This window comes from Citrus sinensis, chromosome 3 (assembly GCF_022201045.2).
Source record: "Citrus sinensis cultivar Valencia sweet orange chromosome 3, DVS_A1.0, whole genome shotgun sequence".
In the NCBI taxonomy this organism is placed as follows: domain Eukaryota; kingdom Viridiplantae; phylum Streptophyta; class Magnoliopsida; order Sapindales; family Rutaceae; genus Citrus; species Citrus sinensis.
In genome coordinates this window covers 5,427,402-5,481,021 of record NC_068558.1, presented here as the reverse complement: position 1 = coordinate 5,481,021, position 53,620 = coordinate 5,427,402, and the positions used below count along the sequence as shown (strand labels likewise).

Sequence of the window (53,620 nt, the reverse complement as noted above, 5' to 3'; positions counted from 1 at the left end):
AATAATTAATAATAACTAAAATAGTAAAGTTAATAAAATTTAATAATAATAATAATAAATGTTAATAATGATAATATTGTTAATAATGATAAATTAATTATTTTTATTAATTATTAATACTATGGGTATTTTGGTAAATTGATTCTCATTCCATTTCTTCATTCCTATTTATTTTGCCAAGCAAATACATCAATGACATTCCAGCACATTCTCATTCCCATTTATTTATGCGAAGTAAACATTGAAATCTCATTTTTATTCTTCATTTTCATTCCAGTCCATTCACATTCACAGTTTATTCTCATTCCACCCCATTCACATTCCTTAAAGTAAACACACCATAAAGGTGAATGTTAAAATTCAGATGATAGTGTGAGTAATATGACCCTGACCTTGACTTGTAATTTATCCGATACATCAAATGGACATAGGTCTTGTTTGGGAAAGCTATGACTGCTATAGAAAAATAATTTTAATTATGAAACAAAAATTAATAGTATGTAGTAAAATAATTTTTAAATAATATTTTGATAAAATTATTAAAGATACGATATATTTTTTTATCATACAAATAAAAAATCATATCAACATAATTTCTAAATTATAGCAGCTAATATTTACCAAATACTTTAGTACTATAACTTTTAAGATATCAGCTGTCCAACCTCAATTCTAATCAGTGTCATATACTTGGCACAAAAGCCAAAAAGATGTCAAACAATTCTGAAATATTTCCCATGTATAAGCATAAATCTCATTAGTTAAAGACCTAACCCGTGATCCAATTAATTAAGATAATAATATGCTTAAGAATCGAGTAGACTTGGGGCTACAGTGGTCATATAATTAAGACAGTACTTATTTAACTAGACTTTGTGCACAACTCTTGGCTTTATATATGTTTGTATTATATGTTTTGTATGAATTACATACTCTCAATGCAAATCTCCCATTAATATATTTAAAGCAATCTAAACCGTTTGATTGAAAACCACGCAATATGTCATCAAAGACGCCACCAAGCAAGAAAAATAGAGAATATATACAGAACCGGCCCTACTGTCCAACAGGTTCATGCATAGCCATTGGCTGGTCACGCGCACATTTTTCTACCATCCAACAACCCAAAGTCATAGGACTCAAAACCAGTGGCGGACCTACGCGTGGACTAGACCGGGCTACAGCCCGGTCTAGTCCAGGCAAAATTGTTTATACCCCTTAATGTTTCATCAATTTGTAAATTAATAGAGTTTTAATTTTATTTTCATATATGTCCCTAACTCAATTATCCTTATATTTTCATCAATTTAGTATAATAATAGAGTTTTTATTTAATATTCAAATATGTCCCTAACCCAATTACCCTTATGTTTTCATCAATTTTATATAACAATAGAGTTTTTATTTTGTTTACAAATATGTCCCTTATTCACTTATATTATTTTCAATTGAAATTAGTGACTTATTCTATAAAATGATTAAATCATATATTTATTGAATAGATTGAAAACATTAGGGAGCTAAAATTTAATTACTGCTTTAATTTATTTTAAAAAACTTCTAATTGAAAAAAAAATGTCAATGTAATATAACATCGTCACTAGTAGTAAAAGTACTTACAGAAACAACATGTAGTAACAATTATCAATATTTTTATAATTTTTTATGTGAATTTTCAGATTTTATTTATTAGTTATATTAACTAAGAGGACAAGTTAGAAAATAAAATTTGAGTATTTTAAGGAGGTTTTGATAGAATAATCATCAATATCTAGTTCTTTAAAGAGAGATAGAGCGCTGACAAAGAAACAACTACACCCAAATACATTTTTACTGAATTAAGTTTAGTTTATTATTGAAACTTTTAACTAATAATACCTTTACAATTTGAAAGGATGAATAAATTTTATGTTTAATTTATTAAGTTTGGTAATTTAGTACTTCACTTCAAATATAAAAGTTTTACTTGCAATTTTTAATTGATTGTAATTACATGTATTGATCTATTTTAATTTAAAATTCTTAATTAATTTTTTAATCCTTATATAATTATATATTATTATAGGCTGCAATGTCAGATTCTATCATTGAAAAGTAGTGTTTTCATATTTGAGTTGTCTTTTTTTTTTACTTTTTTTTAATTATTTTTGTTTATAGTCCATATTTAGATAGATAAGATTTTTAGTGTTTTTCTTTATTTAATGTACTTATTTTTATATATAATTTTTTATGTTCGCTTCAAAATAAAAATTTTAATTTAACCCGGGGTAATATTAAGTTCTAGATCCGCCCCTGCTCAAAACCCACCCAAAAAAATTTTTAAAAATAAAATAAAATAAAGAATTCTCTATTCGTCTCCTAGTACAATAATTCGAATATCTAAATGTTAATTCTTTATACGTAACATTTGGTTACATGCACGAGTGTTAAGAAACCATCCCCACTTATCCAGGATAATGCTTCATTATGGTCCTTAATTTACTTGTCTTATTTTTCGAGTTTTGTGAATTCTGTCGTGTCTTTTGAGTTTCATTTCACCTTAATTTACGGAGGGGTTCAAAGCACTAGACTTTGAAATTTGTTCATGTAATCCATTTTGTCACCGGCTCTATATATTATATGTTTATATACAAGTAGATTGTGTTAGAGAAGGTGATGGGTCAATTCCTTACAAAGAACTTTTAGGTTTGCATGGTTGTTTCGGTCAAGCAAGTCTCTTTATCACTCGAGTATTTTACTTTTTTTTCTCTGTGAGAAAAAAATAGCTTTTTGAGTGCTTTGCTTTTGAGATTGTAAGGAATAAGCATCTTTTTCAAAATCCTTTTGGGTGTTCTCCTACTTTTACTTTTTTGTACCACTACTTGAGTCATCTTCGTTTGAAATAAACTTATAATTCCACAATATCAAAAGCAGTTTGCAGGTACTTTCAACTAGCTGGCCAAACAGTGACTTGCTTATTAGTTCAAAAGGGCTATCTGATTTTTTCACTTGATATTTCTTGATTATTTGTTTCCTGTTATGCGCTAAGTCGTGCCTTCAATTCATATTTCAGGCTTAGCAGTCAAAGTTTTCTAGTACAAGCAAGAAGAGATTATACTTTTTAAAAAAGACTAAGTTAAAATGGAAAATGGGAAATATTCATCTTGGAAAAATAGTTCTTTGGATGGCCTTGAGCATTTAGAAGAGGATGGAGAGCTAAGAGCAGCATCATCGTTGCCGTTGATCCCTCAGCCTCAAACACCAAAGGAGCCTATGGAGTTTTTGTCCAGATCTTGGAGTCTTTCAGCTTCAGAGATATCGAAAGCTCTTGCTCAGAAACAAAAGCAATTCTTACTGGATCAGAATTTCAATGCAATGCCAGAGACGCTGCATGGATCACAAATTGTAAGTTATTACTCTCTGTGTCAATTGTTATCAAGTTCAAGCTATTTCTGCTTTCTAATCTTTTTTATTTTTTTCATTTTTATTTTTGCAGTCAGCGAGCATAGTAAATTCAATTAATGCTCGGAGAACAGGATCAATTGGGAAATGGTTCCATCACCACAGGGAGCTTAGTACTAGCAAAGTGAAGAAGAAGGACAGGGCCCGTGTAGAAAATGCTCGGATGCACTCTGCTCTCTCTGTTGCTGGCTTAGCTGCAGCCTTGGCTGCTGTGGCTGCTGCAGCAGGGAAATCTGATAGCTCGGGATCCAAAATGAGCATGGCTTTGTCCTCTGCTACTGAGCTGTTGGCATCGCACTGCATTGAACTAGCTGAATCAGCAGGAGCTGATCATGATCGTGTGGCTTCTGTTGTAAGATCAGCAGTGGACATTCAAACTCCCGGGGATCTGATGACTCTTACTGCTGCAGCTGCAACAGGTATTGATACACGGATTCAAATTCGACCACCGTATGTGCAAGTCACTGAATTTTATACTTCTGTGAATAATTAGCTTTGAGAGGAGAAGCAGCTCTAAAAGCAAGATTGCCAAAAGAAGCAAGGAAGAATGCGTCGATAAGTCCTTATGAGAGGGAAGTAGCAGAAACTCATTGGCCAGCTGCTTTTCGCAGTCAGCTGGAGAAGCAGAGATACCCTTGTGAAGGTGAACTGATGCAACTCACACGTAAAGGTAATTGCTTGTGTAGTTTAAGAATTAAGCAGTAGAATAAATCTGATGCCACCCAGACTACTTGCTTTTGCCATAATGTCTCAACTCATTCTTAGTATTAAATTGCTTTGCCCTGGGACTTCTATAGTTCGATTCATATGAATCTAAAATTCTTGTTTCTGGAATTTGCAGGAGTGTTGAGATGCAAGTTTGTATCAGTCTACATCAACAAGAAATCTCAGGTATGGCAAAGAAAAAAGCAGTCACATGAGAAAACAAGCAATGCTAAAATCAAAAGTACATCATTTACTGAAATCATTCTTTGGTTAGGTCATTGTTAAGCTCAAAAGCAAACATGTAGGAGGAGCCTTTTCCAAGAAGAATAAATGTAAGCACATACCCACTTTCCAATTTACATTTTTAAATTATCTATCAGCGATTTGGTATTCAGTAACATCTAAATACACTCTACTGACACCAGGTATCGTCTATGGAGTCTGTGATGAAAGTGCTGCTTGGCCTTATAAAAAGGAAAGGGAAATTTCTGAGGAAGTATATTTTGGCCTCAAGACCGCACAAGGTCTTCTAGAGTTTAAGTGCAAGAGCAAGATTCACAAGCAGAGATGGGTTGATGGGATTCAGAATCTCCTGCGTCAAGTCAGCAGCCTTGAAGCAACAGAGCTTTCTCTGGAGTCATTGTGTATCAGTAATAGTATGTAGAATGACTTACATTTGCGCATACAAAATAACAGGCGAAACTTTGTTGAGAGTTATACTCCTTTTTTGAATCAAGAAAAGTGAAAATAAATGAGGTTCAATATTTTTCTTTCACTAAAATCTTGTTGCAAAAAGCAGATGCTTGAAGCTCATAATAGAGTAATACTTTACTTACAAAGTTGGGATATATAGTATTCTAACAAATGTGGCTGCATGAACTCATAATGCGGAAATGAGATTTTTTTTATATATGATCACTTAAAACACCACGAGTTAACGCTACGTCATATGCCACAAGTTGGCATATCAACATTTTATTTTTGTAAAGGTAGCATTATTGTAATTGCCACTCAATTACAAAATCAAAATGGATTATTATCCATTACAAAATCAAGGGTTCACAAGCAAAGTAAGGTCTGTGCCCTGGAAATCCTATGTCTCCACACCTGTTCTCTGCTTACAGCTTACCAAATACCAACCAAAATTGACAAACAAACTAACTAGATAAAGCTCTCTGTAAAGATGGACCATGGCCACCACCTAACTTTATTACAGAGGTTATTCAAAACACCAACAACGAACAGAAACAAGGTTCGAGCATTAGAGGCATTGAGCACCCTTAAAGAGGAAAAGTTGCACTAGGGATTTTCGAAATGATAATTCAAAAATAATAGTGATTAATGATCATCTCAGCAAGTTATTTCAAATATTGGTACAATCTTTCCAAAAAAAGGAATTTCCACATGCAATGGAATTCTGTAAATGGTGATGATGTGTCTATTGAACAATAAACAAAAGTGATTGAATGTACATACAGAAAACACCGCCTTCCAACTTCTTTGTCATTTTCCCTTATGCTTTTCCTTCTGCCATGGTTCCTGTTAGTAGTCTTAAGGGACTTGAGAAACAGCAGTGAGCAATTCACTCCTTTGTTAAAATACAACAGTCTTGTTCATCTCATAAGGCAACACTCGCAGCTCGCAGTATGATTTTATAGCCTTTGCAAGACATTGTTTTTCAACATCCTCTGATTTCTGAACAAAAGTTCGCAAGTTGTCTCTGTGGGAAACTCTCTCAACCTGCAAAATTATTATAGGCCTATCAGAGACTTTTCTACATTGAAGTACACACAGTATGCATTATGTATTAGTAGTATACACTGATAAATTGATCTTCATGCTTTGTCCTGAACATAGAAACATTTCCCAGGGTCTACTTGCAGTATTTTCCTCTAAAGGGTAGTTAAAATAATTTAAACAGATGTAAAAAAGTGAATCGTGCCGATTTAGAGCAATCAACCCAAATAATCAGAACCAATCCCAAAGCTATTGAGTATTAGGGAGTCTCTTGGGTAAAGACTAGAAGCAATTCCATGTCTAAGGGAACTAGTTAAAAAAGGAACCCAGATACCAGATAAATGGCGTTCAAGAGGTGGAGATGGCATGGCCATTCATAACATTGAAAAAACACTCAGAATGTCTTGCAATTAGCTAGAGCATCAGTTCTGTAGCAAAGCTGATTGCCAAAAGTTCCAACTACAAAATTATTTCATTATCTCTATTATACTCAACCACCTAGTAAATCAAAACATATTTGAAACAGCAGAGGAAAAAATAAATTCACCATCTGTTCAATAATAGGCCCCGCGTCAAGTTCTTCAGTCACAAAGTGACTTGTTGCACCGATTAATTTAACACCTGCATCAAAAGCCTGAGAACATAATAGCAATTTAATGTGTATGGGAAGTCAGGGAAGGAAAAAATGAACTGCTTAGAATGGTGATAAGATTACCCAGACAGAATGTAAAACAACCAACCTGTTTGGCTGGCTTCCCCCCTTTGAAGGATGGCAAAAGACCATGGTGAATGTTAATAACATCCTTTCCATAACTCCTTAAAAATTTACCTGACAATATCTGCAGGAAAACAAAAAATCAAAATGCAACAAATGATTTAGCTACATCAATGGATCTGTATAACATATATTAGTAATTTTCCAATAAACAATCTTTTATTTTATTAAAGTAAGAGATAAGCTAAAAAACAAGAAAAACACATACTACAATGCAATGTATTTTGTCTTGCAGTGTATTGAAATTTGTGTTTTCCTGACTTTTAACTTGTCCCTTACGCCACTTGGGCTTTAGCCCAGTGGTAAACCACTACGCTCAAAGTTAAAAAAGATTATGAGGGTAGTAGTTTGAGTCTCCATAGGTTTAACCTCCCTCAATTAAGCAAAAAATTGTGTGGAGTTAATTTGCAAGTCTTTCTCCCTTGCGAAATGCGAGTGGAGCAGAGACATCCCTCGTCTGTGAGGATCATATGTTTGGGCATATGCTTCATAGAATTAATGTAATAATGTAAGTCCCAAGTTATATATCTGATTGTAAATATCAGTGTAATATATGCTCTAATAGCAGTTGTAAATATATTTGTGTAATACAGTAATCTGATGTGTAATCAGTATTAAAAAAAAAAAAAAACTTGTCCCTTACCATATTGAAGTAACTAGTGAGGGATCCCTTACTAGATAATGACTCTAACAATTTATAACCAAGGTAGGCCTCTTTCTGCAGTGGAACTGGCTGCACAAACACACACATTACTGACTGTGGTGATGGGTTTGAATGTAACCAGCCACTAAGGCTCTGAATAGGTGCTGCTATATATAAATCATCAGGGTGAATAACATCAAAAGTAGCTACCAGAAGGTTCTTCTGAATTTTAATAAGGAAATCCATTCAATTGTAGCATCAAAGGAGGACAAGGATATGTTTATTCCTCCTAAACTTGAATTTAAGACTGTTAATTGCTCAGTTACCAAGCAGGAGAAAAGTTGGGCAACATAGAGCCTAATTCTATTTACCTGCATGTACCTAGCTAGCACTAGAAAATCAGTATTCTGAACCAATTCCAAAAGTTCTTCTTCTCTTTTGTTCTCTTTTGCACACAAATAATGATAAGGAATACCGTGCCTTTCAAGCAAGCGAATCACATGGGAGTTTGGACCTCTATCATGATTACTGTAATAAATATTGAGCATTGAGGACAATAATCAGCATTTTATTTGAAAAAGATAGAAAAAGGCAGCTAGAAGAAAATAGGATTTCAAATACTTCACCTTATCACACAAGTTATTTCAACTGGAAGTTTACCTTCCTGCCATCCATATAAGAAATCAACAAGGCAGTGTTCCTACAGTGTCAAGAAATGAATGGCTTCAGTATTCAAACTATGTGATACATAGTCATCTGAAAACACCAAACATACCTGCTTTGAAGCAAGAACTGCAACCTTATATTTGGGGTCAATGTCAGGCACTCGGACGACAGATCTCATGGCATTGAACATTTTAGACAGCTTAAAGAAGTCTTCATCCATTTGTTCCCGTGGCCATTTAATGGGATCAAAAATAAACTCACTGTCATTTACATAAAGATCATTTGTGATATATAAGGATTGCATTCCATTGTGTTGTAACTTATAGCTACAAACTACATTGAGCACCTAACAGATTACTGCTTATAGGATCCAAGCCATTATCGCCTTTTTGACAATTCCACATAACATGAAAATCAATTATACAAAACTTGCTGGTTGACTCATAGATATCTGATTGAAACTTACTTAGGCAGCAAAATGCACTCACATACACATTTTTTTCATTGCTCAAAAAGCCCGTCCTATTAAGAATTGCACCCTAGACATTGCAATGACAGCAAGTTAACAGAAAACCCTGTAATTGTGAAAACAGATGGCATCAATACATGAGAAGAAATTTTTACAGATTAAACAAATTTCTTTTCACTTCAACGCCTATAGAAAATAGTAAGCCAAATGATAAAACCCAACATGTACAAATAGCCCTCCAATTGCTATTTTTAAGTAACAATTCATAGCACTGAGAGCAAAAACCAGTCCACATAAAATCAATCTCCAGCCACTACCATTAAGAAAACAAATCAACATATACATACAACACTAAGTTCCAGACGAAATTAAATTCTAAATCAATCAAACCAATTGTCTTGTTTAAAAAATGAAACGCATGCTTCAAGTAAAATAGAGAAATAAATCAACATAGGTACCTCCTGGAATAGAAGACATTCTTTTTCTCGGGCACGAAAACATCAGCTGCAAGTATGTTTCCACCTCTTGAAGCAATACATTCCGAGAGCTTAGCTACAATCCCAACTTCATCCTATAGTTAAAATGAATCCAAATTATCAAACTCCAAAAGCTAAACAGAGTAGTCCACTCCCAGTATCAATGAAATGAAAACAAAATGAACATAAAGAAAGACTGATGGGGACTCCTTAAAATTTTCATTTTTCGATAAAACATACATTCTTTTTGCTTCCTGCAGTTTCTGAGCAATCAAACAGAGACCAATCGGAAATATGACTGTGGGTTTGGGTAGGAGGAGGACTTACAGGGCAGTGGAAGACGTGGATTCCATGGGTGAGAGTGGAAGAGACAGAGGACTCGATGGGCTCTCCGGGGAATTTCAGGGACTTGAAGGACCTGTTTGTAAATTTAACAACTTGTTGGAGGCTTGAAGAGAGTCTTCGCAACAGAGTCATTTCCTTTTCTTTTGTTTTCCTGTGTCTCTCGGCCAGCTGCAACCAGCACCTCGCACCAAACTCGGATGGCGGCCTTTACTCGTTGTCTTGTTGAGGCCACATACACGCCCCCGTTTGTCATGCTTTTTATTTGGCCAACTAAACGCAATACGCATTGTCGTTTCTTTTTTTTTTTTTTTTTTTTTTTGAGTAACAGTTGGGCAGATAACATTTGTTGGTTGAGAAAAAAATTCTGAAAAATCGTTGTGTTGGCGCGTGGAAGTTTGTGATTGGGGCGAGATGTTTGGTGGATCTGTGAGTGGGTGAAATCTTTCTATGTTTCTTGTTGATTGGCAACAAAAGCATCAAAGCCGTTTTATCGTGGAAAATAACCGTTTTTTGCCAAAAATGCAACGACTGAAAATAGTCCTCCAAATTGGGAAAGTGCATGGAACTGCAGGTCCCAGTACACCCAAAAGCAGGAAATATTTACTTTGCAATTAGTTTCATTTTCCAGTAAAAAAAAAAAAAACATTTTATATAATAGACCTTTTAATATTTAGCTTTTTAACAACATCACTTATAAGATATATGGATATATATGAATTTTTCTAAATTTTTTAAATGTAAAAATAATTCATTAAAAATTACAACTTGCAAATCATTGAGCAATGATCATTATAATTCATTAAAAATTGATGTCGGTGTCACTTGTCATATAATGATCATTATAATTTTCATAATTATTTTAAATATTATATCAAGATTTATTAAACCAGAATCAAATACTTAATAAATCAAAATGCATATAATTACAAATATTATTTGACTTTATCAAGCATGGCTCTTAATAGATATGAGATCTGTCCCACGTTTTTAACTATTCATACAAATGGATGAAAATTTTTTTTTCTGAGAACTGAAAACTCATCTTCTTGTGAGACTCAAATAGATCCACATTATGAGGAAAATGTATTTTATCCTATGATCAGAACAAGTAGCTACATTCCTTATACTATATTCAATCAATAACTCATTGCTAAAATAACATTTGGATGATACGTATTCCTGTTTTATTAGGAGAATAGTTTTCTCCATACTAGGAAAGTAGTGACCCTTAATCAAATGAATTTGATCAGGTAAAAAGTTAAAAAAAAAAAAAAAAGCACGATTTTCTTTTTCAGAATAACGGATAGGAAATTAACAAAGTCCAGTTTTTAAATTCCTATCCTCCTTCAGATTTAAACACAGTGGTCAGATTGAATTTTTATATTAATGGACTTAAAACATTATTACATAGCTTCTAATTATAACATTTCATTCGAAAGTGGTGGGGGGTTATTAAAAAAAATGGGGAATCAAAAAAAGAAGTTGATGTATTTAGAAAGATAGAGGGGTGTATTTTGTCTTTCTATTGTGGTAATTTAATGAAGAGATCCTGATATTAGTTTGGGCCATAGCAAATAGAGAATAAAAACTGGAGTTGGACTATTGGCACACCTCTAACATTCTTTTTAAACCATTTTTCTCTTCATACTCTTCTTAATTTCTAAAATAATCTTCATTTGTTGTACTTTCTTAATAAACTCCTGCATCGATACTTTAAAAAAAAATTATTAGATGCTCTCTCTCCTCTCGCATTCTAAATCACTTTCAATCTCTTATTAATTATAACATTCATGAATTTATGATTTTTATCTATATTTGTCTTTGTTTTTCCTAATAGGTAATAACTTTGGTATACACATAGAGACATGTGTGCGAATTTAAAAAAAAAAATTCGCCTAAGTAAACAAATTTCACAAAATTATCTAACTGATTAAATTTTAAAATAAATTAATATTAAACACCAATTATCTTTCTTACAAAAATTTTGTTTATATTTAGATCAAATTCTTATTTTATGACAATTCATTTTTTTTCAAATTTTATAAATTTAATAAGTTTATAATAAAGAAAAAATAAGAAAACATAGATGAATTTAAATAAATAAATTTTATTTTTAATATAATTTAAATATAACGGATCAATTTGTAAATAAAGAATAAAAGGAGTTTCATAAGAGATACATAAGGGTGCCAATAGCGTCACTCTAAAAACCGAATGTAAGAAAAATAGGGGAATCGTTTATGTACACCCATTTTTACATTTTTCCAGATACTTTTCGGATTTCCAGGTGGCAAACAATCGAGTGATAACCGAAACTTACCGCACGAATCTTACCGGAGAGGTCTTCCAGATCCACTTGGAGCCCATCTAAAACACAGCAATCGATTCTTCGTTACAAGGCAAAATTCTCGACTCTTACCTCCGTTCTGTAGCTGCCCCGCCCCAGCCAAAAGAATTGAAAGATAAAAATGCCGGTGAGTCAATTTCTTCTAGAACTATATGGATCCAGATCTCATATTGATTCGTTACTTTTTAGTTTATGATATGGATTATAATCGTGTGCGGTGCAGTTCAGGAAAATAGTGGAAGTGGAGCCACCGAGTCCGTTGAGATATCTAATGGGAGCGGTGATCATGATGATCGGAGTTGTATTACCCGTCGGTTACATGATGTTCCGTAACAAGCGGGTGCCTTCTACTTCCTCCTATTCCAAACAGACGTAGGTGTGCCTTTGCTTTTTCTTTATATTTTCTCACATACTTGTTTCACATTGCATAATTTTATGAAATGAATATTAAATTAGCTTAGTGATTAGAGTCAAATCATGGATATGAACGAGTACTGTTGACACTTTATATTGAATCTGCTATTAAGTTAGAAGAGTAAGAATTTTGAAATAGAAATGGTGATTTGTGTATTTTGGATCCATATTAGGTTGAAGAATTCTAATGCAAGGTCTTGATAAGTCTCAGTAAAAGGTTTATGTTATTATTTTTGGTTTTTATGTTGTTTGTTTTATCATGATCATTTGCATAAATTTGAAGCACTCTAATGTGAGATTTTCGGTTGGTGTCTCAGGAACAAAGTTTTGATATAGAGAAATTGCAGAGGGGGATTTTGGATATTGAAGTCTGAAGAAGATGAAAAGGAGGCCTTGACAGATCTGCAAATATAAAGTGTACATGTATTCAAACTTCAATTATGTCATATTGGTTGGTTGGAATTGTAATCTTTGTTTATTGAATGACACAAATATGGTTTGATTTAGTTGTTCTCATCGGTTTTACCAGGTTGTTTAATTGATGCCCCTCATATACTCGTATTTCTTTGTTAAAATATACGTTGTTATTCTTTCTATCTTGTTTGTGACTATAAAATGGGGATTATTGTCAACTCCCAACTTGGCCATTCTTGAAGAGTTTGTGTTTTTCTACTACTACTTTTCTGCATTTGATTTTGTTATCGACTGCAGGGGATTGCAGTTTACTACTGTTTCCTTTTGTTGGAAACTTGTTTAAAATTTACTTGATCAGAAGTCTGTAAATAGTGTAATGATGTAAAAACTAGGAAGCGTCTTGTGGGCTACTGTAAGTTCTTTTTTATTTTGTTTCTCAAGCTGTTGCATATTATTGTTCATTTGTTTGTGTGAAGTTAGTTATCTTTATCCAGCAGAAGTTTGACGGATGAACAAACTTAGTAGAGTGGATCATCCAAGATCCAATAACGGGATTGTCTAAAAGAACACTGGAGCTGGGGAATTATAATAAGAGGTAGTTACCCCATTTCATGTCTGTGATATTGATTTGAATGTTCACACAAATCATGATGATAATTGAAAGGGCATTTTGCATAAATATTGTCGCTTGGTCAAACAAGAATTTGGTTTGAGAATGAGAGTATAAATCGTTCATATCTTGTTGTGTGACAATTTAGGTCAGGATTTTGGGTTTGCTTTCATGTTATGTGGATGGATATAAGCAAACATGGTTTCTGCGACTTCACTAATGGAAGCCTCAGAGCATGCGAAATAGTTTTCATTTGAATTTTATTTTACTAATCTTTGGGTGATCAATTTTGGTTATCATTATCAATGTAATATAGATTATTTTTGGCATCAGATTAAGTACTTGAAAAACTAAGCGTGGGGTGTTCAATTAATATTGGCAGCGCGGCATGATCCTTTCAAGAGCCCTCTGTTCTAATATGCATTTACAGTGCCCTCTCTCCCCACGTTTGCTTTACCAATTTGACTATCACCAATACTTAAAAAGCCATCACAAAAGAATACGATTATCGTCTGTTTAACAATGGATTAAACCCACATGTAAATTTCAACAGTACATCGACTGCGGGCGCAATGTTACATTCCGAAGACTACATTGATCAGCGTCACTCCCACCCGTGCAATTGTATTTTTCCAGATAAAAGTCAGAAATATATGTCAAGTAGATGGCACCTAAAATGAGGCCCTCTCATTGCAAGATTCTTGCCACCTCCCCAATCCTTCTCCAACACGAATCTTGTCTCCACGTTTGATGCAAAACCTGAAATTGGAATTATCCCCTCTATTCGGTGATTTTATAGTTGGGGCCTGGAAGACGAGCACAACAGTTGATCCCATGTTGAAGGCACCCACCTGGAAGGATAAAAGCATGGAGGAAACAAATGAAATAATGGGCCAAATAAATGGCTCACAATCAAATACTGCATTCCCAATATGAGGATGGCTGATGGCTGATGGCTGGAGTAATTGAGAGTTGAGACATGCTTCAATATCTCACATGGTACTTTTCAAAAAACCTAGACCCAATTTTTTATGTATATATCAAATTTAGTCAAATGTTAAAGTCTGTTTTGTGAACATATCAAATTCAGTCAAATGTTAAAACTCTATTAATGATTGACATATTTCAATATTTTTGGACTCCAAAATTAGGAGAAAAAAGAAGGGATGGACACAGTTGGGATAAAAACTTTAAAACATTTGGACCTTTTAAACTGGAAAAAGAACAAAGATGAATGAAATCAAGCATTCAGTTGTGGCTGTACTTATGCCATGGAACCCATTGTAAAACCAAAAAGAGATATCTACACTAGTTGAAATAAAATAATTGTCAAGCACCCAAGTTCTAAAAGGCACAATTTATGCATATCTCTAACCTCATCTCCTTTCTTAAGCATCATACCGACACCTTGAGGTTCATAGACTCTTTCTTCCGGAGGCTCTGAATGTAATAACTTCTTTCTTGGCCGGTTCGTCCGAAGTTCTGGTTCAATGACGAGCTGCACAATTAATTTTAAACCAATAAGTCAGCAATGTAGACTCAAATAGCTGAACTCTTGTGCTACTGTCTTGTCTGTGTACACTGAGCTCAAGCTGTGAGATTACTTCGGGGTTAAAACATTGGGAGATTATGTAAATGGTAATTGTCCATTCCACATGTATGGGCTATTTTCAAGATTGTTGAGTGTGTGTGGCTGTGCATGGTGCAAAGTGTGCCATGTTTCCTTTTCTTCACCCCTATGGTTGGGCCACCAAGTGTGTGTCAATGGGTAATTGCTGTTTACTTATTATAAACTCGGGAGAAGCCATTTAACCTCAATTGAACCAATATTAGTTGCTCCAACAGCAGCCATTGCCAGGTAACCTTCTTGCCACATGCCTTCAAGTACAACCTAGTGACATGAAAATCACAAAGCTGTTTCGTCAAAAAGCACATCCATTAATAAAGATGGGAAATAATAGTTAATCCAAGCATATCCATAAGTTGGAACTCCAAATTGAACATCATCTATCAAGAATGAAGAACTTAAAAACAGTCAAAATATACAAGTTAAAGGCCATAGCTAGCAGTAACTAGATCTATAAAACAAGTCCCTCCAGCTGAGAACAGAAAAATAAGTACCTGCAAACATAAAAAATCTATGAAATGAAGAGACAAATTTAACAGCACATGTTGCTAGCTAGCAATGTTTAAGAATAGACGTAATTTCACATCAGAAAGTTGAAAATGTAAAAACTAAAGTATTTATCCATCCTATAACAATAAAATTAACAAAAACCAGTCAAGAATTGAAAACTGCCAGGCCGTTACAAAGCTATTGAATCTGGTTAAAGAAAGAAATAGAAAATGGAAAAGAAAGTTACCCTTTCATTCTCAAAATAAAGATTTCTGATTGTTCTTGTAGCACGTTCATTCAAAGGAAATAAGCGACCTACAAAATAATGAAATTTTATTGGAAAAAGAAAGGAATTGATTGTGTTGTGTGGACATCAAGTGGAAACCAACATCTGACAAAAAATTGTAAACATCTGCTAAACCACTGATTTACTTTCTTCTTTTACGGGGAGCAAAAGGTTGATAAAGGATAGATAAAGAGGTCATGATATGGAAAGAGTTCATAATAAAAAATTTTAATCAACAGAAAAGGATATACCATTTTTTATATTTTAAACTACCATCATACACAAGAGACAATACTTAATGTAACTAACACAAAAGATAAGAGTTACCTGAAAAATGCCGACGTACAAGAACATTCCAGTCAACTGGTGAGTGTATGCGATGATAGTTTCCAGGCTTCAGGTATATAACACAATAATAAAGGCCTTTCACAGGACTGTAGTAAAATATTAACAGATAAACGTAAATTGGACATAATTTCACTTGATGCAAAAATAAAGCATGTAGCATAGAGGAAAAACTCAACTGTACTGGCACTAAGTAGAACATGTATCATCATGTTCTGTAAACCAAAGCATAAATAAGCAAACATGAAGATGGAAAACGAACTATCACTGCAGTACAAAAACGTAGGATCAACAAACTGAGTTCAATTAACCATGTTTCATCACATTCACAAGAGCTGATATAATTCTTAATTATGAGAAATTCCAAGATTCCTCAGTTTCAACAAGATATCAGATTCCGAACATGGACAAAAATACAGACGAATTGCTGAAGGTGTTAGAAAGTGTCTGGAAAATTTCAATGATGTTAAAAGGTGACAGACTGGGCATAAAATGCCTTTTAGTTCATCAAAGAATGTTTTCTAAAGAACTCCATAAACCCTTAATCCGAGACGACGGACCAAGAGAACAAAACATGTGACCTGTATTTGGACCCAACAGAAATCTCCTGAAAAGCAACCAGCCAGTTACCATTCACTAAAAAAATTGTGCTTCTGTTCCAAATACTTGAATATACATCTAACTCAATATCCAAAAACTTATCAGACATATTAATATGAGATTACCGTGTTATTGCAGTGTCACGGACTCTAGGAGAAGCCAATGAAATGCTCCACCATGACTTCTTAGTCTTCTCTGTAGGAGAACTTTCTTGTTCACCACATTGTTCATGCATATCACCTTCCTCAATCATTGGGAGAAAGGAGCTAGAACCCAGAAGAGAAGAAACAGAATAGGAAAACCCTTTAACTTGCTCAATCATAGCCCCAACTCCTTTCAACTCTCCAACTCTTAGAACAATACCATCAACAGGACTAACCTGGAAAAAGATGAAATATATCATACAATTGCTTTAACATTTAGCTACACTTGACAGGAAATATAAGATGTCCAAAGTGCTAGTTACCAGTTACCAGACAATGGGGATCAGGATCAATAGGCCTGGAACCTTGTTTCAGGGTACGGACAAAGAACTCTCGTAAGGAAGCATATTCACCCAGAGGCAGAGCTGCTTCTTCTAAGTCTGTAAGGAAGAAAAATTGAAGAGAATGATGAATATGTCACACCACTTTCATCAAGAATAACAAACATCTACCTAGGGTGATGATAGCCATATGGTAACAAAAACAAGATATAAGAGGTATAACAATCATACTTGAATGGAATGCTCGAGCCCATGCTTTATAAACATAAGGACGCATCCAGACAGGATATTCCTAAAAACATGTTAACAAATAAACATGAAACAATTTACACGATAAATGAAGAATAATATAAAATTAAGGTAGAAACTGGAGCTACAAGCACCAACTAAATAAAAAAATAAGTGCTTAGACATAATAACAGGTGTCCAAAAGAAGTGCTTACCACACTTGTCAAGAAACCCCAAAACCTAGAGATGGAACGTAGAGGTAGCAGTCTGAGAAATGAAGCCTGAAGTTGCCAAAGATACAGTCAAATGTTAGAAATGATATCACAGCATGTGAAGCTCAAAAGACATTTCATATGTTGAGATAAATATATTACTTTTGCATCAGGCTTGAACTCAATTTCAATCCCTTTCTCCCGTGCCTCTTCGACCTGTCACCAACAAGAAACAGAGACATAAAACAAAAGATAAAACTACTAAAACATCTAAATACTTCATAGTGAGGCCGCAGGACAAATTAAGCACACGCAACCTACAGTATGTATTTTCCACAAATATAAAACAAATATCTACCTTCCTATCATCATACATTCGGCGAGCATGAAGAGCACCAAGCATAAGTAAAGTAGCGAACGTAGCACCAGGCAACAGAAAAGTATTGCCTGCACACTTTCAATCATTAGATTTAAAGTCATTTTAAAAGCGCTGATCTTGCGTTCAAAGCAGGGAAAAAAAAACACTTCTATAATATTAACCAAACAATGCCTGTTTAAGAGCAGAAAACACAATAACTCAAAGTCATTTTTAAGCTGAAGAGAATGTGAAATTAGAGGACATTGAGTGAAGTAGAATGAAGGACCTTGAGAGTTGTTACTGCCGCCACTGAAAGAAGCACGAACTTGAGGATTTGTTTGGAGCTTTCTCAAAAATGAAGTGGAAAATTGACGGCAGTGATGGTCATATTCGAGCCGTAAATAGTGAGGAAAAACAGAGACTTTGTTGGAAAACCGAAATTTCATACTGGTTTAACGGTTTTGGAGACAGAGCTGCTTGTTCGTTAGGGTTTTTTCTTTTTTAAATTTTCTGAATTCTGAAATAAGCAGAATTCGTTAGGGCTTTTTCTTTTGATATACTGTTGGCAAGAGATGTAAAACGGAGACTCTGACAGCCGTTTTACGTGATCAAATGCCTGTTTTCGGCTAAAAACGCAGATCAAATGCGTCGTACAATCGCCCTTTGGTCCAACACTGAACCACTTATCTCAAAATTAGGTAGGATTATGAGAGTAAATGTTTGAATTTCCATAAGTTCGATTTCACTTAATTAAGAAAAAAAATTAGGTGGAGTTAATTTATAAGTCTTTCTCTTTTGTGAAATATGGTAGAGTAAAGATATCCCTCGTCTATTATATGTCTGGTCTGGACATGTACTTTATAAAATTAATGTAATAATATAAGTTTCAGTTATAAATTTAATTGTAAAATTAATGTAATAATGTAAGTCTCAATTTATATATCAGATTGTAAATATCTGGGCATGCATTTCATAAAATTAATGTAATAATATCAAATTTAATTTATAAGTCTTTCTCCTTTGTGAAATACGGTAGAGTAAAGATATCCTTCGTCTATTATATGTCTGGTCTGGACATGTACTTTACAAAATTAATGTAATAATATAAGTTTCAGTTATAAATTTAATTGTAAAATTAATGTAATAATGTAAGTCTCAATTTATATATCTTATTGTAAATATCTGGGCATGTACTTCATAGAATTAATGTAATAATATTAAATTTAATTATATATATGATTGTAAATATCAGTGTAATGTCTGTTTTAATTCCAATTGTAAATATCTATATAATATAATAATGTGATGTATAATTAATATTAATCATTTCTATATTTGATTCAAGGGGGTTTGATTTTGCAGATTATAAATATCTATAAATATAATAATGTGATGTAAATATCTATATAATTAATATTAATTATTTCTATATTTGATTCAAGGGGGTTTGAGTTTGCAGATTGGTTGAAGACGACAATGATGGATGAGATTTGTTTGAGATGAGATTGAATGCCTTCACAAAATTTTTATTTTATTGTGCTATACCAACTATTATTGGTAATTATTATTTTTTTAAGAATTTTGTTTATAAAAAGACAATTGTTGTACAACCCTTATTGATAACTAAATTTAAGTTTACAAATGTGTTTAAAAAAAGATAATTGTTGTCATCATTACTCAATAAAATTTAACATTTACACTAAAAAAATATTAAATTTCTAAAATTTAAGACCTCTATATTTAATATTTTTTAAGTACTAATAATAATAATTATTTAAATATATAATTTAAATTAATTATAAAAAATTAATACAGTCCAATACAACACAAAATATAGCATCAAACATTATATAACATTATTATAATACAGTACTAATGCAATACAATATAATACAATATACATATATTAAAATAATATAATATAACATAATATAATACAGTATACTAAACATGCTCTATATAGGGTTTAGGTTGTATTGCATTAAAGTACATATTGTACTTTTAACTTTTATTATTCAATAAATTATAGTAAATTTAATAAAATATTGTATTACATTGTATTGCATAAATAATCATATTAATAAACCTAAATATTTTACAAATAAATGATAATATATTATTTTAAGTAATAAATTATATTTTAAGTAATAAATGATAATATATCAATACAATAAATTATATTTTTAAGTAATAAATATAAAATATTAATAAACCTAAATATTTTACAAATAAATGATAATATATTATTTTAAATTCATTTCATAAATTTATTTTAATTATTTGCTTTAAATATGTAAAAAATATTTTTAAATTTATTTAATCATTTATTATTTACTAAGATACTAAATTTAAATATAAATTTAAATTAAACAAATATACTAGACATTAATAAATAAAAGTAAATTTATAATTTAATATTATTTATATAATTATATACTACTACATTTTTACCATATAATATTAAATTATACTTTATTATAATAACTAATATATAGAAATAAATAATATTATAACATAATTTATTAATATGTATTTGATTATTTAATAATTACTTTCTGAAAATTAATAAGAAAACCCTAAATATTAGTAAATTTAAATAATATTAACTTAATTTTATATTAATATAAAATAATATAGATACCTTAATAATACAATTAATATAATATAATATATATAATAGAGCGTAACAAATGTATCTTTTTAAAAGTTTTATTAAATATCAATTAAAACTTTATTTGATATCGGCGGCTGAAGGGTTGACACCTAAATTGGAGTTACCTTCTAAACAAAATGAACTTACACAAATTTAAGTATGATAAAAAAGATTTCTAAGAAAAATTGGCTCGTGCATTTATGAGAAGGAAAGAAAAATCAGACTCTGACTAAAATGGTAACGTATACCATGTGTACGATGGAATGGAAGGATATTCCAAATTGATTTCTGCCCATTGACCAAATTTTCCTGTTGAAAGCGATGAACCTAGACATATTATAGGATGCAATGCAGACGTTATTTGGATAAACAATTTCAAATAGAGCAAACTGCCAAGCTACCAACCGCCAAAAATTGAACCAGAAACCAAAGAAGTCACGGGTCGAAGGAAAGATAAAATATTAACTGAGAGCGAGCGAGAAAGCAAGAAACGAAATCATGGCGGCTAATGATAAGGTGAAGTACGGCATCATAGGCATGGGAATGATGGGAAGAGAGCACTTCATCAATCTGCACCATCTCCGCAGCCAAGGCGTGTCCGTTGTCTGCATAGCTGACCCTCATCTTCAATCTCGGCAACAAGCCCTCAAATTAGCTAACGCTTTTGACTGGCCCCTCAAGGTACGTTTCTTATTTTGTGTAAAGTAATAACAGATTAATTATCAACACCAGGGCCGGTACAGTTATCTCAGCGGAGAGTTTCATGTAGGTTTTTCCGGGGCATCAAGAGCTACTGGACAGTGGACTTTGTGATGTAGTGGTCGTGTCGACTCCGAACATGACTCATTACCAAATTCTGATGGATATTATCAACCATCCAAAGCCTCATCATGTGCTCGTTGAGAAACCGTTGTGCACGACAGTTGCGGACTGCAAAAAGGTTGCTACAATGCTATTCATTATTTTTATTTTTATATTGGAATCAAGTGGAACTGTCTCGTCCTTTTCGATTTTGATTCTTTGGTCAAATTCCATGCCTTTGATTTTTTTTTTTTTTTTATATATATAGCACGATGAATCACCCTCCATTATGAATCCAGGAAGAAGCTTTCATTATAGTGATTCACCAAATGAATGATGTTAACTATGTTGCAATTGAAGATTCTTGCGTTTTCGTTAAAAATTTGTTTGTATTAAACCCTCAAAACGCCAAAACCCATGATGTTAATAAAAATATGATAACTTGTAAAGAAGGGATAAAAGTGAGAAAGGGATTATTTTTATTATTGTTATTCAATGCATGTTGATGTTTATTCTTTTCCTCTCTGAAATATTTGATCAATTTTGTTATGTTTTGGAAATAGGTTGTTGAAGCTGCCAGGAAGAGACCGGATATATTGGTTCAAGTCGGACTAGAGTACAGGTACATGCCACCTGTTGCTAAACTGATACAAATAGTTAAGAGCGGATCTATTGGACAAGTGAAGATGGTGGCAATCCGAGAACATCGTTTTCCTTTCTTGGTTAAGGTAAATTGTGCAACTCAAAATTGTGTTCTCATTCTAGCCTTTTATCTTATTGGCCTGCAAATTCTCTAGGTCAACGATTGGAATCGGTTCAATGAAAACACAGGGGGTACTCTGGTGGAGAAGTGCTGCCACTTCTTTGATCTGATGAGGCTCTTTGTAGGTTCTAATCCCATGCGTGTGATGGCTTCTGGAGCTGTGGATGTCAATCACAAAGATGAGATGTACAATGGAAAGGTAACTTTCTGTTAATTGGTATTTCATTATATGATAAAGAGACCATAAAGTTCATATTTCTTGCAGAAGTTTGGAGACTTGTTTAGTTATGGGTTATAGTATTTATGGAGGCTGACAGAAAATGGGATCAATGGAACTTTGTGTTAGTTAAGGCAATAAAGGATGAAGCAAAGTTATAAATAAGGGATTCAGAAAGCAGATTCTCGTTTACTTTTGGGGTGGGGGGGAGAAAAATTGAACCGTCACTCTGCAATTAGTATGCAGTTGTTTGCTCAAGTGCTGAAATTAGCTCCTGCATTTAGGAGGCTGAATAAAAAAAATCCTATTACAGAATCAATACTTAAAAGAGATATGCTTTTATATTGATAACGAATCGGCTTTTACATCTATGAAAGAGTCAAGTGTCTTTTTATCTATTCATTGTCTTATGTAGTCCATTTAAGTATACAACTTTGTGTTTAAGGGCTGAAATTTGTAATATTTCCATTTACTAGGATATTATTTTTTTTTGCTTAAGATGCTGTATTCAACTTCTCTTTTTGGTTTCAATAAATTTTTAATCTAGAAAGTGCTTTAGCATAATGATTTCAGGTTCCAAATACTAGTTTGGGCTTTTATTCATCATTTTTTTTTTTCTTGGAATTTGATTTGTTTCAACCTTCAGATAACTAATTTTTCAGCTGTTTACTTGGTCTTGCTTTTAACAATTCTAGTTGTGGTCCAGGTACCAGACATTATTGACAATGCATATGTTATCGTGGAGTTTGAAAATGGTTCTCGAGGGATGCTTGACCTTTGCATGTTTGCTGAAGGGAGCAAGAATGAGCAAGAAATAGTTGTTGTTGGTAACACTGGAAAGGTAGAATTCTCTCCCCCACGCCGTCTCTTGCATCATTTTTCAACCATCAGTTGCATCTTTTGTGATTTTTTCATTTATAAGTATGGTTGAGTATGTGGGTGGAAGTATGTTCTTTCTGATTCTAAATTTAATTCATACTATGAGTTTGTAAACAGGGCGAGGCCTTTGTTCCTGAGAGTATTGTGCGGTTTGCCACTCGAGAGGCTGGGAGAGAAGATGTCCAAACTTTAAAAGCCGAAGATGACCGGATAAAGTGGGTTGTTTTCCCTCAGTTTCATTTTTATTTTTTGGCGTCGTTGAATTGAAATAGAAATCGATTTATTTTTCAGATATGAGGGGCTGCATCACGGATCTAGCTATTTGGAGCACCTAAACTTCTTGTCTGCAATTAGAGCCAAAGGAGCAAAAGTCCCTGCTGTGGATTTACAAGACGGCTTGATTTCAGTTGCTATAGGAGTTGCGGCACAGCTTTCCATTGAGAAAGGCCGGTTTATTGCAATTGAGGAAGTCATGGAAGAACTTAATTGCATAGCTTCTGCTTGAGGTTTAAACAAAATGAATAAATGTCACTGGTGGTGATTCTTGTTTCTTGTGGTTGTGCTCCTCCCTCTTTTCCTGAAGTTCAAAAAGTTAAAAACTGCTTATCCTTCCTTGTTGGCTAATTTTTTAAAAAAAAACAAAAAACAAAGACCTGTCAAATGCTTATTTACAATTTTCTGGATCTACTGTCCCCACAAATCTTCAATTCACTTCTTTTGTTTCCCTTCAGGGCTTACTGATAAAGCATAGTACTCTGCACTTGCGCAAATACGAATGTCTGAATGTGCTGTCGGCTGCGATCTGACGGATGTGATTTGTTTTAAGAGTTGGACTATTATCTCCTCATAAATTTCATTTTTAATTATATTTATTTTATTTTTGAAAATATTCTTTTTTTTATACGAATGTCAAAATACTCATTTTATTTATTGTTAAAACTCAAAGTATTGTTATATTTTTTTAATTATTTTTAATTTTACTATTACTCTACATACAAATTAAAAAATTATATGGGTAATAAAATTTTTTAGTGTTAATTATTAATTGAAATAACACATATTTTAAATTATAATTTCAAAGTAATTTTAAGTATAAAAATATTTAATCAATAAGAAATCAAAAGATAACAATAGATTATTCTAAATTTGTACAATTTATTTTAGTTAGATAGGAAGTAACATATAGATTTTTTTTTTTTTGGAAAATGATTGATTATGAATTAATTGTAATTTTATTTAAAGTGGGGTTTTGTAAGAATAATGTAGAGGTGCCAATAGCTCCACTCTATTTTAAACTGTGAATATTGATTTTATAAATTACCGATTGTGGAGAGACTCAAACTTAGACGACTTCACATATGGCAAAATCCTCAAGGATCTCGTGAAGTTCTATCCCAAATGAAGTGAATATTAAATAATTTTTGAGAAAAGAGAAAAAAATATCCTTAAATTTTTAATGGGTTAAGGTTTAATTTTATATTTCTCGTCTTAAATTTTATTATATGTAAATATTTTTTAATTTTTATTTTATTAATTATAATGTCGGTTAATAACTTTTCTTTTTTATTTTTACTTAATATAAAAAGACAAAAACTAAAAGAAAATTCCACAATATAATTCTTATTCAACCCTAAAACATTATTATTATTTTTTTCTCTTTTAAGGTCCTGCTCTTTTAAAACTTTTTTTTAATTTTAATATTATTTCAAGATATTGTTTCAAAATTTTGGAGTTTTTTAAAATAATTTAAATATTTTTATAATATGGAGATGATTTTATTTAAATATGTAATTTTTAATTTGCTCAAATTATATATCAATACCTACTATAAAATAAGTAAATGAAAAATGAAATAGGGATGGAGAAATCATTTCCCACATGAAGATTTTAATCTCACCCCACTAAATTTATTAGGGAATAAGGTGAGGAATAGAAGCGAAATTTTTAATGAGACTTGTCACGGGATGAGTGTTTGGCGTAACCGGGATGAGTGTTTTGCGTAACGCATGAGTGACTTTAAATATAGACGAACAAGACGGTCACCTAAGACCCCAAATTTTAGAAATGCCTCATTTTTTTAGTATTAGTAATAATTATCTAGTTAATAAAGATTTTTTTTAAAAAAAAATTATGTATGGTAGAAAAGCCTATTAGACATCTCTCTAATTAATAATTATTATTTTTATATAAAAACCTATAATTGGTTATCTTATTATATTCTATTTGAAAATGATATTGTTCTCATTTATTCGTTTGTTTATTTTTGTATAATTTGTAATGGTTAATTTTAGATTTTGTTTTTGAAAATTTTTAGAATCTTCTTGATTATTTGTTGAAATTCAAGAACTAAAATTGAAATGGATTTTCAACTCTTTTTTGTTTTATTGAGTATTGAAGTTGCTAAATAAAAAGAGGTCTCATAAAAAAAAATTTGCTTAAGGCCCCTAATACTCTAAATCTGCCTTGGCGTAACGAACCTGTGCGGCACTTAGACAATTCTTGCCAAAAGTTAGTAAGCTTTTGAGCTTATCGACTAGGTAAGTCTAGAGGTTTTCGAAAGAGTTAGAGAGAAGAGAACAATTGAGTCGAAAGAAGAAAATGGTATTACTCGCAAAGTGTTTACAAGAGAGCTTACAAGAGTGCATGAGTTGCTTGCTCTTACCTTGATACTCAAATGTCAAATGTCATGCCCTATTTATAGGAAAGCTTGCCGAGCTTTAAAGTTTTAGAAAATTCTACCAACTTGCCGAAATATCTAGATATTTACATGTGCTACAAATGTGTAGAGAATTCTAAATAGGCAAAAACTTGAGATGTGCTAAAATTTATTTGAAAATTCTAGAATTGGGCCAAGCTAGCACCTTTGGCCTAATTTTGGGCTTTTTAGCCTGAAATTGTGGACACTTAAGCTAGGAACTTGGGCGGTCCGTAACACAAACCTCCCCATTGAAATACAAATGTGCAACCCAAGAGAGGGGGTGAATTGGTATTTTAAAAATTATCCTAATAAAACCACACAATAATCCAATCTAACGCCTTAATAAAATCGAAAGCAATAAGTTCAATAAAAACACAATAACAAATGAGTAAAAGAGAAGAGAAACAAACACACAAATTTTTACGTGGTTCGGTAATCCCTGCTTACGTCCACGCCTTCAAGTGATCAAAGCTTGAGGATTTCACTATGCAAACCTTCCAAGGCTTCAAATATTTACAATTGATTTCAAGGAGTTCAATAAACCTTTACAACAAAGAGATTATCTCTCAATCTCTTCGCTCAAGTGTCTCACACATTCAAATACTCACAATTAAGATGAGGAATTGAAAATTACAATAAAAACTCTCTCAAAGAGTAGATATACAAATTGAAGAACAAAAAATGATTCAAGATTTTATGATTTGCGAAATGAGAGCTCAATGAATGTTATGTGCTTTTTGATTTTGCTTGCGAGAGAGTTTGAAAATGAATTGGATGTGAATTTATATAGTTTGAGCTCAAAAACCAGCTGTTATACACATTTTGGTAATAAGCGGCTTACCATTTATGGACATCCGGTTAGCTGCTTAATGTTACCGTTACAGCTAAAATTTGAATTTTTGAACATGCGGTATGCCGCTTGTGAAATCCGGATAGCCGCTTGCTATAATAACTGCTACAATGAACTATTTTCTAAAATTATAGTTTAACCCCAAACTTTATATAATTGTATTATGACCCAAAACATTATGAATATTTGTAAATAAGTCCAATTTCAGAATTTTTAAATATTACTTTATAATCCCAAAAATTTTTTAAATTATAATATGACCCAAAATATGTGAAATTATATAATGACGTAAAATAATTAAATATTTTCAAATGGGTCCAAATCTGAAATTTAAAACAATATTTATTAAAGTCAAAGATTGTAAAATTCTTTCATTTTAGTCCACAACTTGAAAAGCAGCTTAACTCCATAAAATCATTTTCTTATTATAAAAGCACAATACATAAATCTTTATTTAATCAACATATGTGGTTTGTTATCATCAAAATCAAAATCAATAGTCATATAGGCTAACACCCGCCCCACCTCACCTCATTGTCATCCATAACTTTACCTTAGAGTTAAGAATAGAGATTGGAGATGTCCATCAACTCAATCCAAGTATTATTGAAACAAATGTGATATTCAAATTATTTGTGAGATAAATCTATACCATATTGTAAAATTTTAAATCATATCACAATATATCCAATTTTAGAATTTTTTTTTTTTTCAAATTACCTGTCTAGACCGTTAGCGACTTAGCGGTTAGTCCGGCTTCCCGCGTTTCTAAATTTTAAGTGAATCCTTGGTGCGCGTTTTAAGTAACCTACGCCCACTGTTCCACTTAGCAATGGCACTAGCCATATTCACTTCTATAAATATGCGGCGGTTTGCCGCGCATTTGCATAAGAATTTTATTTTGCCGTCCATAGTGGAAGCGAAATGGAAGACGACGCAGGAGAGCAATCGAGCTTCGTGACTGGTCTCATCCAGAACCGAGCTAAAGAGGTACTCTCCGTTTGCCTCTGAGAAAACTCACTAGAGCGAAAGAAAATTTTGTTTCCGTTTTGCTTTTCCATTAGACGCGAATAGCACAGAATGCTTTGTTCAAGTTAATCTCTACCACGATCGTGATTCTTGCTTCACTTAATCCAGTCTCTAGTTCTAATTTCACATTAAAAAATAAAATCAGTGCTGTTATTCTGTTATATTTCTCGTTGCTCTTATATTTAATTAATTATTTTAAAAAGATATTTTGCTAAAATGATTGCATGTGATTTTATTTCAATACGATCTCTAATGCTTATTTTTATTTTCTTTTCCAAATTCCAGGGCTTATTTATCCATCTATAGGGTTCTAATTTGGTTATCAATTACAAAATAAGAAGATCGATAAATTCTTGCAGTGACTGAGAGTAAAATCTTTGGTCATGTTTCGAATTTTATCGGCTATTTTTTGAGATTCTTAAATGGAAAATTGACGAACGTCTTGCGAGAATGAAGGCGGTTTCTATACAGTATATGGTTGTCGACTTTCAAATGTACCTAGGGTTTATTGACAGAAAGCCAAACAATAGAAAATAAATTGCAGAATATAAATTTAATTATAAAAAACGATCAATAATGCTCTCAATTTGAATTGCAAGAATATTCTTGGTTATTTCATCACGTCCATTCCAAAAGCCAAGTTTGTGGATCTAGTTTTCTTCTGATTCCTAGCAGAGGTTTTGAATTGAAATTGTAGTATATGGATTTATTAATTATTACTAAAAATTTAAACTTAACATCCACCTGGAAAGAGAAGAGATCTTTTCTTCTCAACTACCTCACAGTTCCTATAGTATTATATATATAGACTTTCTACTATGATGCCAACTTTCCAAGCACCAGAGTTGCAAGTGTGTTGCATGCTAAAATCTGTTCCTTATTCCAATGCTGTGTTACAAATGATACTGACTCAGGCTAAAAATTCAAAGAAATGATTAACATTTGTTTCCATTGCTTGAGTTGGATTTTAACCATCTAGAAAGCTTGGAATGTGGTCTTTGAAATTCCAAATCTATGAATAATTATCTTTATTCCAATTTTTGTATAATCAACGAAACACCTTTACTTTGTAGCTAATGTTTCTCAATGAACCTCCCAGATTAGTTAAATTTCTACTTAGGTACATAATGCTTAAGTATAAGACCAATTGTCTGAACAGGTCGGGGTAGCTGCTTTTGACTTGAGGTCTGCTGCACTGCATCTTTCTCAGTATATTGAAACCAGCAGCTCATATCAGAACACAAAAACTTTACTGCACTTTTATGATCCCACGGCCATCATTGTTTCTCCGAACAAACTGGCACCTGATGGAATGGTTGGAGTATCTGAACTGATAGATCGATTTTATCCTTCAGTCAGAAAGGTGATGACCCTTCACAATTAAATTTGTAGCTCCTATCTCTCTCAACACATGTAATTGCATGCCTGTCTCAGTGTTTACGTGATGGAGGAAAAATTTACAATAACGTGAGTACATATTTACATGTTTAATGACTAATACCAGCTGTTGATTCAAGCAGGTAGTTATGGCCCGTGGTTGCTTTGATGATACCAAGGTTATACTACTCATGCTTGACAGGTGCTATAGACTGTGGGTGCCAACAGTTGTGTCTTTTTGATGAAAATGTCATTGTGCTTAATCTTCCAGGGTGCTGTGATGATTAAAAACTTAGCGGCCAAGGAGCCCTCTGCGCTTAGTTTGGATACATACTACAAGCAGTACTACCTCTGTCTGGCTGCAGCTGCAGCTATTATAAAGTGGTATCAGATCTTTATTTTTACATATTTGTGAAAAAAAAAAGAGTATGTTTTTGTTCCAAATCCATAACTCCCTCTGGAAGGCGCAAAACTGTTAATGTTCATCTTAAAGCATAATACCCTAATGTCCAAATCTGCACATTCGAACTCTTCTCCATGTGCAATGTGAACATGTGATTTTGCAGTGTGTGATGTAATGCACACATGGAAAAATTTGGTTTACATCCAAGGAAGACCTCAAGTAATGTCGTTGCTTTGAATTATCTTGTAATATTGCAGTTTTAGCAGCTGTCTTGTACAAATCTTGTTCTGTAGACCTCTTTCACCTTTCTGCTTTTGAAAAGTTTCAATTTCTTTTACAGGATAGAAGCAGAGAAAGGGGTCATTGTCACAAACCATTCTTTGTCGGTATGTGTTTTATAAAATTTGTTGTTGACTATGAGAAGTTTATTTTAATGCTTTTGGATACTTTTTCTGCAAGTGGAAACATCTCTTGTCAGTATTCAGCCACAATGTTTTGTTTTTGAGAAAAAAATAATCTGACAGAAAACACTTGTGCTGAATATTTGGCAAAATATTTTACGTGAACGAGTCTTTGTCAGAAAAACTTCTTCTGCACCTACCCCTTATTATTTTATGTGTCTCTTTACTTACATTAATGGATTATTCCAATTATAAGATATTACTCTTAAGGATTTTCTTCAAGTGTATTTCTATGCGTGCATTGAGAGTTTTCTTTAAGATGTACAAGTTTAGCATGCCCCTATTGAGAATTTTTAATCTTAACGTATATTAATAGTTATGCAGATTTTTCTTTGAATGAATGGCACAGATGTGTGATGCCAGATAACCTTCCGTGAAGGACTTTTATTCTCTTGTGTCTTTGGTTAATTTTCCTCTGTTTTGGGAAGGATGCTATCCTTTACCGTTATGTTCATCTCATTTTTCTCAGGTTACTTTTAATGGATCATTTGACCACATGAATATTGATGCTACTAGGTAAGCTTGCTTTCCCTTCTGGAAGGCTTTATTTAGTATAGCATATATTATGCAAATCGGATTTATGTTGGTAGTTTAGTATAGAGAAAACTGATATTTCACCAGGATAACTTCGACTAGAAATCTGAGCTGAAGTTTGATTTTCCTTTCTGCTTTTTTGGTAATTTAACAGTTGAGTTTTATGGCAGTGTCCGGAATTTGGAAATCATTGAGCCACTGCACTCTGCCCTCTGGGGCACAAGCAACAAGAAAAGAAGTCTGTTCCATATGCTCAAGACAACTAAAACTATTGGAGGGTATGTAGCCAGTTGATAAGCTCGCTGATGCAGTTTGTCTACTTGGTAGCTGTTTCAAATATTTCCTTTATTGATTTCTGCAAATATCAATTCATTTTTTTTTCTGTGTAAATAACACCTCACTGTGTTATACATTTGTGCATAAACACACAAAGACAGACACAGAAACATACAAACTAGCTGTTTTTTGGTCTGGGGGAGCAGGTGCAGAGGGTTGTTCATAAATCATAATGTAGTTTAATGATAATTGCATAGCAAGTGAAAGTTTTCCTGCCTTCCTTTTTTTTTTCCCTCTCTCTTTGCAACTTTTGTAGATCAAAATTATTAATGGGTGCCTTATGGTATTTCTTCTTCAGAACAAGACTACTTCGTGCCAATCTGTTACAGCCTTTAAAAGATATCGAAACAATCAACACCCGTCTGGACTGCCTGGTTAGTTTTTCTTTTGGAGGTTTTCCGACTGTTCTGATGGAGCTACAGTAAATTATCTGTCTGTTTAAGACAACTTTTGTCTTAAACCATTCTCAGTTATCCTTTCATGTATATGTTACTGCGAGATGCTACTCTTCCTTGCTCATCATGCACCATCAACTTATGAGAGAAGAATATCTGTTTGAATGAAATGTTGCCCTTATTCTCAAAGTTTGTTATTGTTATCAGACCAAAACCACAGGCATTATGGTGCTGATAGCTCAGGTTGAATTTCTTAACCAGCTGGATGTAAAATTCGAGGATTAAAACAATTAAGTAGCAGATATCTGCTTAAATTCTTGAATGAAGTAATCATTTTAATTTTTGTTCACTTTCTAGTTGCTGCACAATTGCTTATTTAAATTTAGTTTCTGATTTAACATGTTTTAAAGCCATAACATGTCCTTCTCAATATTTGATTCCAGGATGAGCTGATGAGCAATGAACAACTGTTCTTTGGACTTTCTCAGTTCCTGCGTAAGTTTCCGAAAGAGACTGGTAAGCAGAAATGAAAGGAAGGAATTTTCATTTATTCTGGAGAATTTTCTGAATGTAAACTTATAAACTCTCTCAGATAGGGTACTTTGTCACTTCTGCTTCAAACCGAAGAAAGTTACAAGTAAGGTCCTGGATGTTGATAATGCTAAAAAGAGCCAAACATTGATATCAAGCATTATTCTACTTAAAACCGCTTTGGATGCCTTGCCTTTACTTGCAAAGGTCAGTTTATATGTTTTCCTGTGTACTTAGTGATTCTAACTGAACTCAAACACATCTTCATGTCCATGATTTTCATAACCTAGGTGCTTAAGGACGCACAAAGTTTTCTTCTTGCAAACATATACAGGTCGGTATGTGAAAATGAGAAGTATGCTTCCATTAGAAAGAGGTATGTTGAAAATCATTCTCCCATTCATGTCACTGTATGCTGCTTTTATGTTTGCAGACGTTGCTAACATGTAAAATATTTACAACATCTTTTACATTTATTTCAATAAAGACTAATGCCTTTTGTTTATCTTTTTTCCAAAAGCTTGTCTTTCATGGCCAGAGATTTTTCCCTCTGCTTTATCAATTACTTAAAAACATATCCCGTGTCTTTCTGACATTACTTTTTTTAAGTCTTATTAATTTATCCTTAGTCAACTTTGTATTTATTTCAGTCCAAATATCACTTTGACCTTGCGATTATGAAGCCTTTTCTGGTGCATCATTAGTCCAATTGAATATGAAGTTTATTTTAAAATTGCTGGCCAGTCAGGAAAACGATAGCCATGGTTTATTAATGTTGCTGATATTCTTTCTTGCACCTGTTAAAACTAATGAAATTCTGAGAAGATACAACCTGAAATAGAAGGAATTAAGGGAAAAAGATGTGTCCTCAAATGTAAGCAGTTCAACCAAATTTATATGATAATGATGGTAGCGACAATCGTGATAATTGCTCTGTCTGATACTACAGAAGTTTTACATCCTCATTCTGTTGAGATTAGGAGTCTATAATATTAAAAATACCAGTGTGTCATTTGTTTATGCTATAAATTTAAGTTCTTTTCTCATTTGTAGTTTTACATTGTTTTATGAATACTATCATTTATGTGCTATCATAACTTGGCTGACAATAATTAACTTGGCTTGTTTGTGAAAAATATCTGCTTTTTGTTTTCTTTTTCTTCATGTAGAATTGGAGAGGTAATTGATGAAGATGTGCTTCATGCACGGGTTCCTTTTGTTGCTCGCACACAGCAGTGTTTTGCTATTAAGGCTGGAATTGATGGTCTTCTGGATATTGCTCGGAGATCATTCTGTGATACCAGTGAAGGTTTGTTAACGAGCTCTGTAATCAAATTTTGCCCCCTTTTCTCTTTTTCTCTTTTTTTTTTTTTAATTTTTTTCCTGTATTATTTGTGTCCCCCTTTTGTCATCTACTTTCCCTTTTGATGTGGTATACACCAATCTAAAAGCTAATCCAAATTAAAATGACAGCTGTACACAATCTTGCAAACAAGTATCGTGAAGAGCTCAAGCTGCCAAATTTGAAGCTCCCTTTCAATAATAGGCAAGGCTTTTACTTAAGCATTCCACATAAAGACATTCAAGGAAAGCTTCCTAGCACGTTCATTCAGGTTACAAATTAAAGCCTTCAACATCTACTCCGAATGTATGATATCTCCTCATTAATTATTTTTTATTTTTATATGTTTTTTACGTCATTAAGTAGGTCGTGAAACATGGAAACAACATACATTGCTCAACTTTGGAACTCGCTTCCGTAAGTATGAACACCATTTGAACAAGTACATATCCATGAAGTATTGATTGATGATCTTATTTGAAACCACATATTTAATCAGTGTAATAAATTGGTGGATGATTGTACTACATGCTAATTAAGTTTGCATGTATCTAATTTTAAGTAAGAGGTATGCTCAGGGGATTGTAACTATCAGTGAGTTTGGTAGGAACATCAATTTTGGCTGTAAGTGCTGGAAATAAATTTCAGGTTGCAACCATGACACTACTGGGGAAGAACATATATTGGGAAAACAATAACAATCCTAGCAGACCAACTTAAAATGCAGCATGTTCTTACCTTCTTGCTTTATCTGATTTTGATAGTATTCAAAAAAGGTTTTTTATAAAAGTTTCTGATGTGTTGATCAATGTCAGCTTTTTATTTACTCAAAATCAAGGTGGATATAATGAGAATCTATAGCAACACCTGGCATTCTACATGAGATTGTGAGGCCATGTAGTTTTATTTGTGTTAATATCAGTATGTTACCTCATGTATGTATTGCTTGGGCAGTGAATTATTATTTCCATCTCAAATATATCTTCATATCTTTCGCTTTATTGCATGAAATTTGCAGCTGAATGTCAGAAATAAGTCTGCAGCTGGCGAGTGCTATATACGAACGGAAATTTGCCTGGAAGGTTGTGATAGACTTACTAAGTTCATTAGAATGGGGTGAATTTCAGTTTACTTTCTTATTAAATTTATTATCCACAAATACCTTCAAACTATTATAAATCTCAACTTACCCCTAATCATCGTTCAAAAGATAAGGATAAATTAATGGAGTGGTGATGAAAAATTTATTGTTTTTAAATGATAATTAGAGATAAATTGAGATTTACAATAATTTATGGGATATTTTGAGAATAGTTAACATACTAGGGAGTAAACCGAATTAACCCTTGCATATTCATGAATTCTTAATACTTCCGTTCATAACAGCTGGAATTTTTGCTTTTTATTCAGTAAAGTGCTCAATTTTTTCACAAGCTCTTGCCTCCTGATGCATGGGGCCTGTTTTATTAAGCAACAGACTTTTACCTGCAAGATGGATATATGAAGGAAATCAAGGAAAATTATCATTTTTTACATTTGGATTTTCAGTTGGTAGATGATGTTCTAATCAATGTTGGGGAGAATGGCCAACTACAGCACTTTTGGCTGCTTTATTTGTTCTTCGTGTTATCTTTTAGTTGAGTTGATATGGATAAAAGGGTTAGTTCAGTAATGATTAGTAAGAGGATGACGAGTTGTGACTAATGTCCTACATTGTTCTCTGATACCATGCATATGACATAACAAATTCGTTGCATACCTTTGCAGCTATGTAATAGCATATCCTCCAAACGTATTTGCCTTCTGTTAAAGTTTTTGACTGTATATTCTTGTGGCATCTTATAATTTTTTCTTTAGAATATTGTGATAATTTAAATTTTTATCTACATGCAGCATTGGTAGATGCCATAAGGGAGGACGTCTCTGTGCTCACACTGCTTGCAGAGGTCCTGTGCCTATTGGATATGATTGTTAATTCATTTGCCCATACAATATCAACTAAGCCTGTTGACAGATATACTCGACCACATTTTACAGGTTAGCAACTTTCTCTTTTTGCATCTTTTTTTCTGCTCTTCAGAATTGAGACTAGTGAATGCTTGATCATGTCACACAGAGAATGGCCCACTAGCAATTGATGGCGGAAGACACCCTATCCTAGAAAGCATACATAATGACTTCATTGTACGTTTATTTAACGTTTATGTAACTTTTTGTTGAGGTTATTTCTAACAGAGGACCAGTTTAAGAATTTTTCTTTGTTTGATTTTTCTTGAAATTCTAGGGAGCTCTTAATTGCTGATTGATTGTTTCTTTTGCAGCCCAACAATATCTTTATTTCAGAAGCAGCAAACATGGTGATTGTCACAGGTCCAAACATGTATGAATGTATTCCTGCATGGAGTTGATGTCATCTGATCCATAGTGTTTTTTACTTTTTCATAAATTTTACCTTCCATCTAGATATTATTTTTTTCCCCATATCTGGCTAAAGAATAGTCTGATTTAGGACTGGATATTCCTTCTGTTTGATACTATCTATTGTTTCCCACAGGAGCGGAAAGAGCACTTATCTTCAACAAGTCTGTCTCATAGTTATTCTTGCACAGATTGGATGTTATGTTCCAGCTCACTTCTCGACAATAAGGGTTGTTGATCGCATATTTACAAGGATGGGTACAGTGGATAATCTTGAATCAAACTCTAGCACGGTGTGATTCCAAACTCCACTACTGCAAACTCTTGATTCTGTTCTCTTATATATCACCTCAACCTAACCAAAGTTAATGGAAAACACTTTTTTTCCTGTTCCAGAGACTTCTTTTTATTTTCCTCGCATTTGTTTAACTGCTTTTTAGAAGTTTTGATGGTGCTGGTTTCATTATTTAATGAATTACTTGTGCTACAGTTCATGACAGAGATGAAAGAAACAGCTTTTGTTATGCAGAATGTGTCTGAAAGGTAAAACACTAAAGGATGGCCTGATTCGCTTGCAATATGCAAGAGTTTTAAAAAATATTTTTCATTGCTTAGGAGTCTGATTGTCATGGATGAGCTTGGAAGGGCTACTTCTTCCTCTGATGGATTTGCAATTGCATGGAGCTGCTGTGAGCATCTCTTATCACTCAAAGCGTAATCACTTTTCCGACTTTTCCATTACATATCTTTGATCTGTTGCAAAAGTTGAAAAGCATATCTTTAATCTGCTAGAGACAGCTAAAATATTGTCCATGTTTTTGTGGGCTCTGCTTTCTTTTATTCCTTGTACATGAATGTTGAACATGCCATATATTTGTTAGATTTCACAGAATAATTCATGATATATGTGTGTGAGTAACTGCGTGCTCACTCTAGGGGCAGCCTTTCCTTCAATGTGTAGAATTATAGAATGTCAGCTAACTGCAAAGTTGTGTTACCATTCATTTGCATGTTATCCATAAAACTGGTTTGAAGCCAGAGATGACCTTGAAGTCTTTTTTCTTGTGGATGAAAAACTAGGCATACACTTATTGATTCCCACCAAACATCTCAGATTTTTAACGATTGTTGTTCTGTTTCATCCTTGAAGGTTCCTCAAACTGACAAACTTTATTTTCAAGGATTAATTTATCTGCCGTAATTCTCAGGTATACTATATTTGCCTCACATATGGAGAACCTATCAGAGTTGGCAACCATCTATCCAAATGTGAAAGTTCTTCATTTCTACGTTGTTATAAGAAACAACCGTTTAGATTTCAAGGTGGCATTTCCTTGGTGTTCTCATTCTATTTTTATATTTTGGCTGATTCCACTGACTGATACTGATTTAACTTAATCCAGTTTCAACTCAAGGATGGCCCAAGACACGTCCCACACTATGGCCTTCTATTAGCCGAAGTAGCAGGATTACCAAGCACAGTGATTGAGACCGCCAGAAGCATAACGTCAAGGATCACCGAGAAGGTAACAATTTCTATTTCTATTGAGCAAATACCTAAGCTTTTAATTTTTCACGTCGACTGGAATTTGTGTTCTTTGTTCTCTCACTTTATAAATGTTGACCAACGCTTTGAGATTTTTAAGAGACAATGAAATCCAAATGTTATAAATGCGCTGGAAGAGTAAATCAGAAGTCGTTTAGAGTGGCAGTTGTCAGATAACAAAGAAAAAAACTTCTATTTTTGAATTCTCACGTCAGAACATTCAAAATATGGAGTGCAGAAACCTAGTTGTCCCCGCTATTGAGCTCATCAGTATGGTAGTCTAATCTCTAATACCGTTCATGCACAGGAAGTAAAGCGAATGGAAATAAACTGCCTGCAATATAAACAAATTCAGATGCTTTACCATGCAGCTCAACGGCTCATATGCTTAAAATACTCCAACCAAGATGAAGAATCAATCCGACATGCATTGCAGAATCTGAAAGAAAGCTTCATAGACGGAAGGATCTGAAGTTTCTGACTAAAACAAAACAGTTGCTCGATCATTTGCCATCCTTTCCTGAAAAGGATGGCAACGGCCGTGGCTTAGCTGCGAAACACTTTTCCTTGGGAATTAAGCACGACTTTTGTATGTCCTGAGGCACCAAAATAAAATCTGCTATTCATGCCAATTTTAATTTGACATTAGTTGGAAATTTAGTGGGTAGAAACTCTCAAGTGTGAAAATAAGATAACCCTCAGAGAATGCTTAAATTTGTGGCTTTGAGCTTCTAATGGGGTATTGAAGATTTTGGAAGCCAAAAAGTTGAAAAATAAATAAAAAATAAGAAAGCATATGTTTGTAATGAAGCATATCCATCGACATTTTGCAGCTTTAATAAAATTCAATCCGTGCCATTGCCAGGTCATTCAGAAGTTCAGAGAAATTCTCAAAGGATTACTTGCCGGATTAGAAATGAAAGCAATCTAGAAAACGCAATCCCAGGCACGGCAGCAGAAAAAATTGGCTGTGCACGAGGCCAAGCTCATAATTGAAAATTGAGCCAAAACTTAAAATCTGCTAGTTCAAGAGGTGATAAATCACAGCAGTGACGAAACAAATACTCAACAAGACCTTAAACAGTATGAGACATTTAAGGCTCTTATAATTCACGGTAGACTCAAGAAACACAAATGTCTTAATTTAGAATGTAAGGTTTCAAAATAAGATATGTTCCATAGTATTTCAATCTCTAAAAGACTCAAAATGGCAACTACTATGTCCTCCAGACAAAATCCCTCAACTGATGATAAAACATCAAAACCATAACAATGATCAACGGTAGCGACGGAGGGAAAGAGTATTGTTTCTCTTCCAGGTAGCCCTGCGCGAAGGCCGAGCCTTGTGGTGCAAGTGTCCTTTTCCACGTAGGCCTCTGTACTTCTTACCTGCAGAAGTAAGACCACGGAGTTCCCTGTGCTTATGGACAGGATTGCATAACCAATTAATTCTTGGGTCATTTCGGATGGCATTATGAGCAGGATCAACCAAGATCACCTCAAAGTACTTATAAGTGGAGTCCTGTTTCAAACAAAGTCATTACAAACAAAACTAACGATACAAGTCTAAAGCATAAGGACATAGAGATTAGACTGCAAACCTCATTGATCCAGTAAGAATTGAGAACCCTAAGACCTCCCAACTTACGACCGGCACGCTCCTCTGCAACAGACCTCTTGCTGCGCTGAAACTTCAGTTGAGTAACACCCTGGTTTGTGGGTTTACCATACACAATGCCCTTGGGAACAGGCCTCTTCCGACCACCACGCCTTACCCGCACACGATAAACAACATAACCCTGAAAAAGGAAAAAAAAAGTTGACCATAGACTCATTAACCAAGACATCAGGGAATGAGAATAATAAGGAAATGGAGAATCCTCAAAAATCATTCACTATTGAACAGTAGCAAACGCAACAGACACAGTTAGAGACCAAGAAAGATGGAAGTAAGATCGCATGTACATTGATCAAAACATGAAAAGGAAAAGTGGACTGACGTATCAATAAACCAAGGAATAATTTAAGAAAGCACCAACAAAACAAACAGTGAATATATACATGTGAAACAAAAGAAAAGAGAAGAAACAAGAACAAAATATTGTCATAATAATGTATCGGATCGAGACAACAGTGAAATTCAAACAAAAAGAATCCACTTGGTCGGATGATCGACTGTTGATTTAATGTAGCTGGTCTCAGGAAGCAACCCATCATCAACACATCAAGGAGCCGCTTAACCAGCAAGAATAAAGCAGGTCATTTCATTTTTTACAGCTGAGCAATAAATGCAAGAATGCACGGCCACAATGAGCCCAATCGTCCAGCCCAGTGCTGAAATATTGAAAATTGACTAATAGCATCTCGGATTTAATATCTTTAAAGGCCTTAGTTGTAATTAAACAACACAAAAGTAATAAATCCACTTTTCCATAAAGCAAAATTATTCCAGCTATGGGGCACCAAGTTAAACTATCAATTGTGATTTTGAATTTGGGTAAGCATATGAACACCTAGATCACATTCCAGATAATCCAAATAACAAATATAATATCCCCCCCCCCCCCCCCAAAAAAAAATACCAAAACAAAAAAAGCAACTATATACAGGTAAGACAAAGATAATCATTACCTGCTTGGCCTTGTAACCCAAGCGTCGAGCCTTGTCAGGTCGAGTGGGACGGGTGACCCTAACAATAGATGGATGTTGGCGGTACTCCCAACACCTCACCCTCTGCAAGAACCTCATCACATCTGACTGCTTCTTCCTCCATAGCTCCGACACGAACGTGTAAGCCCCTGTTTTAAATTAATCCCATTAAAAATTTGGAAAAACAAACCCCAGCATTATACCAATTTTGCATCAAAGACTACAAGAACATTATTCTTCCAACCTAAAATGTTTTGAGTCGGAAAGCATCCACTTTGTAAAATAAATAAAAAAATTAAGTGCAAAATGGATTTCAGAAAACACCAGTAAAACTTGTTAATGGCTTCGTTCATTTATTACTGCAATAAAATGATCTAACAGACGAAAGCGTACAACCACGCAGATCATGCGATAAACACGAAAAGCTCATTAAAAGCAAAACCCGAAGGAAAAATTTGAAACTCCAAATCATTATGTTAATGGCTCCATTGTTTTCTAGTTGAACGAAAAGACTCTTAATATTACACAGATGAAGGGAGAGTACCCATTGGCTCTGAGCTGAGCTGAGCTGAGCTGCGCAGTATCCGTGCGACTAGGGTTTTCGCTTACAATGAGAGCTATAGGGGTTGTAGAGAGACGCAAGGCTTATAAAGATGGAGTGACAATAGGCTTCCAAATCTGGGCCGCCCATTTTAGTTGTTCTGAAATTGTATGCCCTATATTGTATAGCATCCAATTGCATCACCGTCGTTTGAGGTTCGGCCTACCAAGACATGGGCTTCTGTGTAACAGAGTTCGGGCCCCTATCAGAGTCCATTATTCCTGAAACAAATCATTTTCAGCAACCATTCTTTATGGAAAATTAAAAACTCAAATCTACAAATTATTTTACAGTTTAAAATTAAAGTTATTAATTATTTTGTTTTTTTATAAATAAATATAATAAAACAATTGCTTCTTAAAATTGTTCTAAAATAAAGTACAAATCACAATTAAACGTATAAATTAATAAATAATAAAAATATATTATAATTTTAATCGAGTAATTATGATCATATATTTTATATTAAAGTGGTTATAACATTGTCGAAGGTATAAACACACGGGGGAACACGTGACTCGAGAGAAAAAGCTAAACCAAACCCTTGCCACGAACGAAATTTTAGAAATAAGTGAGAAGTGAGAACCTGACGCCTCGTCATAAAAAAGAGTTAGAAAGAAAGAAATTGACGCTACTCGGTGGCGGCTTAACAATGGTGACGGCTTCATCAATCTCTTTTGGTGCAAACACTACTTTCACTTCGTCACCCATCCCCAAGACCAAACCCTTATTCATCCCACACTCGCTCAAATTCACCACCGGCAACGGAAGGGCCGCCGTCACTTTCCAACGCGCCGTTTCCGTAATCCCTAAAGCCACCTCAGCAGATTCACGCGCCACCAAGGAACCAACCGCGACCTTTCACGGCCTCTGCTACGTGGTCGGCGACAACATCGACACCGATCAAATCATCCCCGCCGAGTACCTCACCTTGGTCCCATCCAATCCCGATGAATACGAAAAACTCGGCAGCTACGCTTTAATCGGCCTGCCCGCGACCTACACCACGCGCTTCATCGACGAAAACGAAACAAAAACAAAGTACAAGATCATAATCGCAGGCGGTAACTTCGGCTGCGGGTCGTCGCGTGAGCACGCGCCGGTGGCGCTGGGAGCGGCAGGCTGTTCGGCGGTGGTTGCAGAGAGTTACGCGAGGATATTCTTTAGGAATTCAGTTGCGACGGGGGAAATATATCCGTTGGATTCGGAGGCAAGGCTTTGTGAGGAGTGCAGTACGGGAGATGTGGTAACTATTGAAATTGCTGAGAGCCGTTTGATCAATCACACTACTGGGAAGGAGTATAAGTTGAAGCCCATTGGTGATTTGGGGCCCGTTATTGATGCTGGTGGTATCTTCGCCTACGCGCGAAAGACCGGAATGATTGCCAGCCGCAACTGAGATAGCTCATAGCTTGTAAGTTTTTTTTTTTTTTCCCCATATTTTCATTGTGTTTTTAATATTTTTACTACATTGCCATTGGCTATGTTCATTTAGTCATTTGGGTGTTTAGTTTTAAGAGTTAAATATTTTTCACAAAAGAAGCACTTTTGTGGAAGCTCTGATGTCCTGCTATTCGATTGCTTAAAAATTTGGTTGCATAGGTCAAGTTTAACGAATTCTAGTGCTGGGATGAAGTTTGCAGAAAATTTAGGTGTAAGAGTCATTGGAAAAATTATTAGTTAACGTTCAAGCAGTTTTTTAAAATAAGATTGTTAATAATTTGAAGACAATGACAATAACTTTTTTTTTTTGAGGGATCTAACTGTAAAAAAAACTTGTAGAATTGCTTTGATGATGATATATACTTGTATCAGTGCTCATATGGGGTGACAGTACACAGGATGAAAAATATACTGGAAGGAGAGTCATGGGTGGTGGACTTGATTAATATGGTTTAGATATGGGATTTGAGTATTCAGTTCACAAAATAAATAGAGGCTTGTAAAACTAGTTGCTTGGTCACAATCTTTAGTTAATTATGTGTACATTATAATTGAGTGATATCAGTTGGATAATTCATGTTCAGTTTATTATGCAAGCCTTTTCTATTGTTAATTAGACTTATTATATTTGTTTCTTTGTGTAGCTTTTGCAGGGTGTGCCTGCAGCATCATATGCAGTTTCATACACACTATTGGTAGTTTAGATTAGAACTCTGCTTTTCATATGCTCGGCCTTGAAGACCTAGTTCTGTTGCCCTTGTATCAGAAGATATAGTTTCTCTGCTGAGGTGCTGAATCGTCGACGACTGCTTGGATAAATTGTTCCATGGCTTCTCTTGGTGATGTTTGAGCACCGGTGTTGGGTTAAATTTGTTGAAATGTGTATTTGAACTTGGTGTTTCATCGGGTCTGTCCTAGCTTATGCTAAATGATTGTCAGAATAAACAGATGATGTTGATCTTTCAATAATTTGAGGTTGCCTATTTGTATCTGTAATTGACAGTTCAGTTCCTTTTCTTCAGTTGCTTGCTGCAAAATAACTCGATATTATATTTGTTGTGATATTCTCTTTAGTTTTATAATTTCCAGGAGCTTTTCTAGGGGACGGATAAGTGTTCTGAATATTTGCAGTCCTGGCCAGACTAAACTCACCATTTGTAATAAGCGTAATAATCAAAGACTAAACGAATTCTTTGATCCAGAATCATTTTTAAAATAAAAACATATACAGCAGAGTTGTTAAATCAATATATGATAAATTGATAATTTCGATTCAATAATTATTTTTATCGGTCCCAAATTGGAGCAATGATTTAAATTAATGAGTGGAGCTATTGGCACTCCTTAAAAGTACTGTCAAGTGTCAACACTTTTTTTTTTTTTTGGTACCCGTCAAGATATTAAAATGAATATAATTTTTTCTAATGACACCTCCCTTATTCCGTAAATAACCTTGGTTAGAAGTTGACAAGATGATTAATTGCAGAAAAGCAGCTGAGTTTTGTAATTTTTTCCTTGAATTTGCTTTTTTCTAAAAAAAATAAAGATTGGATTCACAAGCAAGAAGGCTAATAATAGAGAAAGGAGAGAAAACTCTAGGCTATCATCAAAGCAAGACGATTTCACTTGTAGATCGAAGAGAAATAATGGAGAAAGTTGATGAGTTTAAAAAGAAGACGAATGCTTGAAAGAAAAAAAAAACCACGTTATTGCGTTTATCACAATGGCACAAATGATGCATCAACAATAAACTAGTGAATTTTGAGAACCATGAGAATTGTATTTGAAGGAGCAAAACAATAATGGATAATAGTTCTTCACAAAAATAACAACAAAATTATGAATATTAAAATAAATAAAAATAGAATTCAGGGCCCATATGCAATAATAAGTTCTTTGTACTTTTTCCACTATTTTGAATTGAACTGAAAAATTAAAAATATATATATATATATATATTCTACATGTGGGTGCCAAGAGTTCGTATTATAAAGTCTGACAGATGCACGTGTAAAATGTTTGTACAAGATAAGATGAAATTGTGTGGGAGTTTCATGTAATTCTATATCCGGATAAAATTGTAAATTCAAAGAAGAGGTTTCATTAGGATATTAAAGGGTTGCTAATAGCATCACTCTAAATTAATAATTGGATAAATTTATTAGATAATAATAAATTTAAAAAAAAAATCTTTTTTTTTAAATGTATAGCAGTCAGTTAATATATAAATTAATAATAAACTAGTTTGAAACTAAATAAGTATTTAAGGAAAATTTTATGATAATATTAATTCTAATAAATCAATGTAAATGGATGCCTTTTCCATTGAGGCGCCCATGGGCCATGCTTGTTGTGGCGGCAACGTGCGTAGTTAATAACAGAGCTTAGATGGTGGACGCGCATGAGATTGCACGAGATTAATTTTGAAGGATTAAAAAGTAATTTAAAAAATTAAAATTAATTTTAATGTTTGATAAATGTTTTTCAAAATTATTTTTTAAAATCCAAATTATAAAAATTAATTTTATAATAACATTGTTAACTAACCGGACTACGGCTCCAGACTGCTCAGTAACAGAGAAAAAGAGAAAAATGAAATTCAGAAAGATTTTTTTCATATTAGTTTTAATTATAATTAAAAAAAAAAAACGTAGCACAGACATTAATCGTCCGTCAGGCCGTGTGGAAACATATTATTTAACAATCATTATTATTCATGGTACAATTGATCAATTGACCTTAACCTCCGATTGAAAATCTGTGCCTCGCTCAACTCATCAACTCAAAACAATCTTTATCTATTATGCTTGCGTCGTAGACGAGGCTCGTCGTCCCAATCAGCTGTAGGCGGTGGAGGAGAGGGTTCGTATCTGGACGGCTTTCTTTTAAAATGTCTGTCATCATCACTAGACTCATAGTCCGCACCCCTACTAGCCGCCGTCTTCAATGCCTTCGCAGAATGAGAAGACGACGACTTGTAATCGTCATAATACCCATTCGTATTAGTCGGTAGCTTCTGATGGCCAGAGACACCACTCACTACAGCTTCCGAAGAAGAAGATAACGAGATCTTGCGTTTCTTGGCGGCGGCTTCTTCTTCGGGAAAGCTAATGCGAGAAAACACACTCCCTTTGTGCTTTTTATCTGCGCCTGCTGCAGCTGTTGAAGTCGGTTTGCTGCTGGTGGTAGTAGTGGGTGGTTCAGAGGAGTGCTTTGAAGATGACTCTGTACGATGGTGGTGGTTGCGATCACGTTCCCGCTCCTTTTCCCTTTCTCTTTCCCTTTCCCGTTCACGTTCACGGTCGTATTCATAGTCATAATCCCGGTCCCGGTCAAGGTGATGGTGGTGTTCAGACTTTCTCTTGGAGGGGCGTGGTGGTGGTGGCAGTGGTGGTTCCGGCGAGGATCTTACGGGTCTGTGGCGGTGGTGATGGTGGTGGTCTGCGCTCGAAACTTGGGGAACTGATTTCTGCGCTCAAAGCCAAAAAATAAAATAAAATAAAATAAAATAAAAAGAAAACCGAATCAGCAGCACCAGCAATTCATTTGATAATTGAACCCACAACCATCCCACCATTTTTCACTTTTCTACTTCCTTTTCCATGGGCTTAGCCCATTGTACAATGATTAACCAAAAAATATTGATAGACAATTCGAGCGCAATACACTTGGGGGTGAATAAGAATAGCAGCAGCGAACCGGGCCCCCGGTTTTGATTTATTATTCGAAATTATAAAGGAGTAAATTGACGTTCGTTATCGGTATATATAAATAATTTATATTGACGACATTGAACTATGTGAACTATTTAATATTGGACCAAAGTTGGCCCATTATGCGTGCATATTTGCTTCTCCCCCCACAATCCCAACAAGATTACCAGCATTCAGACATTTGCTAATCACTCAAAAGAGAGGATTGTCCCAAGGATAACAAAATTTCAACTGCCAATAAAAAATATTTCTAAACCTTGCTTTTCTCCCAAAGTGGGTGCAAAACAATTTCAACACAACTAGGAGGTTTCCCACGTCTAGAATGAGATAAATGAACCAGTTGAAAAGCAAGACCCAGTCCACTGTACAGGCATGGTGACACTTAACCTAACTTAAGGTCTCAAAAGTGTTTCTATGAATGCTAAAATTAACTGACAAATTATATTAAAATGGTAAACATTCAAAACATCCAATTAACTGATTCCAGATTATTTAGTCCTAACTGCGACAACAGTTTGAGAAAAGAAAAAGTTATCTTGGCAAACAAGTGTTCTCTTGCCATGGTGGTGCTATCTAACCAACTAGTTGCTCCGAACCATGAGAGAAACCTGCCGCAGAACACGAAAAGAGAAGAAAATGAAGTTTGGCCAATGAAAACACATACAGATTTTGATTTCATTGAAGAAGCATCGCCACCGCTGCTTACTTCCCTACCATATTCTCGATCTCTAGAAAACTCCCTGCAGGAGGACATAATTATTAAACCTACTCAATCATTGAACAATAGGAATTGACTGAATACAACATAACTAAAAGCAAGAGAAACTTGCGAATAATTACTTAAAGTGGCGGTAGATAGCAACCAAATTCTGTAGATTATAGGAAACAAAACTGGGAAACAATTCCCTTGATCTTTTCCAGAAGTTTACAAAATGAAAAAAGAATCTATGATATAATTAGTATTGTAAATCATTACCTTTCACCTCGTCTCTCATTTTCACGTTTCCTTCTTACATCAGCTTTTCGAGCCTCAAATTCCTCTCTGCTCATGATGTGTGGCGGGACATTCATCCCCATTCCCATTCCCATTCCAAACTCTGCCAAGTCCCTGCAAAATGGAGAACAAGGTCTGTTTAGTAGACTTGCAAGATGATGCATTCATTCTATAAAGCATCCCTTAAAGTGCATCTCCACACAGGCAAGCGGCCATAACTTGCAGGGACACACTCATATCATCCATCCTTTCCATACTGTTTGAAAGGCAAAACTGCAATTTACTATGAGTTCAGAAATAGCATACCTCTGAGGTGGAACAACAGGCATCATATACCCTTGTGCAGCAAAAGGTTCCTGAGGCATGACACCTCCAAATGCCATGTCCAGGGGCCCCATTCCATAAGGCATATAAGGCATGGCACCTGCAAAAGGACCCATATATCCCTCCATCCCAGGCTGAATGCCAGTCCAGTAAGGATTATAGGCTGCAGGAGGATTATAGGCTGAGGGGCCAAGAGGCATCATACAGCTCTCCGCTGCAAGATCTTGAGGGGTTTTCCACTGTAAGTCTGAAAGGCACCCAAAATTGAATCAGGAAAACAAGCCATTAAAAAATTTGTGACGCAAGTCTACCATTTTAGACCTTCAAGCCCATTCACTAGTAGCAATGAAGAAAGAAACATAAAGTGCCAGATAGAGATGAAAAAACGGGGGAGACATACCATTTGCAGGTGCACGAACTTTCTTCTTTTTCTTTTTCTTTGCTGACATGGTAAACAATTGAGAAATATTAGACAATTCACTTTAAACCATCTGTTATGAAGGAAGAACGTGAAATAAAAGATAATAAACCCATGCAACATCAATATTTCACCAAAATATTCATAGGAGGAACAATCATTACCTGCCTCCCCAGAAGCCATCTTCTGCTGCACTTCTTCCTCCACCATTGGGGCACTCCCTTGTGAAGCTGGCTCCTTCACACTCGCAGACTCCAGTGTAGCCTCAGACACATCAACTGCCTTTGCTGCTGGTGGCACTTTTTCGACGCTCTGCGTCGCCGTAATAACAGCCTTTCCCACATCTGTAGTCTCCATAGCAATTGGAGTTTCTTTGTCTCCAGCTGATAGCTTCTGCTCACCCTTTGATGCAGCAGACATGGTAGGAGATGGAACCTTAGGCGGTGGCGGACATCTAGCAGATTCCATATCTGTATTTGAAGACAACAATGACGTTAGTCATTCATTTTCATTCCCACACCAATGGTCAAAAAGAAAAGCATTCACGATACAGACCTTGAACTTGAAAAGTGCTTCCAGCATTCTCAGCACTACTATTATTTCCGGACTCCAAAATACGATTTATCGTATTCCTAAGCGTCTTATTTGGCAAAAGATCATCTGCAAGAATATTTGTCGCCCCACATACACACATTGCTTTTGAAATAATTTGATCCCTGATGCCTGAGTTAAAGTTTTACAGGCTGTTTTCAGTAAACAGAAAATATATAACAATGCAGTAAAATTAAAGAGCAGATACAAAACAAATTAGCCAAATGTCAGAAGGAGGAATGCATAAAAAGGTACACCCCTTTTTTTAAATTTTCATTGAAAATAATGGTATAATGATATAACAGCTCGTTGAAATAAATTCAATAAATGAATGACACAACAAGAAACATACATTTGTCACAAAAACTTGTAAAACAACATTTGCTTGTTAACACTGCATCTTTCATTACTTCCTTGCACAGTGGGCAGTGGAGTTCTGGTGGAAGATCACTAACAGAACGAGTTGAAGGTAAGCCTTCAATTTCTTTCTCAAAAGCAGCCCTGCATACAATAACAAAGGTTCCAATGAATTCTAAAGCCTACAACTGCGTTTACTAAGAAGCAGGGACAAATAAAATTAAAAAAATAAAGCAAACATGAGCCTACTCATTTGGCCTCAAAACAGCAGCTGCACCACTTGGTAAAGCATACGAGCCATCAGGAGTTGCAATGAGCATCGACTTCGGAATTCCAGTTGGATGTTTAAATCTTTTAACATCATATTTTGGGTCACCATTTGTAGGGCAGTGTTGAATAAAATGTCCTGAGTAAGAAAAAAAGAAATAAGTTGACAACATTTACTAGATAATTTAACTATACAACCATGGTTTAAGTACAATTTAAGGTTTTCTTAAATCCACACAATGAAGTGTTTAGGCTCCAAGTGCATGCCCAAATAATATGTGTTCACCTTGAGGACATATACCTCCTTGCTCAAACAAAGAAACCAAAAATCTTAAAAATACAACACTTAAGAATGAACGTACCAGGAACTTTACACCTGTGACATACATAGCCTTGTGGAGGTGTTTTACGCTCCAAACCTAATCAACAGCAAAAAGTCGGTAAAATGTCAGTTTCACAAGACAAAACTTAAGTTAAAAAAATTACGGTAATAGAGATCAGTAAAATTATAAAACTAAAAGATGCCAAAGTTAACGTAACAGGGTATATCCACACACAGAGAGATTCGTGATTAAAAATTTCCAAATCAACACAGAATATATGAGAAAAGAAGATGAAGTTTAAGGAATCACCGAAACCACGTCCGCCCATCCTTCCGCCCATCCCCCTGCCAAATCCTCTACCAGGGGCAAAGCTGTCAGGACCTTGCCTGCAGATGCAACCCATAATTTAAACATAACATATTAAATGATCAGTAATGATGAATCATAATTTCCTGAAGGCCAATCATCAGAGTTAGAAATATAGCAGCAAAAGCATAAAGACATCTCACCGCTGCCAGTCCAAGGCTGGAGTATCAATTAAAGCCTTAATTTTGCTGTCCTCGTCAGCTTTATTTGTTGGAGCAACATCCAGAAGTGGGTTGCTTGATTGAACAGGTGGTGCCTCAGGAATTGCATATAAATCATTGCCAAATTCATCCCACTCAGAGTCCAAAGTCTGTTAAGTCAGATTCGTTTTAGACAATATAATCACATATCAACTAGATCTGATCAAAAAGCCCAAATTGAAGTCCAAAGAAAAATTAACGACCAAAGTCATAAATGCTCACATTCATGGCAGAAGAATCAACACCGTGGAAGCCACTCTTTTCAGGTTGTGTGTCCTCCACCACAGCGTCCACCTTAGGCCTGCCAAAATATTACACACCAACCTCAATAGAGCCCTCAGAGTTTATATCAAATCAAATGACCATACAAATGGCAATAACCACTATGATGCATATATATTTTACAAAAGATTATAAAACCACACTGCCCAAACCATGAGGCCCAGACATATATTATGTCAAGCTAAAACGCCACCAATAAGTTTTGTTGGACTATTCTAACAGATAGACAAAAATAAACCAAAAACGATTAACAATTTAAAGGTTTGAGATAGTACTCTTGCTCAGTTACAATAGGCATGCGAGGCCGTCCAGGAACCCGACGAATTAACACAGATGTATTTTTGGGAATTAACATTGCCTCATCAAGGTACTCTGAAATTGGAAAACAGAGAACAAGAAGTCTATAAAACACTGCAAACATATTAATCCACAAATTAAACATAACGTTATCCGAACTTCAGTTCCTTCAGAAACCAATCATAAGAAAATTCAGCCTAGCCACGTAAACGTGATAACAGCCTCCCAAACAACCAAAAAGGATAATTTCAATTTTAATAAATTGAGTTTTTCAGCTCCTCACCAACTAACTCCAAGTGCTTCTGGTAAGAAATTGTTTCACTTGATATAGTCAGATACATGAGCCCAGTTACCAAATAAATCTAGGTTTATTAAAAGGAACCAACTATTCTTGATTGGTTAAGGGTTGAGTGAAAGTGGATGTGACACCCAAATTCAGTGAAAGACATGACTACAAGTTTGAGACAAATGCCCAATGCAGAATAACCATTCACTGAAACAAAGTTATCTGAATGCAAAGACCCTACACCCAGAGCACAAAAAGTCCTCTCTCATAATTTAAACCCAACAATTATTAAAAAAAATAGAATTAATGACCAATTGTTAAAATCTAGGCAAAATCCAAAACCCAGAAAGGTAAAAACTTGTCTCACGCACTGAATCGACAGTTGGTCAACAAAATCAAGACTAATAACCAGCTACTAAAAAACTATTACTAAAGAGCAAAAACCAACCTTCATTAGTTTGGGCATTAGTGACCAGGAGGTCGAAGTCCTTACCCCTGCCTAAATGCTTTGATTCAAAAATTTTTTCTTTCAAAGTACCAACTGATATAAACGGACCATCCATTGGGATAGAATCATAGTCTCTTGCACTCTTAAACTTGTAATACACAGCCATTCCTTTGTTTTTTTTTTTCTGATTGATGAATAAAAAAAGTATGGAATAATAGAATATATCAAAGAGAAGATCACAAAATAATGAAGCGATGATAATCGAAGGCCTGAACAAAAATATAGGGCCTGATATTCAACTCAACTCAAAGAAACAAAAAAATATATATATGACAAAGTACAAAAGCAAAGCTCTCTTTTATTTTATTTTTTCCAATGCTCTCAAGAAAGATCGAACCAATCGAATCCACGCAAAGGGGATTCCCGCTGAATCTTCTTCACCAGCCGCCAGATGCAGAACTCAAAACTTTCCTCAAAACAACGCCGCAGAAACCTTCAAGATCGCAAAATTGCGAAAGAAATATTCTTGTAGAACGCAAACGAGAAATTTGCAGGCTGATTCCTTCAATTCGGATAAGAACTCACAAATCGCACGAAAAGAGGATAAACCCCTCAAATCTTTTATTTTCGATTAAAGAATCGCCACCTATCAAAATCTTTGAGAGTCGATTACAATTAGGGAACACCGACGCGATATTCAGGATCAATCGAGATGGTCTTCAAAGCGTTATCGCGAGACTCTGGTACGGTAAAAAGCGATTATTGATCATTGAATGTCGTCAGATTGGAGACCGTGAAGAGCCGATTGGAACAATATAAGTTACAGATCATTATTTCGAAGAGCGAGCGTTAGGGTTTCTATGAATCGAATAGAGAGTGACGAGAGAGAAAGAGTATTCCTCTTTATTGATTTTCCGAGAATTATTAGTATGTTAAAAGCCTCGGTAGCATTTGCGTGACATGTGGATATTTATAGGCGGTAGCAATGATATCCTTGCGCGGCACGGGTAATGGCTGAGAAGTTTGCGTTTTGTGTGCTCGTGCTAATACTCGCCTTTTAAGAGCGCGTTTGCGTCTCTCATGCTGTTGATTTACGCGGTGTGTCTAGATAACGTTTGAGTGGGCCACGATTCGGAACATGACTACTGCTGTTAGCACCCGTAAGTGGAGTCGGTAAAATTTGATATGATTTGATTACCCGATACGAACACAAACATAAATAAATGGGTATGAATCATTAAATTTAACATAATTATTAAATGAGTCGGATTCGGATTAATATAATTTTTTTTCATGTCGGGTTAAGGTTAAAATTCTTGACTCATTTATTCGATCAATGACCTGATTATATTTTCTATTTTAAAATAATTTACATATTCTTATCATTAAAATTCAAATATTAGAAATGATTTTCTTTTTTTATTCTTTAAAAGGGTGAATATAAACATAATGTTTTATTTATAAAATTTTAAATATATTTAGAGCTTCAATAGTGTAAATGTATAAAAATTGATAGACATGTATATTTTATAATATTATATATATATATATATATATATATATATATATATATATATAATTAAAACCTCCATAGTGTAAATGTGTAATATATTGGTCGATATATATATTTTATAATATCGATAAATTATATATGTATGTATGTACATATGTATGTATGATAGTGTGTAAATATTTGATGTAACTTTTATTCAATATATAGATATTAAACAGGTTATTGGATAACCCGATTATTTTTTCGTGTCGGGTTTGGGTCTCAATATTTTGACACGATTATTAAATGGGTCAGATTTAAATTGACCTAAATTTAACACGACACGAACACGATCCGATGACTCATTTTACCAACTCTACCCGTAAGTATCCTTTCAACACCCAATCGTAATATAATTGCAAAAATCTGATTCCCCCCATACGTGTTAAAGTTTCATTGGCCATGCTATTTTTCTGAGCTCCGCACGCATTGGTGCGCTTAAAGTTAGGAGTCTACGATTAAATTTAAGGGCATACATGTAATTAGACTCCTTTACCAATTTCCTCGCTCTGTTCAAACTCTTTGACACAGCCACGTATTACATTATGGATTTTAACGCAAACTCAACTTTTGAACCCTTCACGGCTATTCTCTTGACATCATCTTCCTCATCGTTCACTTCGGACTTGGGTTTGCAGATTCATTTTCCTCAGCAGCTTTGATTACATCAGCCAACTGCTTGTTGTAATCCCGCATGTTTTTGTTGTAACTAAACTTACTTTTCTCATCATCTTGTCTTCCATTTTTCTCCAGCTATTATTTCCTACCTTTTCTTTTCAAATTAATTTTTTGCAAACTTAAAATAATAGACCAAAATATTAATATGTTTATTTACATCAACAATTGAAACTATAAGATTTATACCCATAAAATTTATTTGTGGGGAAGGGTAAAGGACAATTAGACCAAGATTGTAAGAGAAAAGTATATTCAATTTTGTTATGAGTGAAATGAGAATCAGAAATAAGAAATGGAAATTTGAATAAATTGTTTACTTTTATAATAAAATTTTTAGTTATAAGAATTGAAATGAGAATGAGTTGTATTGTCATTAACTGGTATACTTTATCTTAGAATTTGAATCAAAGTATTACAAATTATTAAAATTTTCTTAACTAACTATTGTTATAATTATTATTTTGTATTTTCATTGTGATTATTATTATCCAAAATTGTTGTTGTTGTTGTTATTAATTTTTAATGATAATATTATTAACACATTAATACTAATTAATTATAATACTTTTAATAATAATAATCATCATCATCATCATCATCATCATCATCACATCGAAATACAACCGCTGCCGCTAGTGGTGTCTCGACTTCTACGATGTGACAGCTGCAACCCCTGACTATTGTTGCCTCTGACATGATAACCGGCGATCAGCTGTTGCTTCATAGGTGATGACCGGGGACGAAGAGGGAGCTTTTAGCAGTAACGAATTTGCTCTTTATTTCTATTTATATTTTTTTAATTTAAATGAGAGTATTTTCAGAATATCATCATTTTAATGGGGTAAAATCATCGGTCCTGAGAATTAGGGGTGGACAAAATTAAGTTTGGATTGAGTTCGAGTCAACCTAATCAGGTTTCTAAGTTGA

At 34.2% G+C, this 53,620-nt stretch overlaps 9 protein-coding genes across 24 annotated transcripts; 5 read left to right on the top strand and 4 right to left on the bottom strand.

Annotated features, from left to right (window-relative positions):
* Positions 1-2,574: 2,574 nt before the first annotated feature.
* LOC102626195 (VAN3-binding protein) lies at positions 2,575-4,927 on the top strand. 2 transcript variants are annotated; one of them, XM_006477108.4, is made up of 7 exons: positions 2,575-2,920; positions 3,053-3,384; positions 3,476-3,860; positions 3,935-4,111; positions 4,283-4,332; positions 4,421-4,478; positions 4,572-4,927. In XM_006477108.4, the coding sequence occupies exons 2-7, from the start codon at positions 3,121-3,123 to the stop codon at positions 4,808-4,810; spliced, it is 1,173 nt and encodes a 390-aa protein (XP_006477171.2). In that variant the 5' UTR covers positions 2,575-2,920; positions 3,053-3,120; the 3' UTR covers positions 4,811-4,927. The 2 variants fall into 2 exon arrangements, with proteins under 2 accessions (XP_006477171.2, XP_024954719.2); XM_025098951.2 differs by lacking the exon at positions 2,575-2,920 and having other exon boundaries at positions 2,927-3,384.
* Positions 4,928-5,461: 534 nt separating this feature from the next.
* Positions 5,462-9,718, bottom strand: LOC102625349 (formyltetrahydrofolate deformylase 2, mitochondrial). 6 transcript variants are annotated; one of them, XM_052437930.1, is made up of 10 exons: positions 9,240-9,266; positions 8,895-9,007; positions 8,456-8,542; positions 8,077-8,227; positions 7,928-8,001; positions 7,673-7,829; positions 7,302-7,391; positions 6,624-6,722; positions 6,431-6,517; positions 5,462-5,886 (listed from the first exon to the last, which is right to left on the bottom strand). In XM_052437930.1, the coding sequence occupies exons 3-10, from the start codon at positions 8,470-8,472 to the stop codon at positions 5,740-5,742; spliced, it is 822 nt and encodes a 273-aa protein (XP_052293890.1). In that variant the 5' UTR covers positions 8,473-8,542; positions 8,895-9,007; positions 9,240-9,266; the 3' UTR covers positions 5,462-5,739. The 6 variants fall into 6 exon arrangements, with proteins under 6 accessions (XP_052293890.1, XP_052293887.1, XP_006477166.2 ...); XM_052437927.1 differs by lacking the exon at positions 8,456-8,542 and having other exon boundaries at positions 9,153-9,708; XM_006477103.3 differs by lacking the exon at positions 8,456-8,542 and having other exon boundaries at positions 9,240-9,699.
* Positions 9,719-11,472: 1,754 nt separating this feature from the next.
* On the top strand, positions 11,473-12,650 carry LOC102624500 (uncharacterized). 4 transcript variants are annotated; one of them, XM_052437341.1, is made up of 4 exons: positions 11,473-11,731; positions 11,828-11,976; positions 12,192-12,235; positions 12,336-12,650. In XM_052437341.1, exons 1-3 carry the CDS (start codon positions 11,726-11,728, stop codon positions 12,217-12,219), a joined length of 183 nt encoding a protein of 60 aa, XP_052293301.1. In that variant the 5' UTR covers positions 11,473-11,725; the 3' UTR covers positions 12,220-12,235; positions 12,336-12,650. The 4 variants fall into 4 exon arrangements, with proteins under 4 accessions (XP_052293301.1, XP_052293302.1, XP_006477164.2 ...); XM_052437342.1 differs by having other exon boundaries at positions 11,478-11,731; positions 11,828-11,980; XM_006477101.4 differs by lacking the exon at positions 12,192-12,235 and having other exon boundaries at positions 11,487-11,731; positions 11,828-11,980; positions 12,336-12,614.
* An 884-nt stretch (positions 12,651-13,534) lies between these two features.
* Positions 13,535-18,397, bottom strand: LOC102624026 (phosphatidylserine decarboxylase proenzyme 1, mitochondrial). Of its 2 annotated transcripts, XM_052437340.1 has the most exons (13): positions 17,958-18,397; positions 17,672-17,760; positions 17,476-17,529; positions 17,317-17,382; positions 17,105-17,165; positions 16,863-16,972; positions 16,515-16,768; positions 15,969-16,056; positions 15,772-15,838; positions 15,406-15,473; positions 14,856-14,933; positions 14,418-14,540; positions 13,535-13,893 (listed from the first exon to the last, which is right to left on the bottom strand). In XM_052437340.1, the coding sequence occupies exons 1-13, from the start codon at positions 18,115-18,117 to the stop codon at positions 13,714-13,716; spliced, it is 1,398 nt and encodes a 465-aa protein (XP_052293300.1). In that variant the 5' UTR covers positions 18,118-18,397; the 3' UTR covers positions 13,535-13,713. The 2 variants fall into 2 exon arrangements, with proteins under 2 accessions (XP_052293300.1, XP_006477162.2); XM_006477099.4 differs by lacking the exon at positions 15,969-16,056 and having other exon boundaries at positions 15,772-15,878; positions 17,958-18,393.
* A 2,314-nt stretch (positions 18,398-20,711) lies between these two features.
* LOC102623738 (uncharacterized) lies at positions 20,712-23,611 on the top strand. The gene is made up of 7 exons (XM_006477097.4): positions 20,712-21,005; positions 21,094-21,264; positions 21,689-21,853; positions 21,923-22,087; positions 22,812-22,946; positions 23,102-23,199; positions 23,276-23,611. Exons 1-7 carry the CDS (start codon positions 20,823-20,825, stop codon positions 23,487-23,489), a joined length of 1,131 nt encoding a protein of 376 aa, XP_006477160.2. The 5' UTR covers positions 20,712-20,822; the 3' UTR covers positions 23,490-23,611.
* A 3,771-nt stretch (positions 23,612-27,382) lies between these two features.
* LOC102623441 (DNA mismatch repair protein MSH4) lies at positions 27,383-37,783 on the top strand. Of its 6 annotated transcripts, none has more exons than XR_008053341.1 (24): positions 27,383-27,522; positions 28,721-28,924; positions 29,082-29,117; positions 29,210-29,322; positions 29,682-29,727; positions 30,272-30,318; positions 30,507-30,614; positions 30,971-31,046; positions 31,511-31,583; positions 31,660-31,805; positions 31,889-31,974; positions 32,768-32,907; positions 33,072-33,211; positions 33,307-33,357; positions 33,959-34,022; positions 34,834-34,977; positions 35,057-35,124; positions 35,262-35,320; positions 35,495-35,651; positions 35,849-35,901; positions 35,974-36,047; positions 36,567-36,627; positions 36,762-36,884; positions 37,216-37,359. XR_008053341.1 is itself a non-coding variant. In XM_025098790.2 (24 exons), the coding sequence occupies exons 1-24, from the start codon at positions 27,457-27,459 to the stop codon at positions 37,374-37,376; spliced, it is 2,325 nt and encodes a 774-aa protein (XP_024954558.2). In that variant the 5' UTR covers positions 27,383-27,456; the 3' UTR covers positions 37,377-37,783. The 6 variants fall into 6 exon arrangements, 3 of the variants coding, with proteins under 3 accessions (XP_024954558.2, XP_006477159.2, XP_052293896.1); XR_008053340.1 differs by having other exon boundaries at positions 37,212-37,359; XM_025098790.2 differs by having other exon boundaries at positions 35,974-36,072; positions 37,212-37,783.
* A 183-nt stretch (positions 37,784-37,966) lies between these two features.
* Positions 37,967-40,260, bottom strand: LOC102623164 (60S ribosomal protein L15). The gene is made up of 4 exons (XM_006477095.4): positions 40,098-40,260; positions 39,536-39,702; positions 38,506-38,703; positions 37,967-38,426 (listed from the first exon to the last, which is right to left on the bottom strand). Exons 1-4 carry the CDS (start codon positions 40,099-40,101, stop codon positions 38,181-38,183), a joined length of 615 nt encoding a protein of 204 aa, XP_006477158.1. The 5' UTR covers positions 40,102-40,260; the 3' UTR covers positions 37,967-38,180.
* A 402-nt stretch (positions 40,261-40,662) lies between these two features.
* Positions 40,663-42,659, top strand: LOC102622858 (3-isopropylmalate dehydratase small subunit 1-like). The gene is made up of 2 exons (XM_006477094.2): positions 40,663-41,568; positions 42,242-42,659. Exon 1 carries the CDS (start codon positions 40,807-40,809, stop codon positions 41,551-41,553), a length of 747 nt encoding a protein of 248 aa, XP_006477157.2. The 5' UTR covers positions 40,663-40,806; the 3' UTR covers positions 41,554-41,568; positions 42,242-42,659.
* Positions 42,660-44,190: 1,531 nt separating this feature from the next.
* On the bottom strand, positions 44,191-51,453 carry LOC102622566 (E3 ubiquitin ligase PQT3-like). Its single transcript, XM_006477093.4, has 15 exons — positions 50,464-51,453; positions 49,708-49,804; positions 49,373-49,451; positions 49,094-49,260; positions 48,894-48,970; positions 48,624-48,680; positions 48,244-48,400; positions 47,990-48,138; positions 47,602-47,769; positions 47,211-47,516; positions 47,029-47,070; positions 46,611-46,875; positions 46,287-46,418; positions 45,975-46,050; positions 44,191-45,066 (listed from the first exon to the last, which is right to left on the bottom strand). The coding sequence occupies exons 1-15, from the start codon at positions 50,627-50,629 to the stop codon at positions 44,392-44,394; spliced, it is 2,613 nt and encodes an 870-aa protein (XP_006477156.2). The 5' UTR covers positions 50,630-51,453; the 3' UTR covers positions 44,191-44,391.
* Between the last annotated feature and the right edge of the window lie 2,167 nt (positions 51,454-53,620).

What these genes read in the sequence shown, in the direction of transcription:
- LOC102624026 (XM_052437340.1), bottom strand. Translation starts at nt 18,117, where the DNA reads ATGAAATTTCGGTTTTCCAACAAAGTCTCTGTTTTTCCTCACTATTTA. An exon ending in GGCTCGAGCATTCCATTCAA is followed by an intron (nt 16,973 to 17,104) that starts GTATGATTGTTA and finishes TCTTCCTTACAG; the next exon opens with ACTTAGAAGAAGCAGCTCTG. An exon ending in CTAATATTGGTTCAATTGAG is followed by an intron (nt 14,541 to 14,855) that starts GTTAAATGGCTT and finishes TTAATTGTGCAG; the next exon opens with CTCGTCATTGAACCAGAACT.
- LOC102626195 (XM_006477108.4), top strand. Translation starts at nt 3,121, where the DNA reads ATGGAAAATGGGAAATATTCATCTTGGAAAAATAGTTCTTTGGATGGC. An exon ending in CGCTGCATGGATCACAAATT is followed by an intron (nt 3,385 to 3,475) that starts GTAAGTTATTAC and finishes TTATTTTTGCAG; the next exon opens with TCAGCGAGCATAGTAAATTC. An exon ending in ACATCAACAAGAAATCTCAG is followed by an intron (nt 4,333 to 4,420) that starts GTATGGCAAAGA and finishes TTCTTTGGTTAG; the next exon opens with GTCATTGTTAAGCTCAAAAG.
- LOC102623738 (XM_006477097.4), top strand. Translation starts at nt 20,823, where the DNA reads ATGGCGGCTAATGATAAGGTGAAGTACGGCATCATAGGCATGGGAATG. An exon ending in CTTTTGACTGGCCCCTCAAG is followed by an intron (nt 21,006 to 21,093) that starts GTACGTTTCTTA and finishes AGTTTCATGTAG; the next exon opens with GTTTTTCCGGGGCATCAAGA. An exon ending in CAGTTGCGGACTGCAAAAAG is followed by an intron (nt 21,265 to 21,688) that starts GTTGCTACAATG and finishes TTTTGGAAATAG; the next exon opens with GTTGTTGAAGCTGCCAGGAA.
- LOC102625349 (XM_052437927.1), bottom strand. Translation starts at nt 9,389, where the DNA reads ATGACTCTGTTGCGAAGACTCTCTTCAAGCCTCCAACAAGTTGTTAAA. An exon ending in CAGTTCTTGCTTCAAAGCAG is followed by an intron (nt 8,002 to 8,076) that starts GTATGTTTGGTG and finishes TTGACACTGTAG; the next exon opens with GAACACTGCCTTGTTGATTT. An exon ending in TGCTAGCTAGGTACATGCAG is followed by an intron (nt 7,392 to 7,672) that starts GTAAATAGAATT and finishes GTGTTTGTGCAG; the next exon opens with CCAGTTCCACTGCAGAAAGA.
- LOC102623441 (XM_006477096.4), top strand. Translation starts at nt 27,457, where the DNA reads ATGGAAGACGACGCAGGAGAGCAATCGAGCTTCGTGACTGGTCTCATC. An exon ending in ACACCCGTCTGGACTGCCTG is followed by an intron (nt 31,047 to 31,510) that starts GTTAGTTTTTCT and finishes ATTTGATTCCAG; the next exon opens with GATGAGCTGATGAGCAATGA. An exon ending in TATGCTTCCATTAGAAAGAG is followed by an intron (nt 31,975 to 32,767) that starts GTATGTTGAAAA and finishes TTCTTCATGTAG; the next exon opens with AATTGGAGAGGTAATTGATG.
- LOC102624500 (XM_052437341.1), top strand. An exon ending in TCCTCCTATTCCAAACAGAC is followed by an intron (nt 11,977 to 12,191) that starts GTAGGTGTGCCT and finishes GATCCATATTAG; the next exon opens with GTTGAAGAATTCTAATGCAA.
- LOC102622858 (XM_006477094.2), top strand. Translation starts at nt 40,807, where the DNA reads ATGGTGACGGCTTCATCAATCTCTTTTGGTGCAAACACTACTTTCACT.
- LOC102623164 (XM_006477095.4), bottom strand. An exon ending in TGGGTTACAAGGCCAAGCAG is followed by an intron (nt 38,704 to 39,535) that starts GTAATGATTATC and finishes TTCCTTTTTCAG; the next exon opens with GGTTATGTTGTTTATCGTGT. An exon ending in ATTCTTACTGGATCAATGAG is followed by an intron (nt 38,427 to 38,505) that starts GTTTGCAGTCTA and finishes TGTTTGAAACAG; the next exon opens with GACTCCACTTATAAGTACTT.
- LOC102622566 (XM_006477093.4), bottom strand. Translation starts at nt 50,629, where the DNA reads ATGGCTGTGTATTACAAGTTTAAGAGTGCAAGAGACTATGATTCTATC. An exon ending in CCTATTGTAACTGAGCAAGA is followed by an intron (nt 49,452 to 49,707) that starts GTACTATCTCAA and finishes ATATTTTGGCAG; the next exon opens with GCCTAAGGTGGACGCTGTGG. An exon ending in TACAAGTTTTTGTGACAAAT is followed by an intron (nt 47,770 to 47,989) that starts GTATGTTTCTTG and finishes ACTTTAACTCAG; the next exon opens with GCATCAGGGATCAAATTATT.